General features: G+C 40.0%; 2 protein-coding genes across 2 annotated transcripts; one reads left to right on the forward strand and one right to left on the reverse strand.

The window, feature by feature from the left end:
* Positions 1–6,188: 6,188 nt before the first annotated feature.
* LOC149078115 (uncharacterized) lies at positions 6,189–32,614 on the reverse strand. The gene is made up of 3 exons (XM_089241704.1): positions 31,780–32,614; positions 14,500–14,672; positions 6,189–7,121 (listed from the first exon to the last, which is right to left on the reverse strand). The coding sequence occupies exons 1-3, from the start codon at positions 32,324–32,326 to the stop codon at positions 6,906–6,908; spliced, it is 936 nt and encodes a 311-aa protein (XP_089097830.1). The 5' UTR covers positions 32,327–32,614; the 3' UTR covers positions 6,189–6,905.
* Positions 32,615–59,725: 27,111 nt separating this feature from the next.
* LOC149078116 (uncharacterized) lies at positions 59,726–60,397 on the forward strand. Its single transcript, XM_089242098.1, has one exon. It carries the CDS (start codon positions 59,726–59,728, stop codon positions 60,395–60,397), a length of 672 nt encoding a protein of 223 aa, XP_089098224.1.
* The last annotated feature ends 11,692 nt before the right edge of the window (positions 60,398–72,089 follow it).

Raw genomic sequence — 72,089 nt, forward strand, 5'->3', positions numbered from 1 at the left:
AAATCTATGGAATCTCTTAATCGGGAAAACAAGTTAAAACTTTACATCAATGAGAAATCGTTCGAAACAGAAACCGTAAACCTCTATCAATTTGAGAGTTTTTGATCGGATAAAAAAAGTTATAACTTATAACAATAAGAAATCTTCTTTAACAAGAAGAAAACCCGTATCCTATCAATTTGCGATAGTTCCGATCGGTAGAAAAGTTATAACTTGAAAAGAATACGAAATTCTCACCCAAACAGCAGGCACATAAAGGAATCTTCCTAACTTGTAAACAAGTTATAACTTCATAACAATGAGAAATCTTCCTAAACAGAAATCCTAATCGTATAAATTTGAAAACCTCCGATCCGGATAAACAAGTATAACGTGATAACAACACAAAATCCACCTAAACAGCAGCCTTATGACAGCTATCCGACAAACAAGCTGTAACTTCATACCAGCAAGAAATATCTGCCCACAGAGGAACCTCATTCAATTGAAAACTTCTGATCGGATAAACAAGTCATCACTTGATGAAAATGCTAAATCTTCCTAAACAAAAACCCTAATCCCATCAATTGGAAAGAATCTTGCTCGGGTAAACAAGGTATAACTCGAAAACGATGCGAAATCCTCCAAAACAGGCAGGCATATGAAAGCATCTTCCGTACCTGGAACAAAATGTAACTTCATAACAACGAGAAATCTGCGTACGCTGGAAATATAATCCCATTTATTAAAAGCTTGTGATCAAGTAAGCAAATTGTAACTTGAGCGCAATAAGAAATACATTTGAACAGCAGCCTTACGACGGAATCTTTCTATCTGGTAGACAAGTTATTGAAAGTTAATAGCACACAATCCCATCAGCTGAAAGCTTTCTGATCGGGAGAAAACAAGTTGCAACTTGATAATAATGTGGAGTCTGCCAATGTCCGAGGTCTAGCCGTTACTTGTGCAAAACGTACGAATGGATGAAACAAAATATCAGGCAGAGAAACGTGGAAAAATTCGAAGACGTGATGATAATTATGTGTAGCCGGTCTTTTGATTTGTAAACATCCCCCTTTTTTCCCCAAGTGTCGGTACAGTATTTAGTTAGCTTCAAGGGCTATTAGAGAGCCTAATTTGGCGAAAGTGGCATGCTATTTTCTGTTACATAAAACTACGAGAGACGTAACTACAGGCCATCTACGGGAGAAGTGTTTCCTTTATCGCATAAAAAAAAAAGGCCAATTGGGCCCTCTTTTCGTAACAAAAAAATTGACACTATGAGGTGAAAACCATTATTATTATCATCATCATGAGCCGGTTATTATCATTATTATTATTACGGTATCCGGTATATGGTATTTTTTTTCTTCTCCACAATGCAATATAGTCTTCCTCTAACCATTGGGTTTTACCCTTTATTATTATTAGATTTTTTTTTTTAAAAGGCTTTAAATGATGTCTTGTAATGACACTCAAGTGTTTTTACGCGTTCAGAATTGATAAACATCCCGCAAGGCGTCACTCTTTTCCTCATCTGCGTACATACGAGGAAAGAAACACGAGTGCTCCCCACTCTCCCCACACACACACACCTTACACTTGGGTAGTCATCATCATGATCATCACTCGTGGGCCGATCGACTATTCTCGTAGAAAATTGTCGGCTATCCATCATGGAATTTTGATGTCTCGTGAGGAAGGATATCGTATCATCTGCCCCCGCGAGTCAATACGTATGTATGCACTACGTCTCTTCTCGGGGTGTCAACTTTTGGAAAGTGTTTAGTTGCTGGTCCGGTCGCACCAGCGCGTGATTGATTACGTACGTGTTTTTGGTCGCCTGAACTTAGTGTAAGTTTCTTCTACAAACTCAAATCGTTTGGTCAGATGATTTGAATAGTTTAGTGTCATGAGTGGTGACTGATCCACGAGGAACTGCCGTAACATTCATTCCTCCAAGAATTAGCCCAGCTGATGGATTTTGGACCAGGGAATGATGGAGTATTTTTTTTTTCTGAAACTGCATCAACGAAAACCTACTAAAAACGCCATTTAAGAGTGCAGTTTAGGTGGATTCAGAGGCATTTCTGTTAGGGGCATCGCTTTCATAACCGTAAATCAGATGCATATCAGCGTATTCCTCGTTGGTGAAGTCAGTGATCACGATACTCTCATTGAAACAGACAACTAACCGCTACACTTGCTTACTACCGCAATAGCGCTAATTTAAGTCGTCCGCAGTGCTTGATCCTACCCCAACTCATGCGTTTCGCGATTCTGCTTACGTCAGATATGGTGAGCGAACCCACGAACGCATTCAACGATCAACTGATATCCACCTTACGTGTCCTCTGGACTCAGAGAGCTTGCATGCGTTTTTCACGATTTTCACCCTCTCAACGAATTCCTATATATATCGAGGTGCTGCAGATGACTATAACAGTTCATACCATTCCCTACGATCGCTCTACAAATTAATTGCAGTAGTATATTGAAAGCATGGTTGGTGTAAAAAATTTAGAATGATGACAATCTAAGAGTCACCTCACACCATAAAACAATGGTGAAAGTTGAGAGAGGAAATGAGAATTCTGGCTGTGAGTACATTTCAACCCTTTGAAGTACCAGATCAGTCTTCTCGGGAACTAAACTGGAAACACGGGATAATGTGAAAATGCAGATATAGGTGATCTATGAATAAAATGCTAATGTTATTGAATTATTTTCTCTAAAGCATTATTGAATGAACTCGAATTTTGTTCCCTTTCCCATTCCGATATTTATTACTATATATATATATATATATATATATAAAGCATAAAATTTACACCAAAATAATGTAGCAAAAAATTAAAAATTTTTGGAATCTATTCATCTGCGAACTGCATACCGGTTCAAAAACTAAGAACCAGTTTGTCTTAAAGGATTTTGATAAGTAGTTCTGCATTTATCCGATAGATAACAGGAGGTGCCATAGTTTAACGATTTTTCTCGCATGATAAAATATAATGATTCAGAAAAATTAGAGGAAATTTTGCTCCTATTATTATTACTTTTGTTTTCGCCGATTCTCAAAAATATTTGTTATTTATGCCGGTCCGTGCATTGTTCATCGCCCGGCAAGTAGAAAAAGGTTGAAGAACACTGATATAGCTCGAAATACGTGCCCTTACAAAGTGTAATGCACTATGCTTAGCATAGTGACCGTGAGATGCACACACGTACCCGATTTGCATTAGGTAATCGAATTTGAGATTCAAAATAAAAGATATAAAATGAACATTTTTGTGAAAACAAAAAGATAGCCACAGAACGTTTTTGGACAGATAAGGAGAAGTGAGCGTGTCCTGTAAAAACGGGACGTATGGTCTGATAATGTTAAAAGTGTAGCACGCGCATCGAAAATAGTTCTGATAGTTGCACGGCCTGGAAAAAATGACCAACCCCGTTTTAAAGAATCCCTGAAATAATATTCCATGTCAATTCTAAGTACCATTACTAAAACTGTTACGTTAAACGCCACGGTCCCACGGAATCTTACTTGGGAAACATTACTGTGAGGGGAAAGCCGAACTAATGACCGTAAGGAATCCAAAAGATTTGGACTAAAGCAAGCGGGTTGCACTTGACCATTCAGGAAGAAAACGATTTCAAAGATAGGGGCCCTTACAGGTAACCGAAGAAAAAGGACTTACGTTCAAATCTTTCTCACGACCCGCTGAAACAGAGTAAAGTTGAAACGTTTTTAATATGGACGTTTTTAAAAGTGTCTTTCATTCTTGGAACAAAGTATCACGTCTACAAAGTTACATGCATATCTACAGATACGTCTTCATCATCGGGAATGAAGTTGACAGCTGCACTGGGGGAGGTCATTATCCGTTTCGGAAGGTCATGCTGGCATGTATCTGTGATGAAGAACGTTATTGAATATTTGAATACACATGGCAGTATACGGATTCTACGCCCTTCATATGGCTTGACAACAATTATGTATGAACGAAGTGACTGACGTCTTCGCTTTTCTCCATGATATTTCACTTTCTACGAGGATTCTCCGACCTTTTTGAACTCGTTTCGTGTATACCTCATTACTTTGTATGTATAGTATATTGAAAAGCTAGATTGTAAATGCGGAAGATGATGTTTGAGTGGTCAATTTAGATTCCACACACCGTGGGATTTTAACTTTCGTTGGTTTTTCAATTTTTTCTATCCTTGGCACTAACAGGTGCTATGCCTAACGTGACAGCCGGATGTTACACGCGTTCAACACAGCGCGTTCATTCACAAGGTATCAGTGTCAACCTCCATGAGCCTCAGGTATCTGTCGCCAGTCAACCCACAATACCATCCTAGCTCCGAGGAAACCCAGACAGCCACTTCCCCAAGGTACCAGTTACCAATAAGTGTCCAACCCCCCCCCCCCCCCCATGAATCTCAGACACCTGTCACGAAAACAAATCCCATAGAAATACTGTCTAAGCACCGAAGAACCTCAGACAGCCACCACTAAACCAGAACATGGCTTCCACTTTGTCCCAAAGAGGGATAAAATCCAGACAGTCCGTTCCTCTCACGGTATCAGTCACCAATCATCGCCTTCCCGATGAATATGACATCTGTGTCACCAATAATTCCACAGCAATACTGTCTGAGGGAACCCACGACCACCGCTTCCCCCAAGGCATCAGTCACCAAAGAGTGCTATATATTCCCGATGAATCTCGGGCATTTCTCACAACCACCCTACAATACCATCTGAGTCTCGAGGAACGTCGGACAGCTGCTCCCAAGGTAGCCGTCACCAATTAGTGTCACCTTCGATGAATCTCAGACATCTGGCACGACAAAAAAACAAAACCCCGCACAAATAACTGTCTGAGCCCCGAGGAACACCAGACAGCCAATTCTTTCAAGGTATCAGTCACTAATCAGTGCTATACTCGATGAATCTGAGACATCTGAAACCAATCATTCCCATCTGAGCACAGAGAAATCTGAGGCAGCCGCTTACTAGAGAAAGGTATCAGTCAACAGTCAGTGCCGTACTTGACGGATCTGAGCAGCACCTCCTAGAGATAGAAGGCTTCCGCAAGCTGCTTGTGACGTCAGTAAGTAGTCCATTTTTCCTCAGAATATTCAGGGAAAAAATTTCCCTGCTCGTGCCAATAACATCGTTGTGCGGAAAAAAAATGATAGGGCGCAGAATTAGCGATTTCTATGCCCCACATTCAATCAATATGGCATATTTGTGAGTCGATCAGCAAGATTATACGCCAAAATAGGAAGAAACGAAATAGGATGCTATGTTTCAAAATGTGGCAAACTTGCTAGGTAGTCTGAATGACGTTTATGGAAACCCGTGTGGAGGCCTTCTATCTCTAGGAGGTGTTGATCTGAGACATCCGCCATCAATCAATGCCATCTGAGCTCCGAGAAACTTCAGATAGCCGCTTCCCAAAAGGTATCAGTGAATAATCAGTGCCATCCTCGTTGAATCTCAGATACCAGAAATCAATCAATCCCATCTGAGCTGCGAGAGTACTAAGACAGCCGTTCTTCCCTCCAAGGTATCAGTCACCAATCTCAGTAACATCCCCGATTAATCTCAGATATCTGTCACCAACCACCTCCACAACAGTAACAGCCGCTGAGCTCAGAGAAACCTCAGCGGCTGCCAAAAGGTGTCAATGTCATCCTCAGTGAATCTGAGACATCTGCTGCCAATAACTCCCATCTGAGCATCGAGAAAATTGAGACGGCAGCTTCCCAGAGAAAGGTATCAGTGAACAATCCTCGATGAATCTCAGGCAACTACTACTTCACCAAACACCAACTCTGGCCATATCGCTATATTGCAATTTAACTGTCACCAATCGGCATACAACAATACCATCTAAATCCCTCAGAATCCCTCAGACAGCCGCTTTTCACAAGGTATCAACTACCCGCCCCCCGCGGGCCGACATGAGGGCAGCTAGTGTCATCTATGACAGGTACTGCCAGAAATCCCCATTCGTATTCGTATCAACTACCGACTAATTACCCTCAAATAGTGGATGACAACCAAAGCTTTCATGACACTCACTCTCTCTCTGTCGTTTCAAAAATATTTATTTTCTTAAATAATTCATTGACGCCATCAAAAGGAAAACAATACATTTATACGAATAGTATGAGAGAGAGAAAGAGGGAGAGAGATATACCACGCTTTTCAATATCTTTATTATTATCATCATTATAATCTGTAGCTGGCAGAAGTGGACGGACAAGTTCTTAGACAAATTCAAAAAATAGCGCATCTCCTTTTTTTCTTTTTCAATATCCAGACCCTGTACGAACATTTGTGCAATGGTTTTCCGTTTGTTGAGCAATTACAAGAATACAAAACAATTATTTCGTGAAAAAATACAAATTCTCATACAGGTAATAACTTGAGACAAAAATAGATTTGACACCATTGGGGGGGGGGGGGGAGAAAATATAATTCGGCGGAGATTATTTGTTACGCGCGGAATGTGTTTCCTTTCACTGGCACAGAACGATTGGTTCAGACGATAATTTTGGCACCAATATCTAAGCATTTCTTATCATTTTTGGCTCTGCTTTTTGAAACATTTAATGCCGACACGTTAAATTTACCACTTCTCGATGTTGGCTTCACCTCGTAACAAAACAATTGATTCACGATTAGGTGTTCTCGGCGAGATGGAAAACCCTGAATATAGTCACTGAGCACTCAGTCACGTGATTACATGGCTGCCGATACGCATGTGATACTTCTCCAATCACCAAATCACTTTCGAATTGTAGCAAGTCCGGGGAAGCGCAAGGAAAAGGGAAATATCTGATGCGGAAACGGCCATCGTAAGAGAGGAACTATAATACTAATGGGTCGATGAAGCAGCGCATCACAAATCTCAAGATGGCGATTTCGGCATCGTGACGTCACTGGAGTCTCTAGAGTCCACGTCGGATATATCGGAATTGTCTCTGTGATCGACGGACAACGATGCACCCTGGCAATCGGATTCGGCGTCATTCGAATGTTCGGTGGAATTATGAGAATGCTGCTCTTCTTCCTCTTGCTTCTGTCTCTTGTGCTTCGTCCTCCGGTTCTGGAACCAGACTTTGACCTGCACCAATGAGAAAAAGAAATGATATTAGCCTAATATTTTCCACTTGAACAGGACAAAAACTAAGGGTGAAAAGTTATTCTTTCCCCATGGCCCCAAAAATCCTGGAGCAATGCCCCTAGACTGGAATAATTTTGAAGGGGCCCTCTAGCAGTTAGACTCTAGCAGTTATACCAGACTCTAATTTAGCAGGGTTAAAGTCAGAATGATGTAAATCAATTTTCAACAATTCTGACTTAAGTGTAGAAATGCAATCGACTCATCCCCCCCACCTCGGATCCACATAGAGCATCACATCCCTGATATACATTAATTATTAAAACCTTTCTCTGGGGGTCTAACACTCTTCCATACTGGATTACTAAAGACGCAACTACACAACAAGATCATCCTACGTTTCTATCGGATCCCAATAGCGTTCATTCATAGCTTCCATGTGACCCTCTCACATCCTGAAACTATTTCTGAAATGTTTGGAAATTGTGGAATGCATATGGGATGAGCACATATACATTATTTCATTCCGCATTTTAACTATATTGAAAATATGTTTCCCGGTGATGGCTTTTCGGTTAGAGGTCCCTTTCTTTCCTTCCTTTCCAACCGAGCACAACTCAGGTCTATCGCCATAGGCAATTTACTACCTAGCGAGTTGTGCCGGAATTGTAAGGGTGTGTACCTAACAGTCTGAGTGCGTATCTAGTGTTGTGTATGATTTTTCAGTGCTGCCATCTATATCTCAGAAGTGAAGTGAGTGATGTGTAGTGACTGAATATTTGTACTGTTTGTAGGACTGCTGCTCTCTGTGGCGAGACTTTTTTAACGGGGAGATCGGCTCGCATTTGCGCCTCGATGTTAGTTGTACGGTTAGAGGTCCCGTAGGATATGGACTGAGCCATCACACGGTTAGTTAGTAAGTTAGCCGACTTCCCCCCCCCCCCACCCACGGTTAGGATCTTTAGCGTGGCCTCATACTAGACCCTCCTCCCCCCCCCCCCCCCAGGCCTCTCTATAGTAATTTATAGTGTGGAAAAGCATAATGGTGAGTAAACCGTCCCGGGATCCCCGGGCTGGCGCCCTGTCAGTTCTACCCTCGTTGTAGGCCATGATAAGTTCAACAGAAAATCGTCTATTCATGGATTTCAAAACCGAACACCTTCCCACTCTACACATAGATATTAGGGACATGAGCCGTCCCCCACATCCTGGAGCCGAGCTCATAGACTGGGATCTTTGCGGGCCCAGAAGCCAGACTTTCCAGGGGTCCTTGCATAGTGAATTTATATCATGAAAAAAAAAAGACGGTAATTGCCCCCCCCCCCCCCCCCCGCGGGCCCCAGTACTGGAGCCCTGTCAACCCACCCTTGTGGTGGCCACGATCAGGGACACGGCCGGACAACAAAAACGTCCCACACCGCAATTTGTCAACTGTCCCTAACACTTTTTTCACCTCTCACCGCTATCACACCATGGTGCAAAAAAAAAAAAAAACACGGTGAAATTGATTGATAGATCTTGTTAAACACATTGTAATTGATCCAATCAGATCACAGTTCAAATTGAAATTACGAAACGCCCGAACCAGTGTGTTTTATTTTGTTTTGTTGTTGTCGTTGTTGAATAAATACACACACACACACCAGCAAATCAAGTTACGCAAATGAAATACGCAAGCCAAGGCCTCGTAGATAATTTGCTTGGCTTAGTTTAGCCGTGAAAAATTGAGGACTTTAACGGGCACGAATTCATCACCGAACGAGTCAAGCTCGTCAAGGGGGGAAAAAGAAAACAAAATAACACACCGAATTATACCGTAATGATTCTTGACACTTGTTGGAAATTAACCCCCTTCTCATAGGACTTGAGCGTCCATTTTGGAGGGAAAAGAGCAACGCGAGCTGTTAAGCAAATTACTCTTTTCACAAAAATCGCTCAGGAAATGGATCGTGACCTCATTGAGATCAGACGTGAATTCCTCATTATACAATCGATTTTTTTTTTTTGTCTGCCGTCAAGGAGAAAAATGTCTTGGGAGAGAAGTGTTTTCTCTCTCTCTCTCTTGAGCACATGTAAAAGGTGATGGGCTGTACTCACACCCGAGTATGACACGCATTTTCATTTGTGCATAAATGTTTTGTGTGATTTAGGACAAATCGATTCTAATGGGGAAAACGGTTTCACGCAGATGATTATTACATAGACGATTGTTTTCTGTATTTGTGACGCGTCGCAATATTGTGGGATGGGAAGCATTTGGTCCTTTTTTGAATTTAAAATCCACGTATTATGTTTGTGAATTGTGAAATTGAGGTGAAGGACTGTTCGAGTTTTTAACTAGAAGGGGTACTTACTACATGCAATGTGTTTTTTTCCCACTTTAGAAATATCACTGTATTGCTCAGGTGTGAATTAGGCCGGGGTCTGGGTTTATGTCATCCTGTGCGAAAACAGTTTTGAGTTCTGATACCTGTAGGTCAGTGGTTCTTAACCTATGGTTCATGACACAAACTTGAGTACCAGGGACTTCCGAGATGGGTCGTGCAAATCCACTAGCAGTCAGGGATTCTTGAATTATTGGTCACTACCCCGTACTTGATTCGAGGGGCTTCTGAGATGGGTCGTTCGAATCCGCTGATAGCGAGTATGTAATCTCTTGAGTAAGGGTTCTCGATCCATTACATGGGTCGCAAGGACTTTCGAGAAGGGTCGTAAAAATTACTTACAATCCTGTAATGCAGTCGAATCCCGTTATAACGAACCCCAAGAGACCGGAGAAATCACTTCGTTATAACAAAATTTCGTCACAAAGGAATTCCAGATTTTTGCATTGTTTCTATGTTAACTTATCCGAGATTTTCGCTATAACTGTGTATTCGTTAAAACTGTATTCGACTGTAAGTGCAAATATTGCGTCACTGGTTTCACTAATTTCGAAAAGCAAACATTCCCATGGGTCGTGAAGTTGATCTTGTTGATGACTCTCGGTCACCGCTGAAAAAGTTAAGAACCCTCAACTGCAGGCAATCTAATGCAGAAATCTGATTAGAACCTTACTATAGATACCCGAGCCTCTTGGCTAGATTCAAGCCTAGAAACCCGAAGAAAGATTTTACGTTGAGACAGAGCGACGGGCCATGTTCTGGTTAGGAGGAGGGAACCGCGGAAAACATAAGCTTAAACTCCCCCCCCCCCCCCCGCGCTATCAACAAAGCGTTGGACTCATATTTTTATTAATACCGCTTTACAACCTGGTGCGGCTGGATACTTCGCATCTGCCTAGGTGTTCGTTCGCTCTAGTATAGGTCGAGGAGAACAATTTTATGTCTTAAAACTTCATCAGCGTCTGGCTTTGGTGTATCCTTGTTTGATCCGGTCAAGTTTTGGTTCAGAGGGATACGGAAATGAATCATCAAATAAAACGGGGGGGGGGGGGTTCTTAACATTTTGTGTGGTTTCACGGACCCTTCTCTGCCAATAAGATGAAGACCACGGATAACTTCACAGAATAATATTTACCACACAATAAATCAAAACCAATTAGCTGGCCTGGTCTATAAGCCTCGACCCGCTAAGCCCCTCTGTAAATACGGCTCTGCTTTTGCGCCATACCTTGCCGACAAACCAGTTTAATGCATTCATCTATTAGTTTTTTTTTGGAACGGTCAAATGAGGGCAAATTAAGAATTCGGCTTCTTACTTGTCCGATAATTAGTTGGTTGTTTTTTGTCCAAGCTCACGGACCCTCGAGCTCTAAGGAGACCATGGACCCTTGGTGAAGAACTAGTGTAGTTGTTTTTTTTAGAAATAAAACAAGCAGTCAATTGACAAAACTGCACCACCCACATCATTCAGTAGTCTGGACACGAAGTTCTCAGATGAACAGATAACAAGCGGTCACTCACGAACCATTGACTCGTGAGTTCAGAGATATGCCTTCACTTGCACACATCTTGAGCTCCTTACTCGTGAGCTCAGGGAGGCACACAAATAAAAAGCCCACCGTGAAGAAAGGACCAACCTTCAAGATTGACGGATTCGACAGCACCGCTGCTGCTCTCTGTTGCCAGTATTTGAAAAACATTTTTTTTGTCCAGTTTTATCATAAAAATTAAAACAAGCACATATGAAGTTTTTGATTATATATATTTTCATATATGGTCTTTTAAAAAATTATATTATTGCAAGTAATGATTGATCAATATTTCTCAGTAGATGTATAGAGCGTTATTTAGATATAAATTATATAAATTACAATACATTTCGATGCAGCGCGGTCTAAAACCGTAAACAGAAATAGCAGCAGTAGCCCAAAATCGGGTGTGCAGCTTGCATACTGTTGCCGTCGTTTATATTCAGAGATGCGGAAGGTCAATTTGGATCATTCCGAAACCCGATATGGTCGAATACCGTTATAGCGAAAAAATCTAGTTTTATAACCAACACTTTCCTAATCCCCCAGATAAGTTTACATAGAAACAATGCAAAAACCTGGAAATCCTTTATAATGAAGTAATTTCTCCGATTTCGTTATAACGGGATTCGACTTCATCACCAAACACACTCCCGCTCTGTCTCCATGGGAGATATAAGCATACCCCTTGGGGTATGCTGAAAGAACTGGGCAATATTCAAGCCGGGTATTACGCCACGAACACTACCATCACCGGAGCCGCCCCTCGAACTCCCCCTCGCAACATCTTCACGTTTATTGTACTCCAAGAAAATCGCAAAACCCACCATCACCGGCGGGTGATAATCACAACACGGGATTCGACTGTATATTGCTGGGTCCGGGCCTGCCGCGAAGAACCGGAAGAACATAGTGCAAGTTGTTTACCTACCGAACCTGGGGTGACATTTTCCACACAACTCTATCGGTAGGAAATTGCCGTATTGCGATATGACCGGAGTTGGTATGCAATAAAGTAGACCTGCCTCGCTCGCTACGTAATGCTGAACCACGCAAAAACCAATTTTTGACTGCTTTTGTCGTCAAAATGGCCTGTTAAAAACAGGCTTTTTGAACCTTGAGCTACCCGACTTGAGCAGCCGGATAGCTCAAGGCTCTGTAATCAGGATCTCAATATTTATTGATTTATGGGTCTGGTGATACTTTAGATAAAAACTGTGGGAATGCTGATTATGACATAGCTCAATAACTTCCTGGACTTATGTAGTAGTTGCTCATTACATTCCCACTGTAATTAGAGCTCGACTTTGGCATGAGGGGGACCTGTGAAAATCAGGAATCGAGGGCTACAGTGACTAGGCTAAAAGGAGTTTCGTCACTGGATTTATGTTTTTATGAATTTCGGGGGGACCCCCAAAATCATGGTACCGTGAGCAAATGCCCAACTTGCATACGTGGAAATTAGTCCTTGACTTCAATCTTTATCCAGAAACTAGTCTCGCAGCCCTCCTTAACAACCTCTTCCTGGCTTCCTAAGGATTCACGGACCACATTTTGGGAGCTTCAAAGAAAAAAAAAAGGTAAACGTCAAATCCCAGTCACTTTACTCACACACAATATAGACTGCGTATTCTTAATATTGCAGGTCTCGACCGCAGAGGAAGTGAAGAATATGACATCTAACGCTACTGCTATCAGCAAAACTAGACCCTTCCTCCATATGCTCGTGTTGTTAAGTAACCCGAAGAGCCCTGGGTTGAAAAAGAGGTGTGTGTCATGTGAGAATCCCTTGGAGAATATCCCGTGCGTACGTGTGTGGTACGGACGGAGATAATGTTGGTGTCAGATGTTGGTTCGGATAATGGGGTAAACACAGATTATACCTAAGGGGATCGCAAAGAGTGCAAAATTTGTTGATAGCATTACGCAGGGGAACTTCGGAGGAATCATTAACAAAGAGATCCGCAATGGTACATGGACGTGTCTGGTGTGTGTATCGGTGAGATATCGGTCGGTCCAGGATAAATCCGGTAAAGAGTCCGGGTGAAGTGTGGACGTACATGGGGCGGAAGCTTTTAAGCGAGCTGTGGCAACTCCTTTTGAGAGAGAGGAGAAGAAACAGATCTTCACTATCTTCTCGACCCTTTGATCATACTTGACGGGGTTGACGTTGTGATGTACGCACGACACAACAATCGTCAGATAGCGGCTTTGGCCCTCCCATGAAGAGGATCGCCGACACCATTCACAACATGGCCGAGTTAAAATAAACAAATGATACAGAAGAAATCCTGTATCACAGTCGGTGCAGCTTGAAAAAAACATTAACGGTGCTCACCCAGGGGCCAGCCGTTATCCGAAGTTGAACTACGGGTCATGTTTTAGGGGGGTTAATGAGGTCGAGGGGCATGTTTCTCGGTGAAATATCACATGATTTTTCTAATAAAAGAATTATTGATAGATGGACAATTAGTTCTTGATAGTCTCAGAATTCTGGAGTGCCGAAATGCCACACATTGTGTTATCACATCAAAGATTCAATTCATTAACGAAGAACTATGGTCCAATAATTTCGATTATTTCAGGAGTTTTTTAGATAGCCGCGTTTCCTATACAGGGTGTCCCCGAACTCATGGGCCACATAAGAATCATTTTTTGTATACCAATGTGGGGTCGAAAATGAAGAGTGGGTGGCAGAAAAACTCTGATGAGGACCTCATTGGGAAACTTTCATTCACTGCTGCAACTGTTCGTGAAACACCTAGCATTTTCGAAAGGTTACACCAATCACTGTATCAATGTCGGTGGTGGCACATTTGAGCACTTACCGTAATTATTAATTCAAATAAAAAGCTTCAAATAAAAACATTTCGTGTTTTTCCGTCAACTCTTTCCATTTCGGACCTCACATTGATATACAAAAAATTTTTCTTTATGTGTATTTTACCTTCCCTTAAAGTTTGTCTCATGAGTTCAGGGACACACTGTATACAATGCGTATTGGTGAACACTGCACTAGTAGCGCTTCTTGAAGTTTGTGCAGCGAAACGTGTCTAAGATTGGCATTTATACGGTTACATTAAAATGTTTCCATGTCAGTGAGGTGTTCAAGATATACAGCTACATTCTGATGCTGCTATAGTGTTGTGGCTTTCAAAGTGTACGTCGCGGCTCTTACGGGTGTCACTGAGCTTTAACACTTAGAGCTGCCAGTATTGATGTAGGGTTGCTCGGTGCTGTGTAGCGGATCTTTGTTAGACTATTCTGATAAGTCGTGGTTAAACGTCAACTAAGGCAAGGGGGCAGCGGGTGACAAAATTTTGAGAACCACTTCTGTATAAGCACGGGGATCACGCCTTGCCCCTTCGGGATAAAAGCCACCATAATCCCCCCGAGATCTCCAACCGAATGGGCATAAAACTAGATAGACATTCGACATGCGAAATATCAATCCTATTAAACATTTACCTGTGTTTCTGTGAGGTTGAGGTCCTGCGCAAGTTGCTTCCTCTCAGCACCAACCACGTAATGGTTCTTCTCGAAGGCGTGCTCCAGTGCCAACAGCTGGGACGGTGAGAAAGCGGTCCTTATCCTCTTTGGCTTCCGGAACTGATGGAGGATGAAACTGGCACCTTGAGGGCCTGAAACAAGGCAACAACAACATGAATGTGAGATGACTGCCGAATTTAATCATGATTCGAATCAGAATGCAGGTAATGTTTATTCATCGCTCGAGGAAGTTTGAAAAATATAGGGTGATCCGAAAGTCAGTCAGCATTTGAAAGTTCAGTAATTTACAGAATAATGTACGTAGAGGGGTTTACGGAAATTTCGTCTCCGCCACGTTTCGTTTCCAGTACATTTCACCCCACCCCCCCGGAAATTTCACCACGCACTTCTAGCCCCTAACACTTCGCTTACCCTTACCATATGAGTGACCAAATAAGTGACTGATCGTGTGAGGGAACAAGTTAGTAGGTGAGTCATCATATGAGGACCAATTGTGTGTCCATGTGGACGACCGTATGAGTAAGTGACAGTATGAGAGACCAAGTGAGTGTGGTCACTCATGTCACCCTCCCCAGGTCACTAACTTGATTACGAAAACGGTCACTGAAATGATCACTGACTCTGTTACCCGTACGGTCACTCACTTTGCTAGGCAGTGTTTTGCTCATATGGTCATTCACTCACCCATACAATCACTCACACTCACTCACACGGTCACTTAAGCGGATGTATCGATTGTGGATAAAGCACCATTGGTAAATTTATCACTTTCATGGACGATTATGCATAGTACCCAGGCACCATTGGTAAGTTTAACTAAGAAAATTATCGGTTTTTTTTCCGGCGATTGTGCATAATGCCCAAGTCACGTCGTTGGTAAACGTGATGAATCGTACTATATTATATCTATACATGATAATTCACACACGTATTGCATTATTATATGGGTGCGATCGTAAAAAATCACTATATCGGGCCAGACTAGATTAATCACTCATACTAGACTCATTTGGAAGTTTTTCGTATTTATAAAATTCCCCAATCACAGATAAAGGCGATAAATTTCAAGTACTTATCAAATTTACCAACGACAGTTGGTTATTATGTATAATCTCTGTTAAAAGTGATAATTTTTGCCAGCATTTGTCAAATTTACCAACGGCGTTTGGATATTATGCATATTCACTAGTAAAAAGTGATAAATTTATCAAACTTACCAAGACGATTGGTAAGTATGCATAATAACCATTTATTATATATAATAATCGATTTATATCACATTTACCCTAACACATCCATGTCCTTTCCAGCACGTGTGTCCATTTGCGTCCCTCTACGTGCATTATTGCGTGAATTATTCAACTTCGCAAACGTTAATCGGCTTTTGGATCACCCTGTATAAAACAAATACCCATATCTCGGCAAGTAACGGCACCGTCACACCCCCGATGCGGCTTTTAATAGACCTCCATTGAAGATGTTGTGATGATTCAACCGGTGTTGGTGTTGGCGACAGCTGAACAGCTGACGACACTCATCTTTGGGAAATTACCAACTCTGTTAGGGCGAGTATTAATGTATAAACGGGACGAAAACGAGACAGGTTTCGCTACATTATCTCACATTTTGATCTTTTCTCTTCCTCGATGTGTTCGCAGCTGCACATGATAGGACTCGGACAAAAAAAAAATGGTGTGTTTTGTGTGAGAGAAAGAAGCAAAACACTTATCGCAGTTTGAATTTAGTGCCCGTGTTTTATCAATCCCCCCTCCTAATTAGCGATATTAAAACAGTCTAGGATATGCATTTTCATTTTTTTTTGTATGTACAGGGTGTTCATCAACTAACAGAACGATTTTGTCGTAGTAAAAATTGTAGCAAAAAAGTGTGATCGAGAGATAATTTTTGTTACTGAACTGTTCAGCTTCTATTGCCACTAGATGGCGAATTACTGCTTCGAAGCTCGCTGATGCAGGGCTGGATGAAAAAGAAAGCGCCAAAATTTTTTTTGGGAATTTTCTTGAATGAATGAAGGAAATTTTTCTAAATTCAGGAATAAATGAAAGAAATGATTCCAAAATAAAATAGAAGAAATGATTCCAGAATAAAATGAAAGAAATAATTCAAGAATCAAATAAAATGAAAGAAATAATTCAAGAATAAAATAAAATAAATAGTTATAAATTCAGAAATAAATGAAAGAAATAATCCTAGAATAAAATGAAAGAAATAATTCTGGAATAAAATGAAAATACTAGAATAATATATGAAGAGAGAGAAATATTAGTACAACCCCTCTAAACAGAAACCCCCAAATGCGGTCACCTCTCTTTTACGGCCAAATAATAATTCTCCCGTGTATAATAAATGTAAATCACTTCAAACCCTGATTAACGGTCATCCCTTTTTTACGGACGGATATTTTCGTCCTGCCGCGCCCGTGACCGCAAAAGAGAGGTTTTACTGCAAAGAATAAAATGAAAGAAATAATCTCCCAGGACAAATTGATAAAAATTTAGGAACTAATGAAAGAAATAATTCCGCAATTTTTGAACTAAATAATTTCAGAATTAGTGAAAAAAATTATCATATATAGAATAAACTGAGGGAAATAATTTTGTAATTTTTGATAGAAAATTATTTCACAATCATTATAAACGAGTACTTGCATAATTATTGAAAGAAATAGTTTCAAGGCATATTGAGAAGGGAAATAATTTAAGAATTAACGAAATAAATAATTACAGAACCATTTGAAGTGATTTCGAAACGAAAATATAATCTCAGAATTAATTAATTTAATCAGTAATTAGAAACGTTTTCAGAATTAGTTAAATTATTTTAGAATTAATAAAAATTGATAATTAATAAAGGAAATTATTTCAGAATAAATAAGAGTTTTCAATTAATTTTTGTCCCTGTTTATCTCGGGCCCCTCCATTGCCCCCCCCCCTCTTCTATTAAGATGTCACTAAATTACATGAGTTAGTGGCACGCGGGTTTCGTGGGGAGTTTCAATTTGGCCCGCGATGCCTGAAAGGTTTAACATCCCTGGGCCAGCTGAATCTGTGACGCGTGTTAAATATCCACGAGTGGAATGTGGTTGCTCGCACATCCCTATCAACAGCGTATCTTTGCGGTGATTTAATGGTTAAGTTGATTTAATGGTCTATCTCCACCGTCCCATCCGGGGAGGGGGGGGCCGGCATTTGCTGAAGTTTAGAGAGGCAACTAATGCCTCTACTTCGGAGCCTCATGCCACAGTTCGTGAAATAAGGAAGGCCGGGTCGTGTCTCCAGTGGTGTAGATGGTAACATGCTTTCCCGGAATGCAAGATGGTCGGGGTTCTAGAGGATCTGAATTCGAGTCCCGGAGGAGGCCAGATGACTTTTCTTTTCGAGTTCACCTCGGCATAAAATTCAGAACATATCTGTTTTCTTGTATTCGTTAATTCAACTAAAATTTACAACCAATAATTTACGCTTCCCTCGCCGATACTTTCAGCCCGGACACCCTGATCTTCTGACATTGGATAGAAACAGGGATCACGACTCAAAAACAGATTGAAAAAGACCTCCCTTCAATACAGTTGGGACAGGCGAGAGATGCTAACCAACCGGTGTAGAACCACCAGTAATATTTTTCTGTGGTCATGTAAGCGTTTCTGTTGTACCCCTTGTGTCAGGAAAGTTTCTGACAAGGACGAACCAGGTATCAAACTCGTGACACCTGTAAACATACCTTGGTACTTCGGGCGAGTGTCTTATCGACTTGGCAACCGCGCCCACGAAGCCTGTGGTCGAAAAATTACTCAAACACTGACTTCTCCAGCGTTTTAGAGCTATCGAATACTGAATGCATGGTACGCACAGGAGTGAATGTCCATGTGAATCAATTAAATCTCCTTCGGATCACTATAAAAATGTCATTGTATTTAAATTTGCAACTTTTGAGTTCAAACCGGGGACGCCGGAAATCAAAAATGGTTGGTGTTGCTAAAAAACATTTAGGACCATTTGTTCCTTGACCATATGTCCCTCCTCTATTGTTCTGTTACAGGTATAGAACAGACAGACAGACAGACATGACCGCTGACCGCTCAGAGAGACCATCTTGGGATGATTTGCGCTCTTTCCCAAAGGGATGGACGGTCTCGGAGAGCCTGATATCAGACTCGATTGTGAAGGAGGAGGAGGAAAAAAAAACCCCACCTATTTTACCCCAGGAAGCACAATTAGCATTTCGCGAGCAGACAGTTAGTGCCCCAGGTATAGAACAGTGTTTCGCAACCTCTCTGAACCCTAGGACCAGTAAAATGTCTGAAACAATTTGACAGACCACTTCTGATCCGTGTTACGGGACATTCCGGTAACTTTGCTGGTGCAATTTTTTTTTATACATTTGTCCCGTTTCTTTAACGGCGTTTCAAAAAGAATCGTCCGATTTAAAAACCTCATAACTATTCAGCTTTTAATCCGTTTTGATCGAATAATGTATACGCAGAAAGAGGGAATCTCGAGTTTCACGCAGTTGCCGACAGGTAGCGCTAACGCTCTTCCTTCGGCAGCCACTTCAGTGTTCGTCAATATTGGCTTTTCCAACAGTTAGAAACGGATTCGGATGACTTCATTTTCCAGCAGGACGGGGCACCACCCACACTGGAGCTTGGACACTCGAGAATTTTTGAACAATCGCATTCCTAAACAATGGATCGGCCGTACGGGATCCAGTTAAACATCTCTGGCCTGCAAGATCGCCGGACCCCACAGTGAGCGATTTCTTCTTGTGGTGTTTATAAAAGACTGCGTTTATGTGCCTCTCCTTCAGCTACATTAGCCGAACTGAAGATACGCATAACAGCAGCAGCAGCAGTGGATGCAAATATGCTCGCAAAAGTTTGGGACGACTTTGACCATCGTATAGATATATGCCGTGCATCCCAAGGTGGACATATTGAGCACCTCTAATTTGATTTGTAAAAAAAACTTTATGATTAGCCATGTAATATAAAATTAATCTTGAGTGTGTATGTGTTCAATATTTTTCGTAATATACGCATTTCAAATTGGGTGATTCTTTTTGAAACACCCTGTATATTATATTATGATAATATTTTTTTCTTAAAATATATCATGTTCACTGTGATTTGTAGCAGCCCTTTATTCCCCCTCCCCCTCAGCGATTTTGAAAGTAATTATAAAACTGCATTTAAGGCAATAAATTGCATTTTTTTTGGAAAAATTTAGCGATATCCCGTATTTTTACGATCACCATTTCCCGCATTTTCCTCGATGATGTACAGTGAATTTGAGTATGAAGGTATATATTTTTAATTTAACCCATATGTATATTACTAATACCAGTTACAACGGCTTAATAACTTTTTATTTCGTGAGAACTAACTTATCGAATATGCTTCCGGGACACTCATACCATCGTCGTGGACCATAGGTAGGGAAACGCTGGTCTAAAACAGTGTTTTTCAACCTGTGATCCGTGAGTACTTTTTAGGATGTCTTCAAGATCACTTTTCTTCAATATCATTTCATGAATGACACATTTCGTGAAGTAATATCGTAATTTATTCAATATTTTATTACATTCAAGTTATAAAAAAACAACGCAATTTTTGGATTTTATGAGACGTAGAGGGCGTCGATATCGATTTTGTGACGCTGCGGGGCGGGGGGGATTTATCAGAATCACAGAGGATCCGCGGTGAATTGACCTTCACTGCAGTCGGGTCTGCGACATCAAAACGGTTGGGAACCACTGGTCTAGAGTTTGAGAAATTTTCCTTCCCTCATTGTTGTTAGCCAGAGAACTTGACCCACAATACAGCTCAAATTAATGAGCTACCATTGCCTAGATTAACGCAATACTTCTCAAAGTGTGCACCGCTACTCCTGTGGTGTCACCAACCTTTGTCAGAGGTGTTACAACGAGCTGGAGATGACTGATTTGTGTGCCTATTTATTCTTTAAAGTGGTTCTTGTATAAGGTTAACTTACAACTACGCTATTCCGGGGAGCCGAAGATGAACCATAAAATCACCAGGGGGAGCCGCGGTTGACAAAAGTTTGAGAATCACTGGCCTAGAATATTATGCTATAAGAATACCGCATATTTTCAGCTACGCGCTATGAATGATGTTGCATGTATGAGAAATCGTCCAGATCAACTCATTCAACTTTTGGAGACGATTGTTAATACAAAATGGGTAATAAAATATAATATCTATAACATATCAATGAATATAATACATCGATAATAATAACAATAGTTTTACAACTTCGAACCTCGAATGGGGGGATGCCAACTAATCACGCGTAAGTGCATGCCCCCGGGTCATGACTCTGTCAATCCGAGATTGCTGTGCAAAAAATTTATCAAATTTTTATAGTGTAATACCAGCCTAAGTGAAAGTGTTCAACAAATTTGGGGAATCCAGTTTTTTACGGGGAATACCACGGTATGATTTGATGGCCCGCGGGCTTCATGGAAAGTCTTAATTTAGTCTGCCAGCAATGAGGGCAAGGTTGAAGATCCCCGTGAAACCTAACCGTGGGTAATAGATAAGGTTATACTATATTATTAATATACTTCAAGTTGATAACAAAAGACTGGTTCCTTGTTTTCGGAGAACTAACTCTGATGTTTTGAGAGGAAGGTTAGCGGAAGTTTTCAAAGACCGGTTGGAATCAGTAGGGGTGGTAAGTCAGTGGGTAGAATTTAGTACGAAGCTGTCCTCTGTTTTGCACGACGTCATACCCTTTGTTCGAAAAAAGTGTGTTTGTACATCGCACCCTCTATGGTTCACGGATAGCGTGCGGAACCTTTATCTTGAAAAGAAAAGAGAATTCAGGGAGTATAAAAGTGGACGAGGTGACCTATCATTGTTTACTGATAAAATAAGACTGTTGAAGAAAGCGATAAGGGATAGTAAAAAGGAAGTTGAATCTAGGTTGGCAGATAACATTGGCTCTGACCCAAAATCATTTTTTCGATACGTCAATAATGGATGTAAGGAGACGGTTAGCCCCCTCTCGATAGGAGGCTCTAAGTTAGAGAGAAATGTAGGCATCTGTAATGCCTTCAATGACTTTTTCAGTCATTGTCGGTTTTTAATAGAGATAATGATATTCGATATACGGGTGTTGCATAAGGGTAATAAAACCCTCAACGGTATTCAATAGAAGACGTGGAGGTCCTAAATCTTCTAAGAAATGTATGTGCAAGCAAAGCACTAGGACCAGATAATATTTATCCCAGGGTCCTCAGGGAATGTGCTAATGAATTGTTGGGTCCAGTCGCAAGATATACAGGAGTATTGTTGCCGAGGGTATCGTCCCAAGGGATTGGAAACTTGCTAATGTTGTTCCGATATTTAAGAAGGGTAGTAGAGAAGCTGTGTCCAATTATCGTCCAGTGAGTTTGACGAGCTCCCTCTCGAAAATTTTGGAAATTATCATCAAAAGGTAGTTTGTGAAGTGAATAGACGAGAATAGTGTATTGTCGGATAATCAGCATGGGTTCAGGAAGGGGAAGTCATGTGTAACTAACCTCCTTTGCTTCTATGATCACGTGACTAAGGCTTTGGGTAAGAGCAAAAATGTAGACGTTGTTTACCTTGATTTCCAGACAGGCATTCGATCGGGTCCAACACGGTCAACGCTTGAAACATTTGCACGAGGTTGGAATTGGGGGCAACTTGCTGAATTGGATAGAATTGTGGTTAAGAATAGGTCGCAACGTGTTATGGTGAACGGGGAATTCTCTAGTTGGACAGACGTCACAAGTGGAGTTCCTCAATGAAGTATCCTTGACCAAATACCTTTTTCACTTTTTATCGATAAACTCGATCAGGGTATCGATGGGATTACTAGCAAATTCGCAGATGATGTGAAGTTAATGGGGGTAATCGGGAATCAAAGCGATAGGGACTCGCTCCAGACCAGTCTAAACAGGATTGCAGCATGGGCAAATGAGTGGAGCATGACGTTTAGCGTTGATAAGTGCATGGTCGCTCATTTTGGTTCGAACAACCCACGGTTCTCTTACGAGTTGAATGGTGTCACTATCCCGGATGCAACTAGGGTCACCGATTTGGGAATTCTCATTGACGAGCGGCTTAGGTTTTCTGAACAATGTTCAGCGGTGGTCAAAAAAACGAATAGAATGCTTGGTCTCATTTCCAAAAAGGTCTCTTCGCGTTCTCCTAAAGTCATTCTTCCGCTTTTTCCAGGCTTAGTTCGTCCTGGACTGGAGTATGCTGTAAGGTTTTGGATACCATACCTACAGAGGGACATAGACTTGGTTGAAGGGGTGCAGAGAAGAGCTACGCGTGTCCTTATTGGCACACGGGGCTTGAGTTATGAAGAGAGACTTCATTTTTTGAATATGTTTACATTGGATGAACGCAGGTGTAGAGGAGATATGATCGAAGTGTTCAAAATTTTCAATGGGATGGATAGGATGGACCATGAACTTTTAGTACACCGCCAGTCGACTGCTTTTACAAGGGGACACCAGTATCGATTGGTGAGGGACAATGCAAGGTTAAGGTGTCGCAGGGAATTTTTCTCTAATAGGGTTGTTAATAAATGGAATAGCTTACCCCCGGAGGTAGTAAATTGTAACACAATTGACACGTTTAAAAGGAAATACGATAAACATGTTGGGGTAAATCGAGAAGCTCTGTCCATACTTAGAATAAGACAACCATAAGTACTCTCTATGGGCTTAGAAAAATACAACCAATAATTTTACCGGTTACATTCTCGCAAATGCGGGCTGGGATTACACGGTAAAAGTTTTATAAAACTGGAAATATTCAACCGATAAATTTAACGGTTACATTCGAGCAAACGCAACAGATCAGCTGCATTTTACAAAAGATTAATGTAAAACATACATATACTGTGATGACTCGAAATTTCTATGTTAATTATATATTGTTATAATATATATTAAAAATTAAGATATAAAATCGTCAAAGGTTGAACTATTCGTATGATATACTTATTATATGCTTTTTTTTTTAAATACAAAAATCCAAAGACGGTATAAAATATACTGAATTTATCGAACGGTCTGCGATAACATACATACTAACAGCAACATCAAGCGCTTCTTGTTTACTTTTTGCTCAATAGGTTGACCTGTAAGAGTAAATAAAATTTCAAATGTATATTTTACTAAGTGCCTACAGAGGGGAGCACACTCATCGTCCTCCATTTTTGAACGACAAACTTGTTTTGCCGCTTCAAGTCACGTCTAATCGAAGGAAACAAAGCAAGATAAAGAATAGCGATTGGTTTTTGCAGTGGTTCCCAAGGAATCCGGAAATTTCGCCTCCGACGTGTTTTTGCCCCTGGGATGTTTCGTCCCCCCTTTAAATTTCGCCCTCGGAAATTCCACACCTGACATTTCACCTGCCCTGACCGTATGAGTGACTGACTGTGAGAGTGACCAAGTTATTAGGTGAATGACCATAGAAGTGGGTGAGTGAGTGAGTGAGTGAGTGAGTGAGTGAGTGAGTGAGTGAGTAACCGTATGAGTATGTGAGTGTGAGTGACTGTGGTTGAGTAAATGGCCAAGTGAGTGACATAGTTTAAGTAATATTTATACATGGGAGTGAAATGTGTCGGGTGTGAAAGATCCGGGGCTGAATGTTTAACCCACTTATCGCTCACTCAGTCACCCCCTTTGTGACTCATATGGTCACTCATACATATATTACATATATATATTATATCATTCACTCATGTAGTTAAATACTTGGTCAGTCATACAGTTACTCATGCGGTCATTAATACGGTCACTTATACTGTAGGGCGTAATGTCGGGGGTAAAGTTTCCGTAAACCTGTGCCGCAGGTCACTCAAGTGATCTGGAAATTTCTCGCGGGCCGCTTGATTAATGTGAAATCGCAACGTTGGTCACACTTAAGCGGTACAGAAATACATCACTTTGTTCATTTTTACAGAATTATGTTTGAGATTGCGAGCCACATGACTCTGAGGGCCACATTTGTCTCGCGGGACATGGGTCGAGAAAACATGCTGTCCCTCTTCAACCCCCCTCACCTCTCCACGAATAACGAATATGGGGAATACTCTCCACTGATTTCTCTTGAAAACGTGCCATCAGCCGTCAAGGATACCGTCAAATTGGCTTCCTCATTAGCCGTAACTAGTAACTAATACGCCATATCACACGTCACACAGCATGTGGTTATTTTACCACAAATATAGAATAAAATATTCCTTTTCCCACATAATGGACAACTTCCGTCACAGCCCATGAAGAGGAAACTATCAGTGATAAATATCGTCAAATAATACTTATAGCACATAATGTTGACATGGGGATAATATTACAAGTCATTATTGTACTTATGGCAGAAGGGGAAAAAACACTTGCTTTTTTGTATTTTTAATAGTGTATGTTCGATATTATTAGGGCTAAGAGGAAGTTTCAATGTTTCAATCATTACAAAAATATGGTCTATAAGGTAAAAAAAAGACTTATTATGACCTTTTAGTGACCATTATGTAAATTACGTGATGCCAGTGTGCCCATCCTGGACCGTAGATGCATTTTCAACTCTTTAATATTCATGAGAAAAATTGCGAAATAATAGCGCGTGTCTAGGCTGGCCATATTTCCTCGAGAAATACACGGGTTGTTAGGACTCTCCAAATACGAGAAAATACAGGACACGTCGCCAATTATCTCCAAAAAAAATGATGCCAAAGATTAGTAAAGTTACTAAGTTTCTGAAAATCGCCAAAGGTGGAAAATAAAGCACAGCTGCAAATTGTAGTGGGTTAAAATGAATTCCACGGGATGAAACACGTTTATGAGTCGAAAAAAATTTAATCCTTCATTTCAATAAGGAATGAAATTAAAGTAGGCTACGTTCAAAATATGTGGAAAAAAGGGACATTTTTACAAAAGAAAAGTCGAAATGGCCAAAATACCGGATGAACATGAATGAAGTGAAACGGACAGATCACTTAAGTGACCTGCGGCGTAGTTTCCATGTCATTTAAGGTACCCGTGACACGGTTCCAGAGTCCATAGGCGACCAGTGATACAGTTTCAAGCAGGAAACTGTAGTGTGGCAAGCGGAACATTACATTACTTGAGGGAAGCCGTGGCATATTTACAAATTTCTTGAGTGGCCTGCAGCACTGTTCCATAGCTCTTAAAGCGGCACAGCTCCATATCATTTGAGCTACTGCGGCACAGCTCCATAGCTCTGAAAGCGGCACAGCTCCATAGCTCTGAAAGCGGCACAGTTCCATATCATTTGAGCTACTGCGGCACAGCTCCATAGCTCTGAAAGCGGCACAGTTACATATCATTTGAGCTACTGCGGCACAGTTCCATATCATTTGAGCTACTGCGGCTCAGTTCCATATTACTTGAGTCACAAGTGACCCGTGACAAATTTTTCAAACCAATGAAGTGGCCCGCACTCTCCAAAAGGTGTTGAGCACCATTGTCTCACAGTCCGGTAACGATAATTTACAGGGGGGAAAAATGAGTCTCTTTCAACATTAGCTCCAAAATATTTAAAAAAAAGAGGAAAAAACTTTCTTTTGACGAAAAAAGATAATATTAACCATAGTCCTGATAACTATAAACGGATTTTTCCCATGTTATGATATTGGGACGCTCCGTACATTGCGAAAGTGATAGCCATACCCAAATGATAACATATCCGTCATTCTAATAAGTGACGTCGACTGTATATAAAAATGATCAAAATTTAGATCTCAAGAGTTGAAAGCTAATTTGTGTAGGACTTATTTTGCAATAAAATATTTATTACACTGTAGAACAGTGATTCCCAAATTGGGCGTTAACTCCGCCTTGGGGTGGCGATGGAATGTTCCGGAGGGGGGGGGGGTAGAAGCTACGGGTATAATATAGAATCCTATGAGAACGCTTGAGTTAGGGGCGATGAGAGAAAAATATTTCTGAAGAAGGGGCGATGGAACAAAAAATTATGGGGGAAACTATGGTTTAAGATGTCTCGCGTGTCAATTGCAGTTGGAAACTTCGTATTTTTTATTTGTTGGCCTCAGGAGAGACAGGATAAGTTTCTAATAGGAAATTAGAGGACTGGATGACCGTATAAAAATTCAATTTTTTTTTTATTTTGTTGCACATTGTATTTTCACTCTTAAAACTGGTAAAGGGTGATTTTTGAACGCCTTTTGAGCTATTTTTAAATTGAAACTATACCTTTACGACGGATGACTGATGAGATAAAGGGCGCACCAGCACTTACGGGACACCCTGTATGTTTAACAACGTATTAATTCCAGGTTCCATTGCCTTGGATTTTTTTTATTGGATGTTTATCTGAGAATGTGTAGTCATTCTAGAATCCATTTTTTTGTCTCTACGACAACTAAAAGCGAAGCTATTGCCAATAAAGTGAAACAAATTTTATCACAAAAAAACGCGTCGACCATTCGTCCAATTGAATTTAGTTGTCTTAAAAACGCGGCAATTTTTGTATAAATTGAAACAAATTTAATGGTCTTGGTTTGAAAATGAAATCTTTGAATGAATTTTTTGAAGATTTGTGGGTTTTTTTTAAAACTTTTTTACTTCACGAAAAACTTGATTTTTCAAGCATTTTTTTAAAAATATCTCTATTGCCGGGATTACACTATAAAAGTTTTCTAAAAGTTCTTTTATAAAACTTGAAAAATTCAACCAGTAAAATTATGTGTTTCATTCGCTCGAATGTAACCTATGAGCTTTACTGACTGGATTTTTCAAGTTTTATAAAAGGGATTTTATCAAACTTTTATAGTGTAATATCAGCATATGAAACTTTCCCACTGTATATATATCCCGAGTATTTTAAAGAGCTCAGGATGTGCAATGAACTAAAAACTGAGCGGTATGTTTGAAAATTTTTGATTTCAACGACTTTGAATTGAAAATATCGGGGTTTTTTTTTAAACACAAATGTGTTTTTTCACGTTTTCAGAGTATTGAAAACTTTTAGTTCATTTCATAGAAAACTTTCATAGCAATAATCTGTGTGAAGAAGCTTTAAGGAGCCGGCGAAGCTCGCAGATAAGCATTGAATAGTGAGAAAAGGACGTCGCAGGTGGAACAATTTTGGGAACCCCTGCCTTTATAGAAAATGTACATGAGCTCCGAACGGGACTACTCATGGACAGCCCCAGGTCAGCTAATGGCTCATACTACGTTAGCTTCCCAGATGGCGACATATAGGGAACGAGAGAACAAATACGGCTATCGTATGGTCAGCAGAGAGAGTGACATAGTATCTCTCTGTATATGTCTTCATCTACTTTACCAAACACCAACTCTGGCGCCATATCGCTATATTGCAATTTACTGCCATTAATGAAATATGTTTGGAATGAAGGCACTGTCTATCGGGGGTCGCCTCAACTTCGTTCGAGAAAATAACTTATCTACATCCACACTCGGGTTTGGACCCGTGATCGTGGCAGCAACCTTCCCGGTGTCACTAGGGCCAATTTCGTCATCTGGGGCCAACATCGTAAGAGTTATTCGCTGAGCTAGGAGGCTGTCCATGCGTAGTCCCTTGCGGCATCCATAATATGCTTTAAGGAAAGAAAACACTTCTTCTCTGCAGCTCAGTGCCCCGAAGTGAGGCAGTCCACGTAAGGTGCTTATGTGAAAAAGTAATATAAAAGTTAATATTATTGAAATTTAGTTCATGTCTGACATAAACTTTCTTATCTCAGCTCAAATAACCATGCTTACACTATGAAATTGCTGGTTTTACTCAAGAAAGTTTGATGAATTGAAACAGTAAATTGCATGGGAAATATTTTTTTGAAAACTAAGTTTTTTTAAAACTGAGTTTGAAGACTAACGAGTTATTTCATGGTAAAATTTATGAACCACTAAATTTCATTGTGGAGCTATATCGACATTTGATTTGACCGTAAATTGATTTATCAGAGCTCTTCAACAGCTTGAGCACTATTTCACCAAGCAAAGTTTCCAATTTTAGAGAGGCGCTTAATTTACTTCTAATTCATTATGTTTGAAACTACAGTGGAACCTCTTATATTTAGGGACACCCATGGGAAAAGAATTTTTGTCTCTTAAAACAGAAGTGTCCCTTATTTAGATGAACACGGATAAAGCGCAAACGTTCTTTGAACAAAGATGTCCCTTGTGCGGAGCGTCCCATTACACAGAAGTGTTTGACTGTATTTCAACAGCAGGGATGTGTTCCTCGTACCACAATGCGGGAGAAGTATATCCACAACAGCGTGTTTCCCAAACTATAATCCGCAACCAAAGGTGGCTCTCAGGTCGACTTGAAAATTTAATTGGAATCAAATGGAAGTTTTTTTAATTGTTTTACCCAGTGACATTCAAACTCGGTTATAACGACCTCGGTTGTAGTGACAACTTGGTTATAATTGCATAATTTGTTACCTCACCTGATTCCTATGGATAATAATGTTAAGGAACCTTGCTTATAACGTCGTTGGAAAAGCAACGACCTCGGACATAGCGACACATTTTGCGTCACTTTTTTGTTTTCTTTTCCAAAGAAATTCCTAGATAATTCCTAAAAAATTTTCGTTTATTATTTTTTTTTAACGAAGCTTGCTTTAGTATAAATACTATAATAAGAGAGGAAGATGATTTGCAGAAGTGATAGCCCTTGTTTGATTATAACCCCATTTTCTTCCTAAAATATGGTCACCCCTGATCGTAATTAAACAATTTTTGCTTTTGTAATTGATAGCAGCAGTATATTTCCCACTTAAAATGTCTATGAAAACCTCGACGCCGGTTGATATGACACCTCGGTTACAATGACAAAATTTCAAAGAATCTGTGACGTCGTTATAACCGAGTTTCACTGTATAAATGAAATTCACATAAATTCAGAAATAAATTCCAGATATTGTAATTTAGGTCCGCCGAAGTGTTTCGGATATTCACTGGTCCCCAGATAAGTATTGAGAAACGCTAATCTAGAGCGTCATTGCTATTTTGCACCGGAAAATCACAGAAATTTTCTGGAAATCCCCGAATTCCCCTAGAACGCATGATAGAAAACGCTGCTCGTTTACAGACAAACACAATAAAATTTATTCAGTACATAAAAATAAATAAATAAAATACTAATACAAGGGGGCTACTCGGCATCAGATACAGGAAAAAGTCGTGCTAGGCATAGCAAATATGTAAAATAATTTTTGAAAATGATGTTTATTTATTCTAAGATGATGTGAGAGAACAGGCGTTGCCATCAAAAAGCCATCACATTTTTCTAAAATTAATTTTATGATTTTTTTTTTCCAAATTCGTGCGAAGTAACCCGTAGGAAAGCGGGACCAGTGCCGTCTTAACGCATGGGCTCAGCCGGGCACGGCCCGTGGGCCTCAAGAGAAGAGGGACCTCAGCAAAAAAGAAAAGTAGTTGAATTTTTCGAGAATTTTCCAGGTAGGGCCTAAGGAAAATCACTTATCCCAGAGGGCCCCGTGATGCTCTTAAGACGGCCCTGAGCGGAGCTACTTCGCTCCACCTTATAATTGATTATTTCTTTACAAGACGATGTTTTGGATGACTTCGGCCCAATTAAAGTTTATTGTGTTGCCACATAGTAACGAGAAACTGACAGGAAATTGATTTATTTTGGTGTTGAATGGAAAACAATGATAAAAATTCACAAAAGTGCAACTCATCTCATTCAACGTGTAAGAAAAACCAACTGGATACGAAGGAAATTTGCTGTCATTTCATGAAAGAAACGAGAGAGAAGAGAAATACATACATTTCGAACGCAATAGAATTGATATTGAGCTGAATCCAGACTAAAACAAAGTAAAAAAAAATTAACTATGGAGTTGCTTTTTGGATGGTACAAAATACCCCAAAGAGCTTTGCTCAGAATTTTACCATCTAATTACTACTGAGCATATAATCAGTGAATTGCAACTTCATAAAATAAGATGATTAATTTATTCATATAAATAAACACCATTCAATTCCTAATTAACCATTTATTTGGCAGTTGTTGCTCTCAAGCACAACATGAGTTTCTATAATGTTTTTCGAATAAAGGCATTGCATTTTTTGAGCTCGTTTCGGCATTTTTATGTTTCTAAGCAGCTCCTAAACATTAGATTTTTTTTACTTGTGAGATGTGTCTATGAAGTTTCTGTAATACCAGAGGAATGGCTCAAAGGTGCACATGTCTCCTATTTCTTGACAAGCCACCGAAGGAGCGATCTTTGATTCTTGCATTTTGGAGGGGACATATTGCTGTGCATTCTTCAACAATGGCAGAAAAGTAAGTTGGCAAACGAAAAAAAATAACAACATTTTTATACTATTGAAAGTCGATGTATTAGCATTTACGGTAACCCATTTGCTTGATACCTCCCTCAAAAATTTCCTCCTGTGGATATTTCAATGCTTGCCAATCAACTGGTAAAGCCGTTTTTCGACAGCAAAATGCAACTTTTACTTTACAAAACATCCGGTTGAAATCCGACTGAAATCCCTTTACACCCGAAGTTTACTTCCTCCGATTCGAAGGTTTCGGAAATGAGAGAAATGTAAAACACATCCAGCAATATAAATATAATTTAGCAATATAAATATAATTTAGCAATATATATATATAATTTAGCACACGATATAAATATAATTTATCATCTAGCACTATAAATATAATTTAGCAGTATAATTCATCATTTAGCAATATAATTTAGCAGATTAATCTCGTGGATTCATTTGTCTTCTTGCAAAAAAGTGAATGATTTTCTTACGAAAAAAGTACAAGGAGCGAAACAGTCGAAAGTCACTGCATTTTTTTGACAGATAATAATCTTATATATATATATAATCATGTATACGTCCTTTCCCATAATACAGTATATTCCATAATACTAGTTTGTATCTAATTATTCTCATTCAATAATTAAATATGATTGCATTAGAATAATTTATCTTTCCGAATTTATTCATCTCCAGTAATTTAATGTGTTTGACGATTTTCGTTATAAATGTTATTTTAATAATTATAATAATTTTTTTTTCCTCCCCACAATGAAATCGGAATTTTTCCGATATAAGTCGAACTGACAATAGCTCGAAGTCACATTCGAATTACCGAGATTTGACTGTATATATGGAAAAAAAAAATATATATATATATAACTAATTTTTTGTACTTACCCTGTGGCCTGTATGGTAATAGCCTCGGCTGCCTTGCCATGATCCACGGATAGCTCTGATAATCCCGTCCCAAAGCGAAATACGAAGGCACCGCGTATTGAGGAGCCGGACAGAACGCACTCATGGTGTCCGTAGCGTACGGTGATAACAGCGAGGGATGGTGATGATGGTGGTGGTGATGAGCCGCGGCCGAGAAAGGATATTCCGCCGAACCCACCGGATTCGTCAGCTCGGACGACCTAACGCCGCCGTACGAGGATTCGACCTGCAGCCGCCGGAGTCTCTCGGATTCGTAAGTCCTCAAGAAATCGCTGCCTATCTTGGTCGTGTGAGCCGGCGGTGGGGTCGTCACGACCCTCTCGGAATCGTCGGGTCTCGAGTTCGAGTCCTCGGATGTTGGCGTCCTGTTGTTTTTCTCCCGGACGACGGTCCTGTCGGCTCCTACTAAAGCTTCTATGGAGAAGTCCATCTTCGGCCGCGTGTGCAGCGTCGGCATCGTCGCTGCTGGTATTACTGGTATCATGTCTTCTTTCAGATCTGAACGCATCGGTATTGTCTTTTTTGTTGATGGAATTTCCAAGAGTATAAATATATAAATTCAAATCACTGAGTTGATGGTTTTTTTCGGAATTTTTTTCATCCAGTAAAGTTTCGGAAGATCTCACATAATGGAATATCTCACGGGGAAATAATTTAACACTGAGGAAGTTTGAAAAAAAATCTCGCAATTTAGTTGTAAACAAAAATGCCGAATTTTGTTTATTTCGGATGCATTTGGCATGAGCCACACACTTCCTGAAATCTTGCGCTAACGAGCGGCAACAACTTTCTGAACGCTGAAGGAGCGCAAACTTCTTTCATTGGCCGACGGCGGATGACCAACCTTCCCCTTATTCGGCTGTGAGGTTACAGCGCCATCTAGTAACATACATTAAAACTAGACACAACGTAACAGATTTGATTATTTTGTTTTTAGAAGACATTGTGTGGATGTTAATAAATAAATCGTAATAAACAATTATTAAAATTATCTATAAATGCAGAAAAAAAAAATTATTGATATTATTTATAGCTTTTATAAAATATGTATAAAAGAATAGTAAGAAAATTTATCTGTTACTACAAAATGACAATTGTATAGAACAGGAACGTGCAACTCGTGTTCACGAGAGTTACAGACATCGGTGGAACAAAAACATTCGGCCATAAAAGAAGAGGCGGGAATAAAGCCGTTAATCAATGGTCTGAAATGTATACGAGGGGAAATTATTATTTGGTCGTACAGGAGGGTTGTCTGTTGAGAGGGGTTTTGCTGTGCTTATATACGGTTTTTAAAATGTATACAGTCGAATCCCGTTATAACGAACGCCAAGAGACCGGAGGAATCACTTCGTTATAAAGGAATTCCAGGATACTTAGCATGGTTCCTATGTAAATTTATTCGGGGATTGAAAAAGTATTCGTTAAAACGAGATTTTCACTATAACGAATACCGTTATAGCTCATAATACAGTCGGGATTCGACTGTAGTATGAGCAGCACACATATAAGTTATGATTCAAAAATTTGACCTTGGCAGTAATGTGAATTAAAGGCTGCCGTATCAAGCCACAAAGCCGTGACTTCTCCTGCCAGTCCCTCACGAACCCTCGGTTTTGTCTTGAGGTGAATGTCGGCCCGAAACTCGTCTTTTAAAAATTTCGAGTATGCAGGGTGTCCCGTAATTACTAACGCGGCCCTTATCTCGTCAACCGGAAGTCGTAGAGGTATAGTTTCAATTTAAAAAATGCTAAAGATGTGTTAAAAAATCACCCTGTAGCAGTTTCGAGACTGGAAATACAGTGTCGCAAAGTTATATGGTCCCCTTGTGTTAAAACTTACAAGTGGAAAGTTGTTTCCCTGTCTTTTCTGTGTCCAACGAAAGAGACACTATGTTTTTAACTGAAGTTATTCACTGATATATTCGAATTGAAAAATCGGAGAAAAGTTTGGAAAGGACAGTATACTGTGAACGAAGAAAAGGAGCGTTGTCCGTTAGTTTTTTTGCTGTTATTTCTCAACTTTTTTTCCGATTTTGAATTAAAATATCTCAGTGAATATTGCAGTTAAAACCAATATATATATATATATATATATATATATATATATATATATATATATATATATATATTTTGGCTCAGAAAAGACAGGGCAACAACTTTCTAACTGGAAGTTAGGCACGGGGGGGGGGCGTTTAAAAATGTAGATTTTTTATTTTGTTGCGCACTGTATTTTCACTCTTAAAGCAGCTGGCACAGGATAACTTTAAATTTTTTTTAAAAATTGGAATGGAAAGACGATTGATGAGATAAAGGCCGCATTAGCATTTACAGGACACCCTGTATAATATAAAGCATCTCCCAAAAATAGTGAAATTATACGGTGTATGGGAAGCAATAGACACATTCAAAAGCTCACAAACATACCAACCAATTGACTTAAAAAGATGTTGTTTGCGCTAAAATGCTTATCATGGCCTGGAGTTTTTTTATTTATTTATTTTTAAAATTGAAAAATTTCAAGTTTCACTTGCAGGCTGTAAATCGAAAAACTCGGTCATAACACATGAAAAGCAACGCAAACAGTGTATAATTGATGTTTATGACAATTTTCGTTACATAAAACAATCACATTTTAATATGAGCGCTCTTTTGTAGCTCGGGCTACATCTAAACCAGTGAAAGGGTGTTCAGGTTGAAATATGGTAGTTTTTTTATTATTCGCAAATTGTCTTTAGCGTCAATTACGCACTGCTCGTGTTGCATTTTATGTGTTACGTCGAGTTTATCGTTTTACAGTGATCCTGTGAATGAAATTTGAGCTTTTTTTTAAATTTATTAAAAATACTCTAGGCCATGATGAATATTTAAGTGCAAAAACCGCACCTTTTCACGTGAATTGGTTGATATTTTTATCAATATTTAAATGTGTCCAGGATTTTTCGTCCAACCTGTATTTTAGAAATTTCACTGGGGGGGGGGGGGGGTATCCTTATTGTTAACCGTATAATACAACTAAAACCCACTTATATAAAGTACCTCGAAGGTAGTTAGTCACTTAAGAGGTCTTGGGAATGTCAATCTCTGAATGACGAAATTTTAAGGAATCTTCGATGCCGTTATAACCGAGTTCAACAGTAATTACGGCTGCAAGCCGATCTCCCCGTTAAAAAGTCTCGCCACAGAGAGCAACAAGCCTAAAACGGTACAAATATTGAATTACTACACTTCATTCACAATTCGAAATATAGATGGTAGCACAAAAAAAAAAAATTCGCACACAACACTATATATGCACTCCGACTGTTAGGTACACACACTTACATTTCCTGCACAACTCAATCGGTAATAAATTGTCCATGGCGATAGACCGGAGTCGTGCTCGAATTGGAAGTAATTACGGCTGAGAATAGGTTCAGAATTTTGTCAATTGACATTCTGTATATTCAACAAACCTGATTATTTTCGTTATCCCTGTCGTCGCACATGCGTTTTGAAATTGTATCTGAATGCACATGACTCAGGGTCCTTCAGGTCCCACGCCAGGACCCGATTTTTTTTTATTTTTACTTAATTTGTTTTGTACATTCTCGCAATTTCGTGTATATATTTATACTAGTACATGTTACTTTGAATCTCGAATTTCAATGTACATTGTCTAAAGGTCCTCTAGGTACCTCAAAATAGGGCCTCCCTCCAAACTCATTGTATAATCTGAGCGACAGGGCCTGGTCGTTCTCAGCCGTTCTGTTTTGTTCTGTTGCCCAGAATAAGCATCCATTTTTGCTCCCTGCCTGAAGGTTCGAAGAGTGAATTCGGTGTGCACACTAGGGCTGTCTCGAAATCATCATGAACCTTCTACCGTGGTTGGAAATACCAGCCCATACAGTACATATAGATTTGCATACTTTCAAAAATCATAGTATCACATCTCATTCATTACCATAGAGACATCCGACCTTGACATGAAAGGGCTCTGGGCAAAGCAGGGATTTGGGGGAAGGATTTAACTAAGTAGGATGAAAGATGTTTTGGTTAGTCGGAGAATGCATATTCTTAAAATTCCGGGGCATTTGGCAAACGTCCCACTTGCCAATTGCGGAAATCAGTGTAATGCCAGGACTAACTAAATAATGCATACAAATATTGCAGAGGGCCTCAAGACCGTTTTCGATAACGGTCATCCCGAAACCATGATGGAATAACTCCACATAATTTGATTGTAGGTAACGTACATGATTAACTTTTAATGTTCGAAAGGTCCCTGGAAACGACAAAAACTTCGTTATAACGACAAAACTTCAAGAAATCTTTTATTTCGCGTAACAACCGAGTAAGTTTGCAGTTACGGCTGTAGAAAGTGTAGCGACCTCTACTTGAACTTTCACCGATTGCGGAAAAATTATGACGTCGTGCTTCTTGTTACCTAGCAACGCTAGTTGTGATAAAAATCGAATGTTTTTCTTCGCAGTCGGCAAGCAACCATTGTTATGTGATTTCCTTCATTTCTATGTGTCCGTACCAAATTAAACATGTATTTCAAGATACACAGAAGACTGGATGTTGTGAAGATATTTATCATTTTAGATGTTAATTTTTTAAGGAAGGAAAAAACTCATCTCTGCCTCTACCGGGAGTCGAACCCGGGTCCCTCGATTGCCGGACGAGTGCTCTGACCACTAAGCTACAGAGGAGGTAGAGATTTTCCTTCGCTAGAGCGTATATATGCCGAACGGAACCGTGCAATGGACGGTGAAACTGATCAGCTAATAGCTCATGGACGACGAGCCACCAGAGGGCAAATCCCTATCTCCTCTGTAGCTTAGTGGTCAGAGCACTCGTCCGGCAATCGAGGGACCCGGGTTCGACTCCCGGTAGAGGCAGAGATGAGTTTTTTCCTTCCTTAAAAAATTAACATCTAAAATGATAAATATCTTCACAACATCCAGTCTTCTGTATATCTTGTATTAACAAGTGGAGAGCGACATTCATGTCATAAACATGTATTTACTTAAAACCTTCTGATTGTTATTATCATTTATAATGGAGCTCAAAAACCGGTCCCACAGATAGGCGCCTTACACACACCGGTGCCCTACATCGGTCTCCACACAGCAGCCGAAATTCGCGACGCCGGACGTGATTTCGAACAGCGGTGCCTAGAAAAGGTTCCGAACAAATTTTCCAGAACAAATTTCACAAGAAATCCTGTTCATTCAGAAGATATTCTCGTCCAACCTCAGCCTCGTAGAACGATCCCCGAAAATCGAACCGAAAGGAACAGTCACCAGACTCGAAAAAAAAAGAGATAAAAACTCGGCCCTATCTTTTGAGCCGGATAATAAAACTCGAGATCGCCTCACACTTTCCCACCTTTTATTTCCGAAAAGTGTCAAATAAAGAAAAAAAAACCGACATTTTATGGACATCCACTTGATGTGGGCTCTACATATCCCATTAAACAAGAACTTTTCCCAAGAACGCCACCCTAAAAGAAGCGTTCCTACATATAAGAAAGATCCATATCAAAACCTTAAAAACAATTTAAGGAAAAGTAAAAAACTACTTAAGACTTTCTCCAAAAGATTCCACACGAGGAAGCAATTTCAGATAAGGTATAAGAAAGTCTTAAAAAAAAAAATGAAATAACCATCTGCCTTATATACAGATAATACACGTATTATATACATCTTCCATCATAATGGAAGGTCACCGGTAATAAACGCCATTAATGTGCCTATTTGGCGCGAAAGATTCTACCATCATATATATATAAAGGGGGGGGGAAATGCCGAACGATGACAAATTACTTTAAAACCCTCGAAATTACGCCATAAAAATAGAATAAGAAAGGCTTTTCTTCTTACTTTTTTTTTTTTTTTAAAGAGATGGGAAAATTACTCCAATTATCAACACACACCCATCACGATATAAACAGTGTTAAATATATTCCGGTCGGTTTTTATTTTTCCGATACATAAATGCTGGATACTATTATCATTACCATTCAATTTCGATCTAATCCTTAAACAGGTTTTGGTATTTGTTTGGTTGCGATAAAAGAAAACTGTTTGCAGTGGTGTTTTCAAAGAGGTTGGATTTGGATATTTTTGATGGGGAGACTTGTTGGTCTGAGGTCAAAATGGTTGCTGGGATTTTCTATCTCAGTGAATCTTATCCTATCCTGTAGCAAGGGCGTAGCCGGGGGGGGTGGGGGGGGTGACTTGGGGGTCTGGTCCCCCCCCCCGAAATGTGAGAAAATGACCGAAAAAAGGGAAAAAGATGGCCAAATCCATTGTTCTGTCACTTTGGTCCCCCCCCCGAAATGAAAGTGGTTCCCCCCCCCGAACGAAATTTCTGGCTACGCCCCTGTCCTGTAGGGCAGGGTATCTTCAGGTTGTTGCTCGTGAGCACCACGGTGCTCCTTGAAGCACCCAGAGTGCTCAATGCTCGTGTTCGATATCGTGCTCGTGAGCACTTGATCAACTTTATTATTATTTTACTTTTCACCTTGTAAAAATTGCATTCAACGACCACTACTAAACCAGACATATATCTCGTCCAGATTCCTCTGCGGAACCTCTAACGAATTGGTACATGTTGGAATGTGTATGTATGTATAGTGAACCTTACGTGAAGTTTGTTTCTGTGTAGTGTTTGTTATGTGTAGTGTTGCCATCTGCAATCAGTTTTTTGAACTATGAATTTTTTCCCTCAACTCATAGAGCTTGAAGAGTAATGAATGACAATTTACAACGTTGTAGGCCTGTTGCTCTCTGCGTCAAGACTTTTTAACGGGGAGATCGGCTCGCATTTGCTCCTCGAAGTTGGGCATTCAAGGACTGAAATCACCCTGATTTTTCACGCATTCGTATGCAAAACTTGCCGTCAGGGTGCTCTGATGCGCTTTTTTTATGATGGGTACAAATAGTGCTCGCGAGTAGAGAAAAAAAGTTGAAGACCTCTGCTGTAAGGGGAGTCTCGTATCTTTTTACGTTTTTAATTGAGCCACCAAAAATTTGGTTCTGGGGGGAATTTCATCTTCTTTTTGAGTCGCAAGCACTGCTTATGCTTATCATCAAACAGAGAGCACACCCCCCCCCCTTACGACAAAGGTGTTCAATCATTAAGTGAGTGCGGGCCACTTTACTGGTTTGAAAACGTATTGCGGGCCACCAAAGTGATCTGGAATTGTGTGGTGAGCCACTTGTGGGATCTATAGGTGTGCTGCGGGTCACTTAAGTGATTTGTAAATAATGAAAAATAATCAAAATTGATGGAAATTTATATTTGATGAAAAGTAATTCAAGAATTGTGATGAAAAATTTTCTTGCTAAATGCAAAATAATTTCAGAATTAAAGAAAATTCATATTTTAGGTTTTACGTTGCTTTAGTAGAGAAATCTCACTAAAAATATTACTTAGCCATTGATTTATTTCAAATTTTGTACTAATATTTTTGTTTGTATATAGGCTACTATGCTACGCCCAATTCAATATTTTACACATTTCTGATACCCGATACTTTTGAAAAATTTCTAACATTAAGATTTTGGTGAACCCGGTCTAAGGCTTTGGTGTTTAGGATTTTTTGAGAACCCATTCAAAGACATTCAACAGCCCCCTCCCCATACTGAATTTACTAATGATTGCATAGTCTCAAAAATTGTAAAACATGTCCATCGCCGGAATCCCCAGGCCAGCCCGGGGCACTTCATCGTCTTCCTTGAAGGGCTATAGCTGAGTCTATAAGGACGCTTAATTGGACATCAATATCGCATTCAAGAATAATTTCCAATATTATCTCACGTGACTGGCTGGCTGTAAGGGGATGTAAAACGCCATGTATGTTGCTGTTCACTGCTGCTGCTGCTGGGTCCGCATATTATGCAAGTCGTATATATGGTACTTAGAGGCATATGCTGTTACGTAAAAAAACATAATAATGGAGGGGAGTGCTTTCTCAAGATATGGGAAGCTGATATTATTACCATACCTATTTACTCTTCACCTTCAAGTTGCCATCCTTAGAGATTAAAAAAAAATCTAAAAACTGATGTTAGAGCGCTAACCACCTGTTGTCGTTGGATCGACCCCGATATGCGTATCCCATTTCTCACCTCCCTCGTGTGTCAATATTACGCATCTCTTCCTGCTCACATTTATAGCGTGTAACGCCACCTGTCGGCCATCTTCACCAACGATCCGGAAACTGAAATATCCAGTCATTTCTAGACGATCAAAGATCCGTCTGACCGACTGAAGTCAAAAAAATATTGAAAAGAGACCCTTTTTGATCGTTCGGTTCGAGAATATGTGTGCGCATCATGGCGCGCGATTCGGTCCAGAAACTACTGGAATTTAGAATGGTCATTGCACTCTTTTCATTAACGATGACCATATTTAGCCTTTCTCATTCATTCGCTATGTACAGGGTGTCCCGAAAATGACTACATGACTTTTATAGTTATGAATTGTGCCAATATCGATTGGCTCAGTTTTACCGTGTGGGTGATCTTCCGCTCTTGTCGAGATATAACATATAGAGTGTCCTGTTTGTCCAGTGGTTCTTAACCGCTGGTGCGGGAGAGCATTTTTGCGAAATAAAAGAAAAATTGCAATATGTTGACTGATTATTCAAGAAAATGGAAATGATAATAATTGAGTTTTTCGATTCTTACAAAACATGAAATTATACAGACATTTTGACACCTTACCTTTCAACTTTCGCTTGTGGAAATGTATCACGTGAAATTCGCATTGCAAAAGTTTCTTCTTTTTCTTTCAATTAGTGCTCGTACTTGTTTCTGCGTTTCGATTGAGAAACGGAATTACATTGTATATAATATAAAATGATAACCCAAAATATTCCGTGGTTTATCTTCGTTATTGTGCCGCGTGTTATAGCATGCTGCGCTTAGATTTGTTACTGTCTTGAGCATGGCTCAGGAAAAACGTCAGGAAATTTAATCAAGTGTCAACCAAACATAAATATACAAGGTGTCCTGTAAGTCCTAACACGGCTTTTATCTTTACAACAAATCGAGGTATGGCTGCGATTTAAAAAAAACCCATTTAATATGCGTTCAAAAATTACCCTCTACCACTTTTTGAGAGTGAAAGTACAGTACCTATGTCACAAAAAAAATCTAAATTTTTATATGGAACCCCCTTCCCGTCCTGAAAAACCCATTTAGAAAGCTGCTGCTCTGTCACTTCTGAGACGAAAAAAATCCTCGTTTCTAACAAAGAAAGGGTCCCAAGGTGACGTCTTTGAAAAATTTTGAAAAAAATAACCACTGATTCAACTCATTTAAATGAGCACCGGAATACAAAGGAAATCAGGCGGAATTTGTATGGGGGGGGGGGTCACTCAAGAAAAATTTGAAATATTAATATTTTGAACGCCAATAGAGGCCAAGAATGAATTTGAAAATCCCGCAACCTTTGAGTGACGTAATTGAAACAACGCAAGATCAGGTACAGCACGGAAAAAGAAAGAGGAAAAATTAGAAGAGACAAAAAGGGAGCTATGGAGTGTGTAAAACAGTGAAAAAAGAAACGTGTTATAGATATCGGTGAAAAAGTGTGAGAGGCGATGAGTGGCCAAGAGTGCCGTCATTTTAATAATGTTTTACTGCTTTCGCAGCTATTTTTTTTTCCTCTTTTTGTTTTTGTGTGTTCCTAGGCGAGATGCATGTACTTGCATTTATTCACAGCCTTTTTATTATGACACCATGGGGACCCTTTCCTTGATATTCGCTGAGATATTTAAATTCAAAAATTCGAAAAAAAGTTGCTTTAAGAACAGCATTAAATGATGGAAATAATGTTTTTTCCGTTATTTTATGCTGTTCTTTTCCAACTTTCCTCCAATTTTTGAATTTAAGTATCGCGGCGAATATTGCACTTGGATACGTGGAAATTGTTTGTTGGCCTCGGGGGAGACATGACAACAACTTTTTCTCTAATTGGGTTTTTTAGGGCAAGTTGTCCGTTCAAAAATTTAGATATTTTTACTTTGTCGCGTAGTAGTAGCATAGCCGAGTGTCCAATTTGCGCTGTTCTTCCGATTCCCATCGACTGCAAAACAGCTTGCTGCCCTGCGTCGAGTCGCGAACGCTGCACGTGGCTCGATTCGCGCCTTCCGTTGAAGATAGGCGTGTTTTTTCGGGCAATGTTCATCTACTGCGAATGAAGATCGTTTTCTTGTAGAGTTCATACAACTGCTGTAGGCGGGATTGTAATTTAAGCCGGTTAAAATTGGTTTTGGCCAGGTCACCGGCGAAAAGTGGTTTCAACCAGATAAAAGTGATCAAAACTATTGAAATACATTGAAATGGTCTTGAACTGATGTAATAATAGTTTCAACTGTTTTCTTTTATACCAAAATTAAGATCGGTTTTTACTTTTCACAAGAATCAGAATATGTTTAAAAAAAAAACCTGGGTTTCATATTTACTCTGACAAGGTGTGGTTCTGAACACGGAGGAAAACATGTTTCAACCAACCACCCTGGTAGATTATCAGTTTTGACAATTTTGGCCAGTTTCCTGGTCAAAATGTCAACCCTTCCTCTGTTATAAATAATAATCTTGAATTTTATTCTATAGAGGAACAGTTATATATATATATATATATAACTAGGAACTCTTGACTGTCCAAAACCTCAAAATGGAAACAAATTGGATTGTTTTCTTTTGATGTTATATATAGCAGCCAACTTTTTCTAAATCGGAAATCTGCGTATGGAAAAGCGTCATTTGATTTCTGTGCTTAACGTTTTGTTGCCCATTTTGTCCAATTGGTGGTTAAAGTAGAAAATCTGTAATAAATTGATACATCAATCTTTCTATTTTGTTTTTCAAATTTCACTATATTTTTTTTATCGGCTTTTATAAATATTTTAACTTCATGTTATATTTTCATATATCAACATTAGAATTGGAGAATAAAAGTCACTGGTCCCACGGACCAGAGTATATACAAGAGTCCACTAGTCAGCAGACATCATGAGTGGCCTGCTGATTCTTTTTCTACTAAATATATATTACAAGCATTACTCACAAATATAATACAAGTAATATATTGCTTGCTTGTATTATTTAGAAGAATATGTGTGTGTGATATACCACAAAAGGGTGAAAAAAGTCATAAAAAAAATGTTAACTGCAGTCAATCGTTCGGCGTATCGGCGATTCTCTCATAGGAGATCGAAGTATCATCGCGGAATGGGGGGGGGGGGGGAGATAGTGGTGAAAGTTTCCGCTACTGGTCCCGCGGACCACCGCAATTTTTTTTCTCGGTGGCCCGATTGTTTAATCATTAGTCTCGGACCCACCAATGATTTTGAACGCTGTAATGAGGTGAAGGTTTTGGACAATATGGTAAAAGTATGTGCATATGTATATTCTGGTTTTACCAATATAATGACCAAAAACCTTACCACCCCGATTTTGGATTTTTTTTTTCTTATGGCTTGAATTCAATTTGACATTAAATCTTTACTCAAATAGAATTAACTATAATATACGTTCAAATATCCATACTTCATTTCTTCAGTCATTAACTTAATTTAGGCAGTATCATGTAACTATACTTTTAAGAATTAATGGGGGGGAAAAAATTGGAAGTTCTGAGTTTTTTGACCATTTGAAGTGGCCAAATCCTCACAACGTGATGGAATGGGAGTGGCATAACACAAATAATTATGAGGAAAACCTCCTGATTAGGGGTACCAATAAACACATACATGAATAAAATTATCTCAATGAAACATTAACATTTAATATTTATGGAAGAACTTTTATTCAATTTTTAAAAATGGTTTTTCTACTTAACCAGCATTAATTTGCATGCCACTTTATGAACGAAACTTACTCGCAGGGCCGTAGCTGGACAGGTGCAACAAGTGCACCCGCACAGGGCCCACTTGGAAGGGGGTTCATGATGGGTCTAAATGGGCCCAAAAATGGGCTAGAAGGAGCCGAAAATTCTAATTCTTGCACAGGAATAGCTAGCCACGGCCATGCTTACTCGAATACGTAATTTTTATTGTGGATGAAGGTAATTTTTATTAATTCTAATGAATAATATGGTAATTATAATCATGAATAGGCTATATATATTCATAACACACAGGATTGCCATAAAATAAATTTACCGATATATGAGACCATATCAGCCGCAAAAATCTGCGAATGCGAAGGAAATTCGAGATATAGGTTTCATATAGTATTCACTCAAGAATGGAAAGAGAAACAAAAACCTAGCTCTCATACGGTTACAGCAACAAAATTTTGAGAAAATGCAAATGGCAACCCTCACTTTTATGATCGGCGCAGTAAAATCCCACAAATGGTATTGGAATGGCACCTCCGACATGTCAAACGCCGGTGCTAGACCCAGGCAAAGAAACACCTAGAAACAACCAATGGTTGTTTGAATCAATGCAGAGCGCATTTTTAATGTAGAAAAAGCACCCACAACCCCCGCCCCGAGAGGTTAGAGCACCAAACCTTTAGGCGAGATCTTTTCGTTGTCTGCGTCTTGCGCTGGCTTTCGCTCAGTAGCACAACGATATAGCACAATATCTGGACCATATCATTACATATCTCGAAATGTCAGAGGAATATCAGATGTGTCATAACTATGATATAGAACGATCTCGTCCTATATGGCGCAAATAGTTTATGATATTAACTGATCAAGTCTAATTTTTCAGTCGAATATGTATATTTGATTCTATGAGAATAATCTTTACTTTGAAGGACAACAACTTGGGACAATAAATTATTTTAATATAGTTTGAAATACATACGTATCTATCATACAAGACATAGATCTATATCGTGAACCTGACAAAGATATATATCAACATACCGTGTACCACACATGAACCCCCAACGAATCAGTACATGCGGGAATGTGCGTGTACGTGTAGTGAAACCTGACGTGAAGTTTTTTTTGTTTCTCTGTAATGCTTGTTATGTGTAGTGCTGCCATCTGCCACCAGTTTTTCTAACTATGAGTGAAGTGTTATGATTGAATGATTTATCGTTGTAGGACTGTTGCTCTCTGTGGCGAGACTTTTTAACGGGGAGATCGGCTCGCATTTGCGCCTTGAAGTTGGGAACCGCAGAAAACCAACTTCAGCCGACCACCACAGCGGCCACCATTACACAATATACGTTAATTTATTTTTCTTGTTTTTTTTGTATTATATATAATTTCCTTAATTATAATACAATAACTGCCTCTAGATGATAAATGTCTCGCATTTTTCCTTTTGTAATTTCTATGCATACATGAAAATGAATGATTGAAAATACAAGTAAAAAAACCATTACTTGTTAATTAATGCTATAATAGCAATTTCCAGCTAGCGCTGTTGTGGTGGGTTGGTGAGAGTCGGAAATAGGAAGAGTTCAAACCCACCCACACGAAAGATGGACTTTTTTTTATTTCTTCCGAATGGGCGTCATCTATCGTCCAAAATTTGAAGTATTTACATATGTCACATTCGCGAGATAAATCTATTTATCTCTGACTATGCTTTTTTTTAGCCTGAACGATATCGTGGCCCGATATAGATCAATATTGGAAACTGAAATTTTGCGATATGTAGATCTATATCTTTGCGCTACTTGGGTTTTTATGCTACCATTTTAACGTCAGTCATGGGTTTTTCACTGCGGCATCAATTGGCAATGCGCGAAAATGGGTGTAGTCATTTGAATTCTTCGAAAATTTGCTGCTGTGATCGTAACCTTAGCTAGGGTTTTGCTTTTCCTTCTAGCGCAGAGGTCTTCAACCTTTTTTCCAGTTGCGAGCACTGCCTGTACCCATCATCAAAAGAAGAGCACCATTACGGCAAGTTAAACATACGAATGCGTGAAATGACGATGATTTCAGTTTTTGAATGCAATTTCTGTAAGGTGTTTAATTAGGACGTTAATCAAGAGTGCTCCAGCGCACGAAATTGGACATGAGCATCGAGCACTCTGGGTACTTCAAGGAGCACTGTGGTGCTCGTGAGCAACGGGTTGAAATTGCCTGCTCTATAGTATAGCGTATACCTTGAAACACTTCTATCTCGAACTTCATCCGCATTCGTTGACTTTTGCAGCTGCTAAGGTCTTGTATAACGGCAAAGCAATTTTATGACCATCTTGCATTTGCCATATTCAACGGGGTTTTTTTTTTCTCTCCCGTGAAATACATTTTGATTCACAGCGATTCTCATCGCTACCCTTTATTTCTTACCTTCCAGTAATTTTTGTCGACAATTGGCTATTTTGTTAGTGAAAATTGCCGATATCCCATCATTTTCCTCGTGTTTAGTATTCTAATTTAACGCATTTTTCCGGATCAAATATGGTCATATAGGGTGTCTTGTGCGTCTTAATGCGGCCTTTAACTCATCAACCGTTCATCGTGGAGGTATGGTTCCAGTTTGAAAAATGCTCGAAATGTGTTTCGAAATCACCCCGGTACCAGTGAAAATACAGTATGTCTAGGCTGACCATATTTCCTCGAAAGAAATACGGGACATCGGGATTCCAAATACGGGAAAATACGGGACTTCGCCAATTATCGCCAAAAACGACGCCAAAACCAAACAAAGTTGCCAAATATTGTTGAAATTACGGAAAAATCACAAGGGCGGGAAATGATGCATTACTGCAAATTGCAGTGGATTAAAATGTATTCCACGGAAAAAAAACGTTTACCAAGGCAAATGTGGGAGATTAATATCCCATATATAGTTGTAACTATCATAAAATAATTTGAGTTGAAAAATAATTTCAATCTTCGACTTTAATAAAGAATAATAATTCAAGTAGGCTTCGTGTGAAATACGGGAAAAACCGGGACACTTTTGCCAAAAAGTCGGGACGGCCAAAAAAAGAGAAAATACCGGGATTGTCCCGGGAAATACGGGACGTATGGTCACCCTAAGTATGTCACAAAATAAAACAATCTAAATTTTTATGTGGACATCTTGTCTTTAAAAAACAAAAGTAGAGAAAAAGTTGTTGCCCCGTCTCTTCTGAGGCCAACAAAAAATTGCAACGTTTCTAAGTGCAAATATTCGCGGAGATAAAGGAATTAAGAAATCGGATAAAATGTGGGAAAGAACACCATAAACTAATGAACAACAACATAATTTTCCTCATTTATGCTATGGCAATTATTCGCCAATTTTCAGTAACAAAACAGCCAATTACCTTCAAAACTTTCTGGAAGGTAGGAAATGAAGGGCAACGATGAATCATTTCGAATTAAAATGTATTTATTTCACGAGACAGCAAAAACAAGTTGAATAATGGATAATACAGAATGGTCATAAAAATGTTTTGAAGATATACAAGCCTATAGAGGGCGCAAAAATCAACGAATACGGATGAAATTCGAGTGTGAGTGTTTCAATGTATACGCTCGAGGAAAAACAAAACCCTAGCTCGGTTACAATCACAGTAAAAAAAATTCGTACAATTCAAATGGCAACCCTCGTTTCCATGCATTGCCAAGTGACCGGCCAAGTGGAAAACCCATGAATGACAATAAAATGGTACATGTACCGTGTTTGCCCGAAAATAAGACCCGGTCTTATATTACGTTTTGCTTCAAAAAATGCATTAGGGCTTATTTTCGGGGTAGGGCTTATATTAGGGGAGCAACCTGAAAAAAAACTACTCTATCTTTTTGAATGACGGTTAGCTTTATCTTTTTAATGACGATTTTAGCTAGGGGTTATTTTCGGAGTAGGTCTTATTTTCTGGGAAACATGTTAGTATAAAAATGCCAGCGAAAGACGCAGACAAAAGAAAGATCTCGCCGGCTGGGGGGCGGGGGGGGGGTGAAATTTGGTGCGCTAACCTATCGGAGTAGTAGTGAAATGTAGAAAGCTTATATATACGGCCCAGAAATGCGCATTTCACTACTACTTATCGGTAGAGAAATTTCTACGGTTGCCATGTGATTTGTATTGGTTGTTCCAGCACCTTCTAAAGATAGAAGTCCTCCGCACGGGTTGGGTTGCCATAAACGTCATTCAGACTACCTAGCAAGTCTGCCACATTTTGAAACACAGCATCCTATTTCGTTTCTTCTTATTTTGGCGGAGAATCTTCCTGATTGGCACACAAATATCGCACAGAGATTGGATGTGGGGCATAGAAATCGCCAATTCTGAGCCCGATCATTTCTTTTCCGCGCAACGATGATACTGGCACGAGTAGGGAATTTTTTTCCCTGAATATTCTGAGGAAAAATGGACTACTTGGTGACGTCACAAGCAGCGTGCTTTCTATCTCTAGGAGGTGCTGGTTGTTCCCACGTGTTTTCTTGCACGCTGGAGTTTAACCGTTTTCCAACAGATTTAACGTTTTTTTACCTCGCCGATCACTTTGAAATTTAAAAAAAAAAAAGTGAATAATTTAGATTGAACTTTTCAAAATTTTGTTGCTTTGTAACCGTAACCGAGAAAGCTAGTTTTTTTTTTGTTTTCTCATTCTTGAGCCCATACTCTGAAACACACTTATACATCGAATTGCATTCGCATTCGTAGATTATTTCTGGTTGATATGGTATCGAATATAAGGAAAAGTTATTTTACGGCCATCCTGCATGAGATGAATATACTGCTGCATATGAATCTCAGATATTCATGAAAATTACCTTCATTCACGATAAAAATTACATATTCGAATAAGTTTCGTCAGACAACGGTTCACTTTTACAATTTTCAAAAAATGACATGCACATTAATTCTGGTTATGTTAACAATCATTTTATTTGAATGATTTTATAAATTGATTGATAAAAGTTCTCCGAAAATATTAACCATTGATTTTTTATTGAGAAAATTTTACTTATATGTTTTTGTTTGCATTACATTTGTGAAACGTGTTTCTTAAGGCGTGGATCCTGCCCGCCGATCTTATAACTTGCGGAACTTCTGTACATGTTGGAGTGTACGCGTTGTGAAGATGGTTTCTGTGTAATGCTTGTTATGTGTAGTGTGCTGCCATCTGCCAGAAAATTTTCTAACTGTGAGTGAAGTTCAACGATTGAATAACTGTGTCGTTGTGGGTCTGTGGCGGAGACATTTTAACGGGGAGATCGGCTCACCTTACAAATTACTGAACAACAATTGCGAATGCTTGCATTTGCATGATCCGCGCGCTAATGCATACGCGCCTTTATGCCGTATGCAACCCCAATTCGTCGCGTTGTAAGAATTTGAACTATTCAGCCAGGAGATGAGGTGGCGTGCATCACAGCATAGACCACAACTGGAATGGGGGCGCTTCTGGTGCACAAGATTATAAGGGGCGAAATTTTTACTTTTTACCTCTGCACAAAATTGTAGGTGTAGTTGTCCCCGGGTGCAGAAAATGACCGTGGTGTGACAAAAATGGTCAAATGGCCTTCTAACTTCTCCTTCAGCATTAGAAGGAGCGGTGCCAAAATATGTGTCTGTCACGAATTACCAAGCATGCTCCAAGGGTTTGCCAGGCCATCAGGAGGGGCGTTCAGAGCTCTATGAAATTGATATTGAATTTATGAAAGTGATAGGGCGCGGTAGCCCGGTCGATAAGATGCTCGCCTGAAGTACCAAAGGATGTATAGAGGTGTCGCGAGTTCGATACTCAGTTCGTCCTTGTCAGAAAACTTTCCTGACACAGGAGTACAACAAAAAACGGCGACTTGACCGCAGCAAAAATTGCTACCGCAGGGAGTCCCCCATCGAGGGGTTAGCGTACCAACCTCTCGATGAGTATGAAAAACAAGCCTGCCGTTCGGAATCGGCAATAAATTGTAGGTCCCGGTCTAATTAGCCCTCGTGTGCAGAAAATGACCGTGGTGCGACAAAAATGATCAAATGATCAAATGAAAGTGATATTGAATCTATGATAGCTAAATCTTCATTTCTGTGGATATGAAGGTTGATTTGATACGGGACTTCAGTTTGAAATCACTTCCAAAAGGTAGCTGAAAGGCATCTGTGTAACAGCAGCGATTCTAGCCTGACGTATGCTGAAGGGCGCTGTAGCGCAAACTCAAGAAACTCGATTAAAGTACCAAGGGATGTTTAGAGGTGTCGCTAGTGTTCCATAGTACCCGTTTCATTCCTGTCACGATGGCACAACAGAGACAACACGGTCTTAGATGAAGATTGCTACCACAGGATATTCTTGCCTCCAGGCATTGACACTTCAACCTCTGGACGAGATGCACAAAAATCTAATTACCGGAACGCTGCCGTTCTGATTCGATAATAAACTGTGTGTTCCGGTCATATTAGCCTTCGTGTGTGCAGAAAAGAACCATTACTGACTCATTTTTTTACCCCACGACATGGTGTTGCAGGTACATTGCATAAATGAACCACGATGTGTGATGATCAGTGATCAAATGATCAATAATGTATGTTAGGCATGCCGGCACCCATGCATGCCAGCTTTTATTTGGAGCTGATAGAACATTATTGAAAAGCGATGATTGTGAAATCGTAAAACGTTTAAAAACGTGAGATTAAAATTCTAGGTAATACTGTGACACCTCTGGCTTCCTAATGGCATTCTGAATTGTGTCCCCTCGTCCAAGTTCTATTCAAGAAAATCGATTTTGTACTGAAAACTTTGAACTGTCAGATTGTTTTTCTTGGGATCCCAAGTCAGACATCTTAAACTAACTGCATCCGTGCACTGCAAGTTGCTCACTGAACAGCACCCAAGAATGTTAAATGCCTATATCATATTTCGTACCCGGGAGGGTATTCGATTTTTGGTCAGACAAATTCCACTGAAGTTGCATCAAGGCTGTAGAAAAGGAGTCAGTTTTAGTCTAATTTGTACTCTAGAGCAGTGGTTCTCAACCGGGGGCCATATGGCCCCCTTGTGGTACTGGGATACTTCAAGGGGGGGCCACGGAAGAAAATGGAAAAAGGGGCCATGACAGGTGGTTTGGAGAACTGAGAAGAAAAATTAAGGTGTGAAGAAATAAAGATTTTACATTAGTGACTAACACTTACAGTGAGAGAGAGAATCCAGCAAAACCACCCATAAAACCAGGGCCTTCTTCAGAGCATGAACCCACCCAGGCCTCACCGCCTACATTTTGCAACAAGTTCCATAGGATGGGGTTTTTCTCAAGTCCCAGGTTAAATTTTTTAGACCCCCCTTCTCTATATGAAATTTATTGTATGAAAAACAAAAAAAAATGGATGAAAACCATATTAGGCCCCGGGCTGTAGCTCTGTGAGCCCCACTCTTGTAAGGGGTCATGTCCAGGGGCCTCATGCCCATAAGTGACCCCACTTTATGATATTTTGTATAGTACAATTAATTTTGAAAATAAGTAGGAAATATGTAGGCTGTTTATTTCCAGCTAAAGTATGGGACTACCATAGCATCACTTTGCCTAAGGTGGAGTCGCCATGATGTTGAGACGGTCCTGATAGAACTCGGACTAGCAGGGAGATCAATAAATTCTAGGCCAGTGGTCTGGAGGCCAATTTTCTTTGCAAAATTTTAGTTCAGTATAAATTCACTGAAAAAAATCATTTCAATACGTATAAAGTGTCTTGCTTCTAGATGAGAGTTGAAAACTCTGGGTAAGACAGGGGAGCCATGAGAAAAAAATATGCTTCAAAGGGAGCCACGGGCAAAGAAAGGTTAAGAAACGCTGCTCTAGAGCACATGCCAAATTTGTGATATGAGTGATCATCTTATGGCTTAATTGTTAGGGTATAAAAGGTTCTCACGAAGTCCAAAAAAATTCAAGAGGTCACGGGCAAGTTACCCGATGTTGGTACCACTCGTTAGTCAGAAACTTGTACATATATGTGTAACTTATACAACTTATATACCCGGTCCAGCGAATAGGATTTGTCAAACTTGTACGCATATAAGGCGATTATGTAATTCGTATTTTACGGGACACCCCCGTAACCTAAGAATATCGACGTTCTAACAAAATGTCCCGCTTTTTTTCCGTATTTCTAACGAAGCAAACTTGAGAATTTTATTTAGTTCTTTACTGAAATCAAGTATTTTAAGATTATTTTACAAATCATTACGATAATAATGACTAAAATTATCATAATTGTGGTCATATAAATATTCTCATCCGTGAATATTTATATGACTACAATATACGATGTGTGTGATACAATGCTGGTATATTAATTACACTGCGATTTGCCCTAGTGCTTCATTTCCAGTCATTTATGAATGATAAATGGCAGCTGTGCTTGCATTTGGCAACTTTTTTGGCATAGATTGGCGATGTCTTGCATTTTTTTTATAAGTGGGAATTCTCCATTCCCTATATTTTTACCCAGGAAATATGATCAAGTATGGAAATATGTATGCTGAGTGTATTGATAAGTTTTTCTAAAGGCATACATTTGGCCCGTGGGCCAGAGGTTATGTATCCCGGTCTTAGATCATGCTTTTGAGGGCCCGTGCCACACCAGAACGGTTTGGATTACTTGATTTTTTATTGTAGTACCCTAGTCGTGAATCGATGATTTATAGCAAGGATGCCCTACTTTTTAGAGTGCGGGGCCACTACATTAGTTTCAAAATGCGCAGGCGGGCCACTTGAGTGATTTAAAACAGCGCCGTCGCAGGTCACTTAAATGACAGAGAAATGTGCCGTGTTGTAACTTCTAAGTGATATGGCAAAGTTCAACGGTTCTCACTTAAATTATTTGTAAATAAGCCGTGGTTATTTAAGTTATCTACGAATGGGTCGAGGACCACGTAAGTGAAGTGGAACTGCACCATGGGTCACCGCCAAACCAAACATATGGCCCCTGCTCTGTCCCTTGCGGGATACAAGCAGACTACCTTGGGTCTGGGCCATGCTGGAAAAACACTCCCGGTATCCAGGGCATTCCGATTCAAGAGCCCCAGGGTCCAACCCCTCAAGGGGGGGGGGGCATTTCCCCAAGACAGTGACGACCACGCTCGCGGAGACGACCAGAGGCCAACGCCAGTCAACGAGGAGCACTGACGGAACACCCACCAGCTCTGCACCGGCACCACGAGTCACTTCGGGGATTTGGTAATGTAGTGCGGGTAACTTACGTAATCTGGAAATGTGCCGCAGTTCATTTAAGTGATCTGGAAATGTGCTCACTTGAATGATCTCGAGCTGTGCCGTAGGTGTGATCTGGAAATGTGCCGCAAGTCACTGAGGTAATGCGGAAATGCACCACGGGTCACTTGAATGATCTCGAACTGTGCCGTGGGTCACTTAAGTGATCTAGCAATGAGTCATTTAGTTCATTTTCGTAAAATTAGATTTGAGGTCATGGGCCACATCAGATGACTCCGAGGGCCACAGGGTGAGCATGTGTGATTTATAGCGTACGATAATGTGCAGGGATATATGTCCATGTACGTAAGAATGCATACAATCAATAGACCTCAATTATGAAGATCGGGTCCACCAATTGGGTCCTTCCTTGAATTCAATGCACGGTAAATAGAAAAAAAAAACAACACATAATGGAACGCCGTTACCATTAAAGGTGACCAATTCCAGGTCATCATCAAAGATTTCACGCCCAGAATAGCTCTTTTAACTATAGATGGTGTGTATAATGGTTATTCATTCCTTGTATACCACGATACGACCAGCAACACACATCCTGAGCATTTCTTTCACGATGTTATTATGTATTACTTTCCAGTGGAATAAAATAATGATTTCTTTTTAATAGCGAATAACCAGGGCGCGATAAAACGAGGAGTGGCGGAACTTGCGCCAACTAATTGCTCAATTAGCATTAAATTGCTCGTGATTTGCAATTCTGCCTCTCTTAACTCTTCTCTTTTGTAATGGTGTCCAGAAGCTGAACAATTTTTCTTATATATATATATAGCTGAAGCATGAGCGCATTAACACGGCCACTGAGCAATAATTGATTCTCATAACACAATTCTATGACGTTAATGCATTATGTATTATTAAACTATTCTCCTGTTTTGATTAACTTGGGCATGGAGGGTGCGTTCTATTTAAGGCAAATAATATATTTTGAGGATAGGGCTGAAATTGTAGATGGGAAAATACACTTGGCATCTTCTCCGATAACCATATACCGCTGCTGAAGGAGTTCTCCGAACACGGCATCGAAGAGTCTTTATTTGTGGAGTCTTAATAACGAACGTGACGGTTGCCGTATTTTTGCACGATAATGCCACTAAGAAGTGTCCACGCAAACAACTTACCTTCAATACAAATTTCTCTGAGAAGTACTGGAATACCCATCCTACAGTCCAGAGACTTCCCCCCCCCTCCCCTTCTCAGAAAACACCTGAAAGAACACAGGGTAGTTTCGGGAGTTGAGTTGAAGGATAGGTTGCTTTCACGACCGAACACTTTCTTTGGGAATAACGTAATTCCATGGATGAGACCATGAGACCACTTCTGATTCAAGCCAATTGGTTGTGTATTTTATCATCAGGGACTCTTGTCACCTTTTCGTTTGATCGAACTTTTTGAATGTAATTGATTTAAATTGCTGAGCATGAGCGTCACTGAAACATATATCGATGCAAGTCTCAATAAATTTCAGTTGTGACTGGTAAAGTGACAATTCTAAAGTCACGTTAGTGACTTTGAATAGCAGATATGTGCCAGCGTGTATAAATTAGAAATTACAGAACTACAGGAAATGGCCAATATGATTTGGGCAAGTGCCACTAAGTTAGACATGCACTAAATTTTAGGTGGTCAAAAAAGAGTGACGCGCGCAATCGCCACTACGTTTGATGTTTTTGTTAGTGCCACTAAATTTGACATGAACTAAAGCATAGCTAATTCGAGTGTGTGAGTGCCACTGAATTTGAGATGTGTGTGTGTGAGTGCTATTCAATTTGCGACGTATGTGAGTGCCCACGAAAATAAGAGATGTACGCAAGCCTCAGTAAATTGCAGATGAATTCGAGTTCCATTAAATTAAGACATGAACGAAAACATCACTAAATTTGAGATGCGTGAGAGCGCCACAAAATCAGAGATGTACGCAAGTGTCACTAAATTTTGATGCACAACTATGTTAGCCTGTTGCTCGGTTCGAACTGCGCCGAGACAAGCATCGAGCCGAACACAGAAGCTTTCTGCATACATGCTGTACGGATATCCAAAAGTGTAAGACATTGAGGGATTTTTTTTTTTCTCCAAGTTGAGAAAGCATGAGCAAAAACCTCAGAAAAATGTACAATATGTTTGCTAATGCTATTAAGTTAGAGATGTGACTGTGCCACCAAATCATAGATGCAAATAAGAGTTACTAAATTTAAGATATATGCAGTGATACTAAATTAGATATGAGCAAAAGTATCACTAAATTTGGCACGTGTGGTGAGTGCCACCAAATCAGACAAATGCGCAAGTGCCCCTAAAATTCGAGATGCATTTACGTTGAAGCTCGTTGTTTCACCCTATTCAAGTCAGGCAACCGTCGAGCCGAATACTCAAAACTTTCTACATACATGCTGTCAGAGGCACATTTCTGGTTCTGCCGCCTGTGGGCTACACGAATTTTGCCACCCTTCTCCCATATTTAGTCTAATTTCCTTGCATACTCTTTCCTCGAATTCCCCACCCTTTACTATAAGCCAATTGGCCTCCTCTCCCCCCCCCCCACCCCACTCCTGCAAGTACACTGTGCCTCTAAACTCACTCTTTTAGTCATCCACGTACTTGAACACTGTTTTTGTCACTCACGTGCTTGACGGCTGTTTTGGTCACTCTCATACTTGCACACGCTCTAAGACGCGCTGTTGGTCACTCCTTTGGTCATTCCCATGTTTGCTCACGCTCTGTGACTCTTTTGCTCACTCACGTGATTGCAAACTTACTAGGCCACTCTTATTATCACTGCCTGACCTTATCCTTTTGCCTCGGCAGAGACGGATTTATTGGGAGCTATACAAATTTCGGCACACTTTTCATTTTTCCTACTAATTTCTTAGCCACATTCATACCTCAAATTCACCACCCCCTCTGAACTTGCCACCCTGGGCTAAAGCCCACCAAGTCGTCGGCCCCCCCCAACCACCCTGTAAATACGCCACTGCATGCTGTTCGTGATATCAAAAAGCGCAGACATTGAGCGATATAATGTGATTTTTTTTTTCTCCTCTCTTCTCCAAATTGAGAGAAAGCCTGAGCAAAAACAAAAGTCAGAAAAATGCGGATGGAAAAAATGGAAAATTGAATCGAGAAGGAAATGTATACATTCTATATGTTTTTGCTTTCCTATTACTATAAATATGGCGTAATTTAAGCGTGAATGATGACAAATTCGGGCCATAAGTTACGAAGAAAACGGGCTTTCATTTTATAAAAAAGGAGCTCGCAATCGATGTGATAATGATCGTTATTATAACATCGGGCGTGAAAATCGACGCACTTGATCGGCCAAGAATAGAGTAATGCCAAGAAAGAAAAACAAAAGCATTATTTTGACACAAAAAAAGCGCTAAAAACATCGCTAATTGCTATATCGTATCGAAAATAGTTCGATGAGTGACTTTAATCAAGAAATATAAAATATATGACGAAAGTAATAAGCGATTGAAAATAGCACACAAGTATATCGGGGTATTACTATCGGAGCATGAATGTCATGTCTCTTACTGAAATCATACCGATAAATCAGGGGTGCCCTTTTTCAGCTTGGGGGGGCCAGAAACTGGAATATAACGGATGACCATATCAGTTTTTTTACGGGACACTCTTCCGTAATTTTGGCCGTTCCTATTATTTGTATATATGAAAAAATTTCCCGTTTTTTTTCTCGATTTTCAACGAATTTTACTCGAATTTCCGATTTGTACTCATATTAAGGATTGGGATTGTAAATTATATGATGATTATTGTGACTTAAATTATATCATCTTAATAATTCTAGTCATAATTATACTCCTTTGCACATATTTGACAAAAAAATATAGCACGGTTTTTTGTGAATTACACTTCAACCGATTGTGATTCGCACATGTGATGAGCCCTCCTCATTTTTTTTATAATTTTTTATTGTAATTCATTTTCTATAATCACCATTGGCGATTTTTTAGCAGTTTTAGCGACAGTTGGCAACTTCACTTCGACGATTTTCTAGGCAATTGGCGATGATCCATATGAATTTCAATTCTCCGTATTTTTTATGGAACAATTATGGTTAGCCTTTTACTACTGATATTTTTCTGCAGGAGCACCTTTCGGCTGCCGGCCACTCCTTGGCGGGCAGCATTTGGTCCGCGAATTGAACCGCACATTCATCTCATAAACATTCCTTTGGTGAATTAATGAAGAAATGGTATGCACCAGAATGTGTTGTGCGTGTGTATATGCGTGAGCTTTATTCATTTATTATCGTTAGAGTTGTGCTTGTTTCGTGTTGTACTGGTGGCATCCGCCCTTCATATTTTCATAGGGAAGAAAATAAAAGCCTGCATTTGTGTGGGTACTGGACTGGAAAAGATATCCAGGGCCACAACTAGATGCTTCGTCAGACGGGGCAAGCACACATTTTAGCGCTCCCTTGTAATGTCAAAGAAGAGGTTAAAGGGTGAAATTTACGCCCCTTCCCCCGGGACATCAGACCCGTTTGCTCTCCCCCCCCCCCCAAGTTGCAGCTGATCATATTGTTTCATAAAATATAGGAAACTATAATCTATACTGGGACATCGCCATTTATCGCCAAAAAATATAAAAAGTTGCCAACTACTGAAATTACTGAAAAATCACCAATGGCGAGAAACAGAGGTCTACTTGAAATTTCAATGGATGAAATGGAAAGTCATTCAGGGAGGGGAAAAAAATTGTATGTATGTGTTTGAAAACGTGAATGATTATGAAAATGGTCACCAGTTTTCCAAATCATTCACGTTTTCAAACACACATATTAGCTTTCCAGCCATTTTTGTGAAAATTTCCTATTTCCCGCATTTCCAACAAAGTCCCCACTTGAATTTATCATTATTCACTGACAAATCGAATTAAAATTAATTTCTAGTGATTGTGACAATTACGACTGTGAATATTCATACTCCTGTCACGTTAAATTTGTTTTTGTTTTTTTTTCGCATTCAACCTGATCCACGGCGATTAGTAGTGATGCCCCGTCATTGGTGGGTTTTCAGCAATTTTCTGCCTGGCAGTCGAGTGGTTAGGGAACTAGCTTCTCACTGTGCAAGTCTGGGTTCGGGCATGGATGTTTACTAACACTAACAAATTCCCTGGACGGATCATGCTGATCCCTTGGGAATACGTGAGGATTACGTTATTGTTAATTTAAAAAAATTTAGCAGTGCAGTAGGGGTCTCGCTTATCTGACATAAACGGGTCGGCAGAATTTTGGATAATAGGGAGGTGTTAAAAAAACAGCTTTGTAAACGTCAAACTATGTTACAATTTTACACATTACGAACCTAATAATCATGTTTCATAACAAAACAACGGAAAAAATTAACTGAAAAATGAACTTAACAGTTACAGAATATTCTGAAGTTAAATACAGTACACAGTAGCGTAATGATTTAAATAATTTTTTTTTTAAATCTAGTCTGCTTTCCTGACGATTGCAGTTTCTTCGCTGCCAAGTCTCGCCATCTTTGCAGCATCATTATGTATGATGACATTTATTACATCATATTACATATTTTACAGTTGATTTTTTATTTCTTCCTCCGTATATTACGATCCGCCCATTGATTATGAGCATCATTATGTAGATTACTGTAGCTTCTTGTTGCTCAATGTATTTAATTACAATTTCTAGAACCTTAACTTCGTCGTGTGAAATTCTGAGAGGTTCAACAGTTGGTGCTTGATTTTCAATTTCGTTGCCATCGCAATTGACAAGAGAGACACAATTTCTTCATCAGTTATTTCATACTAATCATCATCCTTCATCATAGTGTAGACGGGCTGTAGATGCCACCGTACAAGTCGGTCGGGGTCAGCAAAAAATAGACTACGCTCACGCTAGCAAGTTGCAATTCTTGTTGCCGATTGATGAAGTTTTTTTTTCGGTGGGACGTCGGATAAGCGAAGGTTTTGATAAATGAGACTCTACTGTAATTAGAATCTTTGCTTACCTTTGGTGACAATTACCGATTGCCCGTATTTTTTCTCCGGGAAATATGCTTAACTATGAGCAAAAAGGCCATGTGGGATGGCCAAAAGTTTTCGAAAATGTTGCTTATGCAAATACAACGCCACAACAGGCAAAATGCCCAACGAGGTGGCTGAGAAAAAGATGCCCATAACAAATATGGATTTCATATACAACGTTGTATTTCAAAAATAAATCAGTGTCAAATATGGTCATGCAAGTTTGTGACTGAGAAGGTTGTGACGTGCACCTTTCGTAACCTAAACTGATTTTACCACCACATACAGGACCATCGAAATCTCCTGCAGTACATTCACAAGATTAGACAACAAACTTAAACATTGTAATTAGAAAATGTTTTAAATATATATATAATTATCATATTTAAAATTACATGATACAAAATATGAAAATTTAATCATTTTAATTATTGTTTTAATTATGGAATGTTTATTTGCGTGAATATAAAAGTTAAATAATTAGAAGGTAATTAAAAATAATATGGTCTTAAGTAAAGTCGTTTACATAGCAATAGATGGCAGCACAAAACAAAATTCTTGTGCTAAACTCTGCCACAAAATGAGGGGGTGGGGGGGGGTTTAGGCTGCCAACCCAAAGCGTTATAAACGCCACTACTACTCCAGCCACACACCAACACCGGTCATATTGCTGGATTGCACGATTTGGTACACCTCAGAGGGTAACATGCGACCGGGGAGGACAGTTTGAATCTGGTCTTTTTCAGACTCTTTCCCGAATGCTTGGCATCCAAATTGCAAGGACGGCTGCATATTCTCCACAGCGCAATGCAATGGTGGAAAGGTTCCATAGACCACTCAAGCAAGCATTGATGTATCATATGCTAAAACAAGTCCTGGAAGGCATCGACTCAGACTGGTATGAAGCTCTCCCATTGGTTCTTCTTGGGTTAAGGTCAGCATACAGGAGTGACCTTGATGCCTCAACAGCCCAGCTGACATACGGTTCCTCACTTCGTCTCCCTGGTCAGCTGTACGACGATCAGCCATTGTCTAACCCACCCGACTACATTGCCCGATTGCAGAGGATCATCAGCTCACTGAAACCAACAAATCCTGTGCGGCATGGACTTACAAAGATCTACGTCCCGAAGGAGCTCACCATCTGCATTCATGTCTTCATCCGCCGTGGTCCCTTCAAGAAGTCTCTCCAGTGCCCGTACGAAGGTCCATTCCGTGTTGTGCGTAGATTGACCAAGGACTTCGTGGTGGAAGTAAATGACGAAGAAAAGGTGGTCAACATCGACCGATTAAAGCCGGCATTTTTGCTGTTGGATGAAGCCGTTCAGGATGACTCATCACGTTCCAGTGACAGTTCCAGTGATAAGAACAAAACTTACATCTCCCGATACGGTCGCAGAGTTCGGTTTCGTCTCACAAATGAAGTGTGAGACTGGCGGGGTAGTTGTGTGGCGGAGTTTCGCCAACGCTTGGCGTTAAAAGTGACTACGCAGATTACTCGCGCCAAGCGACCGGAAGAAGAAAAAATATACAGTTGTTGCGAGTCAGTGTAAATAACATGTTGATGTTTTTTTCGTGTGTGTGAATTTTTGTAAATAAATTAATTTGGTGATTGTTGACAAGTCGTCTTATAATCAGGTCAGAGTGGAGTCAGATGTTCGTTATCAAATCAACTCGGTCGACATCCCAAACATTCACTGTTGTCATACATTCTCATCTATTCTGAACCACTATTTCTTAAAATGTTTTTATTTATTATTTTCTGATATTTTACTAGAGGGATTTTCATCTGATTTATCATTACTAACATCTTCGCTTACAAGAGATTAAAAAGAAGTTCGGATGCCCTCTATTTTACGAATCAGCGATAAATATGGTAACCTTGTCTTATCAAACCGCACGTTAGAAAAAGGAAAAGAAGGGGGGGGGGGACAAATTAACAAGAGTAAAGCAGTATAATAGATAAGTTGATAAGAATATGGATACAAAGTAGATTACTCTTTTCACTCTCACCCTAATATTCTCACTCTTTTACTCTTATTATAAGGAAGATGTATCTTATGTGGAGGAGAAAAATCAATAGCCTATATTACGGCCAATAATATAGTCTGGATATGCAAGGTGATTACAATTAAAGTCTTCGTACTCTGAGTAGTTTTTCTCAAAAACTGCTTATCCGAACACAGCTAAATTTTCAGGATATCTTAATGAAACCATGGGAGAGAGGCATTTATGCAATAAAAAATAGTTCAATTTTCGACCACCAGGTGAATAGTGTTGCTTTATTATTAAATTTACTTTTTTCCATGGTCCATATATCGTAAATACCAAGTTTCACTGGAATATGTCCACCAGAACGGGTGCTACATAGGTCTGAGTAGTTCCAATATACTGACACTGCTCAGACCTTTGTAGAGCCCGTTCTGATTCTGGTATTCCATCGAAACTTGGTATATACGCTAGGTGAACCGTGGTAAAAAGAAATTCAACAAAAAAAAGTGTTGTTGGGTTGTTTCTCCCCACCGGAGAGAGAGAAACAGCACTTTTTACCTGTTCACCTCGGCATAATATCCAAATATCCAGAAAGCCTATTGATTTCATATATCTTAGCCGAGCAAAAAAAAAATCACCATCCAATAGACATTATATGATTTGTGCAAATTTTTGCTGTATACTCACCTAACATTTACACAAGGGACGAAATGTCGGGTGTGAAATGAGATATTGGGGTATTAACGAACACATTAATACCAAATTTTAATGTATATGGTTTCAGATCGTGAATGAAATGGTTGCAGGAGCACGAGGCACCATCAAGACAATAAAGTTGGCTGCCACATGGTCCTGAACAAGAGTTTAATCAATCAAGAGTCCCGAATTTGATAGAGATGCAATGTCAGGAGTCATTTGGCTCTATGATCAACAACGGATAAGGCGACCTTGAAATCCCTTGGGAACCCATCGTCGTTCATGTGTGCAATCAAGATTGCCACTATTGACCACTTTATGATGAAGAACTTAATATTGCGTCCACACGCCACTGGAATGAAATCAAACAAGTTCTCTCTGTTTTCTTTCCTTCCCCCCCCCCAATCATCGCGAAGCTTTGCTGCAACAATATATATTTTTTTTCTCTTGGTTTTTTGTATACACTGATAGCCTATATATCCCCACACCCCGTTTTGGGCTATTCGTAAATGAGATCTCGGAAAAATGTGGCTTAATGTCGAAAGGTTTGGAGCTGGTTTGTTACTGGAACGAGTCTCCCAGCTTATGAGTTCTCTGATACAGTTATGAACTTGACACTGGGCATGCAGTTGGGATGTAATAATACACTGTATTTCATTTTCCCTAGAAAGTCTATTAATTTCACGTATCGTTGAGCTAAGAGAAAAAAAAAATCATCCATCTCTATTTCGAGATTGTTGTTCCAGAACATGTCATCACCATCATTAATGCCCATTGATGAAATATAGTCCTTGAGTAAGCTGGCTTCATTATATCGGTGCACGGTAATTCTGATTGATTCTGACTCTGAGCCCAACAACCACTGATCTTTATAATCCTTCCCCGGCCAGCTCACTTCAAATGTGCGGCATTTGTACTCTGGAGTGTTAAAACTTCACATTCACACGCAGAAATATAAAATTTCGATCAAATTAAATTGATTACAAAGCACTTAACATTGACTCGCCCACGGAAATCTATTCGAATCCATTTTCCCCCCGTCCTTTTAAAGACCAGACCAAACAAGCATTTGAATTATGACGCCTGGATCTTAATCATCATAATCACGACGCAATTTAAACGAAACGAATTCAAAAAGGACCTGGACGGGAGGGAAAAGAAATAATAATCATGATAATAATAATAATATAATGATGATAGCAGTAAGTATTAAATATATAAAAATAAAATAATAATAATAAACGCGCCTGTGTGTGTGCGTACGTATACGTACGTACTTGAAAAGGCGCGGGCAATTATTTCTTGGCAAATAGACGGTTTTTGAACGAGGCTTTCTTCTCGCTTCCGTGTTGCCACGCAATCAGTGAAAAATCTTAAGGAAAAAAAATAGAAAAAAAAAGAAGGAGCTGTGGAAAAACTACTGCATTCAAGTCACAGGTAAAAAAGAAAAACTGTTAACCTGTTTGTGCCCATTACTTTAATTGCAGGTTTTGGGCGACGTATTACAAATGTTAATGGCCAGATTAAAACAGTTAGCACTAGAATAAGATGGATAATTGAACGCGGAGCGCTGCATTTAACCCTTTCTATCTTTCTTGTTGTTTCGTGGATTCAGGTTGTTTTCTCCGTGTATTTTGCGTACGCGTTTGATGGCAGGGATCGTCCACTGGTTGCGTTCTGGTCCGTTCGTAAATGCGATCTTCTTCGGGAAAAATGTGGTTTCATGATCCGGATTGTTACTGGAACGGGTCTCCCGGCTTTGGGGATGGGTTCTTGATGCAGTTACGAACTTGACACAGGGCATACAGTTGGGATGTGTGTAATAATACTTTTTCATTCTTCCTGTGACCATTCTTTTCTTATGCATCATAATACAGACAGCAATAGCTGCGCACAGCGGCATCTGCCAATTTTGTGGCAGTCACTTACATCTCAAATTTGGTATAAGAGTTTGGATACATCTTTAGTTAGTGATTAAGGTACGTTGCACATTTAGGTTCACTTGGACGTTATGTCAAGCCTAAGTAATGCCGACGCACTTCGCAATTCAAGTGATGCTTTTCAACTTGACTTACTATTCACTATTTAGTGATGATTGTGAAATTTATTGATTATAACACACTCCTCAAGTTTTTAATCTAGTTATGCTAATGCATCTCTCAATTCTAATGATACTTTTCATATTGAGTTATTAGTTTCAAATTTAGTGATGATTGTCCAATTCAGTAATAATTGTCAAATTTAGAGATAATGACGGACTCGAAATCCCAGGCTGCGGTCTCCGGCCCTTATGTGCGCAGTGGGCGCACTTGCAATTTTTCTCCATAGTCATTGGATTCAGTCATCCATTTTGTCAAATGGCTTGTATGTTGCATCGAGTTGATGGCTGTCTTCATGGGGAGAACGACGCGAGTGATTCGAAACTTGCGAGCACGGGGCAAGGGGAGCCACCACTGTAAATGTTTGCCAACTTTTTCCGACGCAACTCTGCCTCTATTGAGGTAACGGAAGTACGGTGCTTTGCATCAGTCGGGGGTTGTGAGCGGTTCTATATATCTATCTATCCTTGAGAGTTCAGTGACCTTCCTCATATCTAGTGATGCTGACGCAATTCTCAAATCTAGTGATTCTTTTCAAATTGAATTATTCTTCTCAAATTCAGTGATGATTACCGAATTTGTCAAGTTTATTGATTATGATACACTCCTCAAGTTTAGTGATGCTTCTAATGATGTCAGGCCCGTAGCCAGAAATTTCGTTCGGGGGGAGGAGGGTCTGAAGTGGTCGAATAATAAATTTGACCCTTTTTTTCAGACATTTTCTCAAAATTCGGGGTAGGGGAATTAGAACCCCCCCAAGTCATTTCCCCCTCTCCCCCCCCCCCGCTACGGCCTTGAGAATGCTGATGAACATCTGAAATCAAGTGATGCTAACGCACTTCTCAAATCTAGTGATACTTTTCAAATTGAGTTATTCTTCTTAAGTTTATGGATGATTGTGAAATTTAGTCATAATTGTCAAATTTAGTCGTAATTGTCAAATTTAGTCATAATTGTCAAATTTAGTCATAATTGTCAACTTTGATCGCAGTTGTCAAATTTAGTCATAATTGCCAAATTTAGTCGTAATTGTCAAATTTAGTCATAATTGTCAAATTTAGTCATAATTGTGAAATTTGATCGTAGTTGTCAAATTTAGTCGTAATTGTCAAATTTAGTCATAATTGTCAAATTTAGTCATAACTGTCAAATTTATAGTGATAATGACGCAAGCACTACTCAAGTTTAGCAATACTTTTCAAACCTATTGATACACTGATGTACTTCTCAAATCTTGTGGACATCTCAAATTGAGTTCTTCTTCTTAAATTTAGAGACGCATAACGCGCATTCAAATTTAGTGGCACTCTTGCACACATATCAAATTTGGTTGCACTGGTGTAAATCTAGACTTTAATGTCGCAAACTTCCCTTCTAATTCAGCGATGTGTGTGCTTTCTAATTTAGTGATTCTTGCCTACAGCTAAAAATGCAGCAAAGCTTGCATACGTACTCCGAACATTTAGTACGGCTTTACCACGTCTCAAATTTACTGAATGTGACGTACATCTAGAATTCAGTGGCTTTGGCGTACATCTTAAATTTAATGTCATTTGCGTGTATACAGTCAACCCTCCGTTTACGAACGGCTGGGTTTGCGGACAGTTCGGTTTACGAACAACGCAAATGATTCTTGGTTTTTACGAACACACAAGCCGGCGAAAAGCAAGCTGGTTTGCAAACATGCAAAATGGACTAAATTACACGAAAAAGAAACAACATATTTTTCATCATTAACCTCCCTAAATATGACTCCTGTTCTCCATGGTCACAGTGACGGACTCTCATATCGGTGGCCATTATAGCCACCCTAGTCCGGGGCAGCTAATTTGGAGGAATGAGTAGGTAGTCAAGAAAACTAGACTGGAATGGGTGAATGAATGGCGGCAAAATAATTTGTGACGATGACTCCGCACCGGGATCCGGAAATTTCGCCCCTGGAACGATTCGTTCCCCTCACATTTCACCCCCGGAAATTTCGCCTGTGACATTTTGCCCAAGTACATTTGGTCCCCGAAATTTTCGCACCTGATATTTCACCTGCCCTGAACGCATGAGTGACTCACTGTGCGAGTGACCATATAAGTGGATGACTGACCAGGTGAGTGACCAAGTGAGTGCGAAATCAGCTTTAGGAGTGAGTTAGTGACCGTACATATGACTAAGTGAGTGACAGAATGACTGACCACGTGAGCGACAGTATCCATGATTGTGGAATTGACTGTATGAGTACATATGACTAAGTGAGTGACCGTACATATGACTAAGTGAGTGACAGAATGACTGACCACGTGAGCGACAGTATCCATGAGTGTGGAATTGACTGTAGGAGTAAGTGACCGTATGAGTGTCCAAGTGAGTGATTGAGGATTGACCATATGAGTAACCGAGTAGTTGACAGTACAAGTGACACAGTGATTGACCATATGAATGATTGCATGAGTGACCAGGTGAGTGGCGGTATGAGTATCCAAGCGAGTGATTGAGTGGTTGCTCGTATGAGTGACCAAGTGAGTGGCCGACTGAATGCTTGTATGAGTATCCAAGCGAGTGATTGAGTGGTTGCTCGTATGAGTGACCAAGTGAGCGGCCGACTGAATGCTTGTATGAGTTTCCAAGTGAGTAACTGATTGATTGAGCGTTTGAGTGACCGAGAGTGACCAAGTGATTGATCGTATGAGTGACCGAGTGATTAACTGTATGAGTGACCGAGTGATTAACTGTATGAGTGACCGAGTGATTAACTGTATGAGTGACCGAGTGATTAACTGTATGAGTGACCGAGTGAGTAACCGAATGATTGGCCGCGTGAGTGTCCAAGTGAGTGACCGAGTGATTGCCCATATGAATAATTGTATGATTCACTAAGTGAGTGACTGTAGGAATGACCAAATGAGTGACAGAATGACTGACCATATGAATGATTGTATGAGTGAGCAGGTGAGTGACGGTATGAGTGTCCAAGGGAGTTACTGAGTGACTGACCATATGGGTAACCGAATGAGTGCTTATTTGAGTGTCCAAGTGAGTGACTGTGTGGTTCACTGTATGAGTGATATAGTGAGTGACCGTATGAGTGACCGTAATAATAACCAAGTGAGTGGCAAAGTGAGTGACCGTAATAATAACCAAGTGAGTGACCGTAATAATAACCAAGTGAGTGACCGTAATAATAGCCAAGTGACCATATGAGTGATCAACTGAGTGACCGTATGAGTGATCCACTGAGTGACCGTATGAGTGATCAACTGAGTGATCAACTGAGTGACCGTATGAGTGATCAACTGAGTGACCGTATGAGTGTCCAATCGAGTGGATGTATGAGTGACCAAGTGAGTGTCTGCAAAGATGATACCCTCTTCATCGCCGCCCTTATAGGTGGTTATGCAGTACTTTAATGGGCCCTAAGAATTTGGAATTTGCAGTGAAGTATAAAATATTTTTTGTCCAAATTGACGTTGCAGCGAAATTTTTCAACATAAGCTGCAGTATAACAACATTCCTGAAGGAAAACATTAAAATCCTTCCAAAATAACTCTCCGCCCCCCCCCCCCCTACCGCGTTTAATACGTACGCCAATGCATTTTTATTGTGCTTTGTGCAAATTTCTGCCGAATACTCACCTAACATTTACACAACGGACGAAATGTCGGACGTGAAATGAGATATCCGGCCAACTCACGTAGTCGCTCACTTGGTCATCCATACGGTCACTCACTTGATCACTTATATGGTCACTCACTTGTTGATTTATACGATCACTTACTTTGTCACTCACTTTGTTACTTTTGCGGTCATTTCTTCGGTCACTCATACGGTCAGGGAAAGTGAAATGCCAATCTCTAAATGCCTATCGATACTTACTTATCGAATAACTTACTTGATCATTCATGCGGTCACACATACAATCATTCATGCGGTCACACATACAATCATTCATATGTTCACTATACGGTCACTCATACCATTGCTCATGCGGTCAGGGCATGCAAAGTGTCACAAGTAGATGTCCAACTCACTTTATCACTAATACGGTGACTTACATGATCATTCTTACCATGAATCATCTGTTCACACATACGGTCATTCATACCATCACTCATACGGTCAGGGTTTTCACTGTTTTTTGTTTCCCATAGTGATTTAACTAATTTTTATTTTCTACTCATATACATATGTACTTGAACGGACTGTGACGTGCATTGTGCTTACCACAGATGTTTAAGATTTGAATATTTCTTGTGCTTACCATATTTGCATTTTCGTGTTCTTCATATTTGCATTTTCGTGTTCTTCATATTTGCATTTTCGTGTTCTTCATATTTGCATTTTCGTGTTCTTCATATTTGCATTTTCGTGTTCTTCATATTTGCATTTCTGTTGTTCCCCGTTTTTTTTCTCTCGGACTGTGACCTGCATTGTGCTTACCACAGATGTTTATTTTTCATTGTTCTGTGTTTTCCAGTGTTATATAACTGATATATAACTGATGTTTTCCCCCACCCTTTTCATACATACTGAACTGTGACGTGCATTGTGCTTCCACAAATGTTTAATTTTCACATTATTTTGTAAATTACTATATATATATTTTACGTCCCCCCCCCCCCCCCCCATGTACTTTGAAAAAGTGTTCTCATGTTTGATCGGGTAGGGTGGATGGATTTGATGGGCTGGGGAAGGTGTTGCTACTTTTCCAACAGATACCCTTTACGTTAGAGGTTCCGTAAGGAATATTAACGTGGGTATCTGTCTGGTAGTTCAAGTTCAAGTGCCGTCTTGACACATGGGCTCACCCGGGCACGGCCCGGGGTCCTCAACGGAAGAGGGGCCTCACGAAAATGAGATATGGTTGAAATTTTCTAGAATTTACCTGGTAGGGCCTCAGAAAAACCACTTGGCCCGTGGGTCCATGATGCTCTTAAGACGGCCCTGGTTGGTGAATAAGCTCGCCAAGAAAACCACTAAATCTGTTCAGACCACGATATTAATTAGGCTTCCCCCCTTCCCATGCCAAAAGACTTCTCAAAAGCCACCTATTAAAAATGTGGCAGGAGGACTGGGACGAACCTGAACCCCTTGTTCAATTTTTTTACAAAAATTGAACAAGGTAGCTTTGTTTCAGTTATAGAAATGATAATGATTATTCCAAATAAATAAAAATTATTTGCAAATCGAAGAAGATCCTTTTCTCTACGGGCTCTGCGTCTGGCAATGGTGGCCCTGGAATTGACCTAATTCTGAGGGTCTACTAGCATTTTCTTTTGGGACTGAAATCAATTTAACTTGGATAATAATGTAGTTATTGTAAACTTTAATTGATGGCAGTGAACGGATTAAGTGCAACAATGTTTCAGCTACTTTTGAACTCTCAATATCTCAATTTCCAGTTATTTTTTCTTCCTTCCATAAATTATAAATGCCTATTTTTAGTGCCTATTTCGGCCATTTTTAGTGCCTGAACTTCTGGACCCTAGTTATAACCAAAGCTCTTTGTGATTTGGGAATATGCCTCCCAATAGGGCTTCAACCTCTCGAGTCCCAACCACGAGAGTTTAACCAGGCACACACGGCACGGAGATGCCTCATTCCCGACCTGCAGTAGGGTCTCTATGCTGAGATCTTCGGTGGGCTCGCAGGTAAGACTCTTCACGCCCCCCCCCCTTTATTATGAACTTATAGTGTAAAACAAAAATTTTGTGAATAATCTCGGGCCCCGTACTCTAGCTTAGCTAGTCCCACCCCTTTGTAGTGACATGCAGGGAAACTTATCGAATAAAGGGTTCCACGATAAGATCTGGTACAATGATTTATGATAATAAATATGTATATTAAGAGCAGGGATGTTGGGGGAACCGTGCCCCTACCCAAAAGCCGACCAAATATTAGAAGAAAGTTCAATATTTCGGTTAAAAAAATTAAAAATATCGAAAGAAAATACCTTTTATGTAGTGATTTTAACCAATTTCTGTTAATTTTAATGCATTTTGAATCGTGAATTTTTTCGGGAAGACAATTTTTATACTCCCCAAGCCTTTTGTGCACCCTTCGAAGGTAGATCTTGATTAAGAGGTGGTGCCTAAGCTCTCTATCATTAAGCCCTGATGCTACTGAGACGGCAGTAGGGACAAACATTTTTTTGGATAAATATTCAAAAAATTATTCAGTAGAACAGCAATATCACCAAGGGTTCTGCTGCACAACCTTATAACCAACAAGGGTTCCGCTACTCAGCCTTATAACCAACAACGGTTCCACGAGCAACCCTACGTTGGAAACCCCTGAATTAGATGACTCAGCAGCCGATCGTCAGAGCAAGCCCATCTCTGCTGAATGTCTGTCATTCAGCAGAATTATTGTAGGAAATTTTTTTGTCTGCACCGTCTGGATGCTGGTTGAACGAAACGGAAACGATAAGAGAATTTACGACTTTCAACGCCTATAATTTTAGTTTTTCTTTCAGAAATCAAATCAGTAACGATCTCCAAGATAGGCCATCTCTTCAATGCAACGGCCAACCCACGTCTCGCGTCTGACAGGTCCAATCACTCAGAGGGAGCTCCTAGAGAGAAGCACGTATAAACGCACAACTATATATCTATATCCTCGTGTTTTGATTTCCTCACGACTATCTAATTACCGCAATTATCCTAATTAAGGATTGCGCTAACAGCCGGAGTAATTTTCTCGACCACGCTAATCACGGAACAGCAGCAGCAGCACGGCCAGTCGTTGTACACAGGAGAGAGGTAGGGAATTCGGCCCATTTATAACGTAAGAAAGAGCGGGGGGGGGGATGAAAGAGAAGGCCAAAAGGCAGGAACAGTAATCACAAGCCAATCAGGCCGGTGCGGCACTGAGAATGTAATTAAGTGCTTCTTCCTCTCATTTAATTAGGTGTCTCTCGACGACCCCGTCCGTCCGTCACGGGGGCAGCACCTCGTATTACGGAAGAGATCGTGAGTACGTATACGTACAAACACACACACAGAGAGAAAGACTTCTCTTAAAACCTGAGTCGATCGATCGATCGATCGCTCTTCCTCAAAATCATGGCCTTCGGTCACTTATGGGAGGCCGTCACGTTGGATTTTATAAGTATGGAAATTACCTTAGAGTTAATCACTGGGTATAAAATAATGGGTCGCAACAGCAACTTCTTGGAATACGAAGTCATCAGGCTAAGGGTAAAAAGAAAACGATCTTGAAGAGCCCCGGTTGGAGGGGTTTTTTTTTTTTCGCACCTGCGCAATCAATGCTACCTTAATGTTGCTGGTTTTATAGACATTGCGTTGATATTTAAGCACTTGTCTGAAAATTAATCGTGATGTAGGGAATGTTCAACCTTGAGGAGAGAGTGCGGGCCACGTCGCATTAATTTGAAAACGTGTCGCGGACTACTTAATCAGGTGATGTGGAAAAACACCGCATATTACTTAACTGATCCGTAAATGTGCTGCAATTCCATGGCCCCCACTTGAGTGGGGCTGACAGGGCTTCGGCCCCGGGACCCGGGACGATTCCCGTTAGTTTTTGCTTTTTCACGTTATAAATAAACTACGGAGGGGCCCGTGAAAAGTTTGGTCTAGGGGCCCGTCAAAGATCCCAGCCCAGGGGGACCTGCTTCAGGATGTGGGGGGCCATGCGCAGTTCACTCATCTGATCTATCTGCAAATGTGACGCGGGTCATTTGAATATTCTGGAATTGTGCCGCGTGGATCCGTAAATCGCTGCCACGAGACACACGCACACTGCGGCGAGCGTCATTCAAGTGATCTGAAGATTTTCCGCGGGCCACTTAAGTGGTCTTTAAATGTGCCGCTGGTCACTCAAATGTTCTGGAACTGTTCCGGAGTAATATTAAATATGCCTATATTTAAGTCTGCCGCGTGCCACTTAAGTTATCTGGAACTTTGCCGCAGGTCACTAAAGTGAACTGGGAATGTGGCACTTAGTTGTTTTCTATAATAAGGTTTGAGGTCGCGGGCCACATCAGATGGGATCGAGGCATCATTTACCCCACCGGCCATGGGTGGAGCATGCTTAATGTAGATCAGTGGTTTTCGGGCATTGAAAGCCCGCGTCCAGATTGAATTATTTTTGTGAGTGGAAGAGAGGCCCGGTTAAGCACACAAAACAATGGAAGATAAATGAGGTAAAATATGAAAAAATCAATCACTCACTGCCATGTTTCACTGATGTGAGGGTCTGGTACTCAATAGGAAATATGCTCATAAGCTGGTTATTCATCTCCCACCTCAACATGCCAACTTCTTTTTACTTGCCCCACAAGTGATTTCCACACTTCTTTTGAAATCCCAGGCTGCGGTCTCTG

The sequence above is a fragment of the Pholcus phalangioides genome, unplaced genomic scaffold, assembly GCF_987345545.1.
Source record: "Pholcus phalangioides strain wild (caught in Gottingen) unplaced genomic scaffold, Ppha-v1.0 ptg000014l_1, whole genome shotgun sequence".
NCBI lineage: Eukaryota > Metazoa > Arthropoda > Arachnida > Araneae > Pholcidae > Pholcus > Pholcus phalangioides.

Coding starts and splice junctions, on each gene's coding strand:
- LOC149078116 (XM_089242098.1), top strand. CDS start 59,726: ATGCTTGGCATCCAAATTGCAAGGACGGCTGCATATTCTCCACAGCGC.
- LOC149078115 (XM_089241704.1), bottom strand. CDS start 32,326: ATGCGTTCAGATCTGAAAGAAGACATGATACCAGTAATACCAGCAGCG. Junction 14,673..31,779: donor ATTACCATACAGGCCACAGG/GTAAGTACAAAA, acceptor GCCTTGTTTCAG/GCCCTCAAGGTGCCAGTTTC. Junction 7,122..14,499: donor TCAACCTCACAGAAACACAG/GTAAATGTTTAA, acceptor TCATTGGTGCAG/GTCAAAGTCTGGTTCCAGAA.